At 44.4% G+C, this 72,089-nt stretch overlaps 3 protein-coding genes and 1 pseudogene across 4 annotated transcripts; 2 read left to right on the forward strand and 2 right to left on the reverse strand.

Annotated features, from left to right (window-relative positions):
• Positions 1–22,734: 22,734 nt before the first annotated feature.
• LOC123112164 (STOREKEEPER protein) lies at positions 22,735–24,610 on the forward strand. Its single transcript, XM_044533095.1, has one exon. It carries the CDS (start codon positions 22,887–22,889, stop codon positions 24,354–24,356), a length of 1,470 nt encoding a protein of 489 aa, XP_044389030.1. The 5' UTR covers positions 22,735–22,886; the 3' UTR covers positions 24,357–24,610.
• A 2,802-nt stretch (positions 24,611–27,412) lies between these two features.
• Positions 27,413–28,848, reverse strand: LOC123114822 (U-box domain-containing protein 16-like; annotated as a pseudogene).
• A 6,194-nt stretch (positions 28,849–35,042) lies between these two features.
• LOC123116261 (uncharacterized) lies at positions 35,043–38,383 on the reverse strand. 2 transcript variants are annotated; one of them, XM_044537244.1, is made up of 2 exons: positions 38,197–38,368; positions 35,043–36,134 (listed from the first exon to the last, which is right to left on the reverse strand). In XM_044537244.1, the coding sequence occupies exon 2, from the start codon at positions 36,124–36,126 to the stop codon at positions 35,431–35,433; it is 696 nt and encodes a 231-aa protein (XP_044393179.1). In that variant the 5' UTR covers positions 36,127–36,134; positions 38,197–38,368; the 3' UTR covers positions 35,043–35,430. The 2 variants fall into 2 exon arrangements, with proteins under 2 accessions (XP_044393179.1, XP_044393178.1); XM_044537243.1 differs by having other exon boundaries at positions 35,047–36,134; positions 38,188–38,383.
• Positions 38,384–38,863: 480 nt separating this feature from the next.
• Positions 38,864–41,810, forward strand: LOC123116262 (uncharacterized). The gene is made up of 3 exons (XM_044537245.1): positions 38,864–38,918; positions 39,663–41,212; positions 41,299–41,810. The coding sequence occupies exons 2-3, from the start codon at positions 39,720–39,722 to the stop codon at positions 41,564–41,566; spliced, it is 1,761 nt and encodes a 586-aa protein (XP_044393180.1). The 5' UTR covers positions 38,864–38,918; positions 39,663–39,719; the 3' UTR covers positions 41,567–41,810.
• Positions 41,811–72,089: the final 30,279 nt, after the last annotated feature.

Here is a 72,089-nt window from a genome sequence, read left to right on the forward strand (position 1 = left end):
GGTTGCCACCATCAACTGCATACTCATCTCATCATTCAACCCTTCCATAAACTTCTCCTGCTTCGCGGCATCTGTGGCCACATCATCAGGGGCATAGCATGATAACTTGCTAAAATCATCCACGTACTGGCCTATAGTACGGTTCCCCTGGCATAAATTGTGAAACTCCCGCTTCTTCATCTGCATAGCTCCAATGGAAACATCGGCAGTATGAAAGGCCTGTTGAAACTGAGCCCATGTGACAGTGTCGATAGGATAGGTGGTTGTGAAATTCTCCCACCATGCTGCTGCAGGACCATCCAGTTGGTGTGCGGCAAAACACACCTTCTCCGCATCTGTGCACCCTACGGTGGTCAACTCCCTTCTGATACGGCGTAGCCAATCATCAGCAACTATTGGCTCGGTGCTACTGGAAAACACCGGCGGCTGTAACCTTAGGAAACGGGCTAGGTTATCCACTGGTGGCGGGTTGTTGTTGTTGTTGTTGTTGTTGTTGTTGTTGTTGTTGTTGTTGTTGTTGTTGTTGTTGTTGTTGTTGCCCTGGTTCTGAACTAACAACTGCATCAAAGCATTCTGCTGCTGGATCAACTAGGTGAGCTCCGGTGGGAAAGCAAAACTAGTGTCACATCTCGGAGGCATCTGATGGTTTTAGATGGAAGAGTTTAGAATAGAAAAAAGGTCTAGTGAGAAAGCACTACCCATATGCACATGAGACAAACACAATCATATCACTCAATCAATCAAGCAAGGGCATACAACGGTCTATAACTATCGCAAAAGTGCTCAACTACTACTAAATACATGGGGGAATACTACTAATGTATGGTGGTCATCTAGAAATTTTGATCGGTGGAAGATTCCATAATGTCCGCTCCAACTTCATCTTCATAGTCATCATCACTAGGATCAGAATCAGTGTCGTTGATGATGATGTAATTGTCCGCGCAAGTGGGGTCGTCGTCTTCGTCTCCCGGTGCTGGTCCTCCCATGAATATTCCGATCTTCTTAACCAGGTCATCGTTCTTCTCCAGTAGTGTCTTGATTTCCTCCTCATATCTGTCACGTGTGAACTTGAGTTCTTCCTCCAGCTCGATGATCCTAGTCTTTACCTTCTTCAATTCCATCATGTCTACGCACATCTGGTTCTCCTGACGTCGAATGTGCTATTTTAACTCCTGGATAAAAGCTGCAATGGATCTATCCTTCCTGGTGCTGATCATCTCCCATTGCTCATCTCGGCGCCCACATATTTGATAGGTGGTGTTCTTGAGTTCCCTGTTGTAGACTTCTCCAATGCGTCATATGGTAATGTGGGCTGCCATGCTCTTGCCTAGACTCTAAGTTGGTGCATCGAAAGAAAATTCTATGGGTTTAGAAGTTGGCGAGAACGTCCTTCCTGGAACTTGTACTTGAATCATCCAACGCTCCTCTTCTGGTAAGGTGGCGTTGTACGTCCTGGTGAAACTTGGTATTCCAATGTTCAGGTACCTAGTGACTCCCTTCAAGTGGCGTCCAAAAGGTGTATCCTCGTTCGGTTCCGCAAACTTGTTCTTCATCTCCGGCATCCTAAAGAGTGGAAAAGGAAGAGGAGTCAGAAATGAGTGGAGAAGAGTGACCTATGGTTTATCTTAGTGGCCGTGTCCTACACTTAGCGTGTGCTCTGATACCATCTTCTAGTGACCCGACCTTAAACGGTCAAGTCTCTGTGCATCAGTGTCATCCCTGGATCAGTAATGCTGACACGCACAGTACTTAAAGGATTTATAACAGAGTAGCAATCACACACTTATTACATCGAATGTCTCAAAAGAGAACTTATTACAATAATATGGCTTAAGGCCATCTAAAAGCGATAACAGCGGAAGGCTTGGAAGATAAAGTGAGTCCATCAACTCCAACGGCATAGCTGAGCTGCACGACAACGACCTCACGAACCTTACTCCTCGTCTAAAAAGTCTGCAACATAATACGTTGTAGCCCGAAAATGGGTCAGCACATGGAATATGCTGGCAATGTAACACAGTAGAGCAAGAACAGAATAATGCTATCACTACATGCATATATGGCTGGTGGAAAGCTCTATGGTTATAGTTTTGTGAAAAGCAAATTTTTCCCTACAACAAAGGAATAGATTTTAATTTAACTATCATGGTGGTTGAAACATTAAGAAGGTATAACCCCAACTCAATCCCAATTAAAATAATTATCAACCCAACAATATTAATTATGATTGATGATATACATGCGATAACCCAAGTACTAGATACTCAAGAATTGTCCATAACCGGGGACACGGCTAACCATGATTAGATTGTACACTCTGCAGAGGTTTGTGCACTTTCCCCACAAGACTCGATCGCTTCCGTTGGATTTCTCGCATTGCATGGTGTTTGAGAAACGGATGACCGAGACATAGTCTTTCAGAAACATTAACTCCCTACTCCGGTTAGACCATACCAAACCTACAAAACCCACTACCTGCTGATCTACCTCTTCGAGAGCTTCACGTAACTTAGCTATGCTAGAGCCCATAATAGCTTGTGGCTGCACACGGAAGTTTATAGCATGAATAATCTCAGTTCCCTTTGAGCCTGGGTGGCGGTCCATAGGAAGATCACACGGTTACCCCGGGATTTCCAAAAAAACAGACAACACTGGGTTCCCCAGGTGCCTCAATCCACCCAGATGTGTATTAAAGTTGCCACCTTAAGTTGAACCATTAATTAACAATCTCACATCTGTCATGGATACACTCAAACCCAATCCACGTCTACGAGCATAGCATGGCAATATAAACAACGCGTAGAAGTAACTCCCAAGGGTTTGATAATCACAGGGCGATAGGTTCTACCTCATCAACTACTTCCCAATACCCACAAGTTAAAGACTTCCTAATCATGCAATGTTTGAGGATGGAACTAATGCAATAAAACTGGGTATGAAAATAGTATGATCAATGTGTTACTTGCCTTGCTGACGATCTGTGAATCCTAGAGACTCGTAGTAACACTCTTCGCACTCCGGGAATTCTATCGCAAACAATCAATAACATACATAAGCAAATACCAACAATGTGCAAACAAAACTTCAAACAAAAGAGAATGACCAGAAAGTTCAACTTAAGAACTCCGGTTTGCAAAAAGAATCAAATCAAACAGAACAGCGAAACTCAAACGGCGAAAGAAACAAGATCCGTTTACTAATCTGAACTAAAGTCAAATTTTATGGTATAAAAGTCTTGTTTAAGTTGGTTAAACAGAAGGAGGGTCTCGAGACGAAACTCTAGGCGTTTCAATCACCTGATTCCGACTAACGAGCGCGAAGAAAAACAGAAACTAAGATCGGATTAGAAATCGCGACTGAAAAATAATCGCAGATAAATCTGATAAAAGAAAACTGACGAACAGGCTATCGAACGAGCGTTCGTTATCTGTAACTAACGGAATAAAACCGTTCATTTAAACGAACGTACGGACAAACGTCCGCTAAATAGAGGAACCACGAAAAACTGGTGAACCGATCTAAAAAACAAACTAGGGTTTCTAAAAAAACCAAATGGTTTCTAAAAAAACGGCGGCTCGGATCTGGCTCGGTACCTCCGGCGAGGCGAGGTGGGGTGGCGGGGCGGCGGCTCGTGGCGACGGGGATCTGCGGCGGCGCTCGGCCACGGCGGCGACGAGGCGCGGAGGCGGCGGCGGCGAGTGCGGGCGGCGGTGACTGCGGCTCGGGGCGGCGGGGCTGGCGGTGGTAGCGGTTTGGGGGCGGGGTGGCGGCGTATATAAAGGGAGGGCTGCTTGGAGGAGGGGCCAAGGCGGCGGCGATGGAGTCCGGCTCAGACTCCTCGTCCGAGCGGCGGCGGGGCTGGCGCGCGCGCGGGGGTGACGGCGCGGGCGGTTGGGCCGGCGGCCTGGCTGGGTTTCGGCCCAGTCGGCGGAACATTTTTTTTAATAATTTCGCCGGCAAAAATAAAATCCTAGAAAATAAAATAAAAACCTAAAAATGCCAAAACAAATTTTCATCGTCTAAATGAAATATTTAGAACGGGATGAACATTTTCTTGGCCCTAAAATACAATTTTGAAAACGTGCAATTTTTCTATTGCAAATAAAATCCGAATAAAAACAACTAAAATCAAAGAAAAATGATTTTAATATTTTTCCTCCAATATTTCAATTATTTTGGAGAAGTCATATTATCTCCTCTCATTTATTTTTGGTATGAAATTTTTTTTGGAGAGAAAAATAATTAAAATCAAAAATCCTCGTTTCATTATTTGGTAGGAAATCAAATATGAAACCGGGAAAATCCCCAACTCTCTCTGAGGGTCCTTGAGTTGCTTAGGATTTTGAGGATTGCGGAGCGGAAAAGAAATGAAATATGATATGCATGAATGACCTATGTATAACATTCCAAATTGAAAATTTGGGATGTTACAACCCCGAAGAAACCAAGGAGATCCAATAGCAAGTACAACAACTCATCGACAATGGCCATGTACGCGAGAGCTTGAGCCCATGTGTCGTTCTAGTAATCCTATTCCCTAAGAAAGATGGTAGTTCTCGCATGTGTTCAAATTGTAGACCCATCAATGCTATCACCGTTCGTTATCGATATCCTATTCTGCGCCTTGATGACATGCTAGATGAACTTAGCGGAGCCACTATTTTCTCTAAAACTGACCTTAAAAGTGGCTATTACCAAATCCGCATACAAGAAGGTGATGAATGGAAAACCGCATTTAAGACCAAATTTGGCTTGTATGAGTGGCTACTTATGCCTATGGGTCTATCCAAGGCACCCAGTACCTTTATGCGTGTTATGCATTTTGTTCTTCGCCCCTACATTGGCGTGTTTGTTGTGGTCTATTTCGATGATATCCTTGTTTTTATTAAATCTCTCATAGATCATGTCACCCATCTTAGAACCATTTCGCAAACTCTTCGCAAAGAGCGTCTTTATGCTAACATGGAGAAATGCAAATTTGGTGTGGACAAGCTCATTTTCTTGGGTTTCGTTGTGTCTTCTAAGGGTGTGCATGTAGTTGAATCTAAGATCAATGCTATTAAAACTTGGCCACAACCAACCAACTTGCAACAAGTGTGTAGTTTCCTTGGCTTAGCCGGTTTCTATCATAGATTTGTTAAGGATTTTAGCACCATTGCATCCCCTTTACATGCTTTGAGTAAGAAGAATGCACCTTTTGTTTGGGGACCATCCCTACCGCAGTCAATGATCTTAAGAATTTGCTAACACACGCTCCCGTGCTTGCTTTGCCCAATTTTGACAAAAATTTTGAAGCCCATTGCGATGCTAGCGGTAATGGCATAGGAGGTGTGTTAATGCAAGAGAAGTGCCCAATTGCTTATTTTAGTGAAAAACTTTCCTGCGCACAACCCAATTATCCCATCTATAACAAGGAATTATATGCTTTAGTGTGAGTTTTGCGTGAGTGGGAACGTTATCTTCGCCCTCACGAATTTGTCATTCATACCGACCATGAAACTCTCAAGTATCTTAAAGGTTAAACTAAGTTGAACAAGCACCATGCTAAGTGGAGTGAATTCTTTGAGCCATTTCCTTATGTCATCAAGTACATCAAGGGCAAAGAAAATGTTGTGGCGGATGCTCTTTCTCGCAAATGCATGCTTGTTACTAAACTTGAATTGAATGTCATTGGTTTTGAGCACATCAAAGACTTGTATGGGCATGATCCTACTATTGCTATTCCTTATGCCAAATGTTTGACGCATACATCTTGGGAACGCTATTACATCAAAGATGGCTATCTTATGAGAGCTAACAAACTATGTATCCCCGAGTCTTCTCTTTGTTTGTTACCTTTGCAAGAATCTCATGGAGGAGGACTTATGGGACACTTTGGACGCGACAAGACCTTCACTACGCTCTCAAAGAGCTACTTTTGGCCCAAGATGTTCCACGATGTCTCACGCTTCACCAACCGATGCTCTACATGTCACAAAGCTAAGTCTAAAGCTCAATCTCATGGTCTATATATGCCACTTCCTATTCTGTATCACCCATCGGAAGATATTAGTATGGACTTTGTGCTTGGATTGCCTAGAACTCAAAACGGCAAAGGTTCTGTGTTTGTTGTTGTGGACCGATTCTCTAAGATGGCTCATTTTGTTCCTTGCAACAAGATAGATGATGCTTCACATGTTGCAAATCTTTTTTGTAGGGAAATCTTGCATCTACATGGAGTACCCAAGACTATCGTATCTGACCACTACGTCAAGTTCCTTAGCTACTTTTGGAAGTCGCTATGCGCCAAGCTCGGAATCAAGCTTTTGTTCTCTTCTGCATAACATCCTCAAACCGACGGCCAAACGGAGGTTATGAACCAGATGTTATCTACTCTCCTTCGCGTGTTGATCAAGAAGAACATTAAGGAGTGGGAGGAATGTCTACCCATCGCAGAGTACGCCTACAATCGAGCATGACACTCTACTACCGGCAAGTCCCCCTTCGAGGCCGTCTATGGCTTCAACCCATTGTCCCCATTGGACATCTTACCGCTACCACTACAAGAGTGCATCAACATGGACGCAAGTGCATGAGTGAGAAACCTCAAGAAGATGCATGAAGATATAAGGCACACCATTGAGCGCCAAGTACAACGACTCACGAACAAGCTCAACATCAACAAGCAACCCATAATATTCAACATTGGAGATCTTGTGTGGCTACACCTTCACAAGGGCCGCTTCCCCAACAAGCGCAAGTCCAAACTTCTACCTTGAGTCGAAGGACCCTTCAAGGTGCTAGCACGCTACAACAACAATGCATACAAGATCAATCTCCAGTGCGACAAGTACTCCATGAGCGACATCTTCAATGTCAAGGATCTCTCTCCCTACCATGGTGATGAGGCTTGCGATCCGAGGTCGGATCTTTCCCAAGGGAGGGGAGATGATGCGGAGCATCCCACAGTCATCCCCATGGACCTACCTACGTCTCCCACGACACCACTTGGACCAATGACAAGAGCTCGATCAAGGGCTATTTAAACTAAGGTGAACTCATTCATCTCCAAACTACCACTTCCTACATGTGAGACATGGCTACTACCTCAAGACGAAACCCTATGTCTGATCAGGTACTTAGAGGGAAGTCATGGAGCACCTACATCCAACAGACAAGATGACGAGGACACCAAGTACAAGGACCTAGAAGAAGAGCTGCCAGAAACCTACAGCCACCGGACGACCGGCCTACACCGAACGTCCAACACCTGGAGTCTCCACCAGCCCACAGAGCCAACCAACGAATGATACAGCCACTGGACGACCAACCTTGACCAGACGTCCGACATCTTCCAGCGATCGAACGACTGAGCCCCTCCAAACGTCCGATGTCACGGCACAGAACGGATATTATCGGAAGTCTGAACATCCCGGACGACCGGCCATCGGACGACTAATGGCTTCCGGACGTCCGGTCCTTCACGAGCTTCTGGATGTCCGAGACCCACCGGACGTCCGACGCCTGTCTGCGCACAGTGACTAGGGACGAGGCCCATGTACCCCTTTGATGTCTACTACACAACCTTCTTCTTGTAGATGTTGTTGGGCCTCCAAGTGCAGAGGTTTGTAGGACAGTAGCAAATTTCCCTCAAGTGGATGACCTAAGGTTTATCAATCTGTGGGAGGCGTAGGATGAAGATGGTCTCTCTCAAAAAAAACCTACAACCAAATAACAAAGAGTCTCTTGTGTCCCCAACACACCCAATACAATAGTAAATTGTATAAGTGCACTAGTTCGGCGAAGAGATGGTGATACAAGTGCAATATGGATGGTAGATATAGGTTTTTGTAATCTGAAAATATAAAAACAGCAAGGTAACTAATGATAAAAGTGAGCACAAATAGTATTGCAATGCTAGGAAACAAGGCCTAAGGTTCATACTTTCACTAGTGCAAGTTCTCCCAACAATAATAACATAATTGGATCATATAACTATCCCTCAACATGCAACAAAGAGTCACTCCAAAGTCACTAATAGCGGAGAACAAACGAAGAGATTATTGTAGGGTACGAAACCACCTCAAAGTTATTCTTTCTGATCGATCTATTCAAGAGTCCGTAGTAAAATAACACGAAGCTATTCTTTCCGTTCAATCTATCGTAGAGTTTGTACTAGAATAACACATTAAGACAAATCAACCAAAACCCTAATGTCACCTAGATACTCCAATGTCACCTCAAGTATCCGTGGGTATGATTATATGATATGCATCACACAATCTCAGATTCATCTATTCAACCAACACAAAGAACTTGAGTGCCCCAAAGTTTCTATCGAAGAGTCAAGACAAAAACATGTGCCAACCCCTATGCATAAGTTCACAAGGTCACTGAACCCGCAAGTTGATCACCAAAACGTACATCAAGTAGATCACGTGAATATCCCATTGTCACCACAGATAAGCACATGCAAGACATACATCAAGTGTTCTCAAATCCTTAAAGACTCAATCCGATAAGATAACTTCAAAGGGAAAACTCAATCCATTACAAGAGAGTAGAGGGGGAGAAACATCATAAGATCCAACTATAATAACAAAGATCACGATACGTCAAGATCGTGCCAAATCAAGAACACGAGAGAGAGAGAGAGATCAAACACATAGCTATTGGTACATACCCTTAGCCCCTAGCGTGAACTACTCCCTCCTCGTCATAGAGAGCGCTGGGATGATGAAGATGGCCACCGGTGAGGGATCCCTCCTCTGGCAGGGTGCCGGGACAGGGTCCTGATTGGTTTTTGGTGGCTACAGAGGCTTGCGGCAGCGGAACTTCCGATCTATTGTGCTCCCCGATGTTTTTAGGGTATATGGACATATATAGGCAAAAGAAGTCGGTCAGGGGAGCCACAAGGGGCCCACGAGGGTGGGGGCGCCCAGGGGGGTAGGGCGCGCCTCCCTGCCTTGTGGCCACCTCAAAGCTTCCCTGACGTCTACTCCAAGTCTCCTAGATTGCTTCCGTTCCAAAAATAACTCTCTCGAAGGTTTCATCCCGTTTGGACTCCATTTGATATTCCTTTTTTGCGAAACACTAAAATAGGCAAAAAACAGCAATATGGGCTGGGCCTCCGGTTAATAGGTTAGTCCCAAAAATAATATAAAAGTGTATAATAAAGCCCATTAAACATCTAAAACAGATAATATAAAAGCATGAATACTTCATAAATTATAGATACGTTGGAGACGTATCACCCTTCGACCCCCTAGACTATATATACTCCTCCTCCTCCACTTTTCTAGGGTTACCAAAGAATTAGCTCATTTTAGGAGATAGAGATTTGCTCATCCACTTGATCCTTCTCCTTCGGAGACCATGGCCTCTACGGAGAAGATCCCTGTCGGTGTCAAAACCGGCGGATCTCGGGTAGGGGGTCCCGAACTGTGCATCTAGGCAGATGGTAACAGGAGACAAGGGACACTATGTTTTTACCCAGGTTCGGGCCCTCTCGATGGAGGTAAAACCCTACTCCTGCTTGATTAATATTGATGATATGGGTAGTACAAGAGTAGATCTACCACGAGATCAGAGAGGCTAAACCCTAGAAGCTAGCCTATGGTATGATTGTTGTTCCTCTCTATCGACTAGCCTGGCCCTGGTTTATATAATGCACCAGAGGCCTAGGATAACATGAGTCCTAGCCGAATACGCCGGTGGGGGAGGAGTCCTTGTCTTGATCGCCAAGTCTTGTGGAATCTTCCTTGTATGCGGCAGCTGTCCGGACTTGCCCATGAGTATACGGCCATAGGGGTCCTCGGCCCAATCTAACAAATCGGGAGATGACGTGGTGAGTACCCCCTAGTCCAGGACACCGTCAGTAGCCCCCTGAACCGGTCTTCAAGTTTAGGGACGATCCTCGATTCTTCCGAACCGTTCTTCATCTTCAGTCGTCGGTCTTGAAAACTGGTTCAACAAATCTTCTCATCTTCGATCTTGAGGATCACCGAAATGCATTCGACGAGTTTACACGTCGGGTATCCGATGAGCCCCTTTAAGTTTCCGGCCTTTATCAATGCCTTGTTATTTTTATGCCACACCTCGGGTTCGAAGTTGTTCCCGGGAGGCAGTGTCCTCTTGCGTCCGAGCTCTAACGCCGGACTGCATTCAAGGTATCTTTTGCAGCCGAGCACCAACGCCGGACCGCTTTCCAGCTCTATCACCAGAACGTATCCGAGCTCCAACGCCGGACTATGTATCCGAGCTCCAACGTCGGACTGTATCCGAGCTCCAACGCCGGACTATGTATCCGAGCTCCAACGCCGGACTGTATCCGAGGTGTCGTAAATCACCTTGGTTCAAAGAAGTTTGAAGGAGTTTAGCCGAGCTTAATGCCGGAAATGCCCTCTATGGAGCCAGCCACTAGGGCCCGAGCTTTATGTCGGACTGCTTCCGAGGTGGTGCACCACCCCGAATGTGGGCCGATTTTTGTTAATATTTTTGATTGGTGTAATTTATTCTCTGCCGAGATACATAGCCAGTAGCCCTCAAGGTGGGTATCGGTCTAAAACCCGAGATGCACATGAAGGATGACATAAGACCGCTGATCCCCGTAGCCGCTGAGACTCAGGTTGATCTGCAAAATCGGTCTGAGGATCAAGTCCTAGCTCGGCATAATACTTCGGGACACAAAAAGCGGCGTGCTCAGTCCTCAAGGCTCAGGTTGGGTGCGGCCGACCAACCTGAGGATCAAAATCTCCTCGGAGACTATATTACACTTAAAATTTTCTGCATTGGACAGGCAATGCAGTAGCCCCCGAGACACTGGTCGGGTGGCAACACCAGATCAGGGGATCGATGTGCCCCTTTAATATTTGTAAATAATAAGCCCGAAGCCCAGTAGCCCCTGAGCCTTAGTGCGGGCACGGGTGCCCAAATTAAGGATTGATATCCATAGTAAAATCACAAATTATGTGTAATGACTCTATGTATCCAAGTACTTTACAACATTAATGCTCGGATCCACATTGTACAGAACTTTGTTGACCGACCATCGGCTTCCACCTCCTCGGCCAATAGCCGAGGAGTGTTTGTCCTACTTTATAAAGCCTTTATGAGGGCAAAGATTTACGACAAACAAGGCAATCTGTCCATACAGTTTTATAAACAAAGGTACGCAGAGAGATATGTTATATTGCTGTTTAACATAGGAAATGTCTTCCAAAGAAAATAGTTCCGCTGTCGGTTCCTTTCTTTGGGTTGGCATGCTAAGCATGATCATGAAACCTCAGCTCTAATGTAAGAGCAAAATATTGAGGATTTAGTTTGGGAGGCCAGTTACTAGCCCCCGGTAGTGTTCGGCGACAGTTGGGGTCAAGCCGTAAACACTTCGGCCAATGTTATGAATGGCCCATCATTTAACACAATCATCAAATCGCTGACCAGTTTACGCTTATTGTGACAGTCAGTTTTTGGCTTTCTCCACTGAGGTGCTTAACCATGTGAGCTGGAAGCACCATCGCAGTGGTTCTCCCTTTGCACACCTAGCCGAACAAAGCAAAACGTAGGGGGCAAGCGTAGGAGCCGGGCAACCCAACTATTGATCGAAGACACAATTCAAAACCGATGCATATAGAGCAATATCCGAGAATGTTTTTGTCGAATCTCTAAAGGTGTCCGGCGTTGCACTGCGAGACTTGTGCTGAAAACACACAAATAGTTTAAAAGTGCCATGGGCTCGAAAAGCCAAAAAACTTATTCAAAAGGTTAATGTCCGAACTAGATCAAGTGTTCGGTGCCAATCCGAAAATTGGACTTTAGAAAAAAAAGGTGCTTCTGCCGTGCTTTAACATGACACAGCCTATCTCGAAACTTCAAGCGGGTCAGCCTACGGCTTCAACCTCTTATCCCGAAGGCGGAGTACTTCTTACTAGGCCAGTTTAGCAAACTAAACTCTAGCGGCTTTGAGAGAGAAATTAGGCTCCCCGGCTAGTGACCACACACTCGTGTCGAAAAAAGGAGTGATAAATAATAATAAAAACTTTGCAACGACTAAGAAGAAAAACACTTATTATAAAACGGCTCAAATAAACATAAGAGCCCCCAAGTGACTTGGGTAAAAGAATGATTTTATATACCAAAGTACTTGTATCATATCTATGTTCACCCGACCTTTATACACGTCTTAACCGACCGTCGGCTTCTCCCTCTTCGGCAAGGGTCGAAAAGTGTTATGTACTCCACCTGTCGAGAATATCGACGGTGTTTCCGATAACCAGGCAATTAGGCCATAAGGCTGTAACAGACAAAGCGCGCTCAGGGAACTTATGTTATATTACTAACGAAGTGTAAGAAGCATCTTCGAAGAAAATAGTACCCCCACCTATACCTTTCTTCGGTGCTCATTATTACTATGAGACTTTGTGCAATAGATTTTTTGTACTCATGAGTTCCGTTGTGTGCCGACCATGATTGAAAACAATAAGAGCGCTAGCTTTTGGCTTCACCCAGTCTGAGGTCCGGATCGGGTGACCCGATCGTGACAATCGCAGAGGTGCTCCCTTTACTCCCTAGCCGAACAATCGAGAACGTAGGGGTAAGCACAGGAGCCAGGCAACCTAGCTTGCAAATCGCTTAAGTCAATATGGTGCATATTGTGGCGTAATACACAAACAAGGAACGAAGCCATACAAGTATAATCATATGCAAGAGGAAAAAGCTTCATGAAGGAAGCCCCCAAGTAAATGGGGTATTTAAATTTGCGCGTCACAAACAAAGTTTGGACAAGGAAATTTTTACAAGCAACTTTTTTCCAAAAAAGTATAATGCTTGGTCGAGCCGAACGCAAGTTAAAAATTTAAAACTTTGAGCATGAAGGCAACTTAGCTGGTTAATGTGTTTGGTATTGATGACGCGGTCCGAGCTTGATGCGGGACAAGGTTCCATCCCCCAAGCCGGTCCCGAGGTGGCGGAGCAAAGAGCTCGGCACTCCGAAGTGGTGACATAGCACGGTCAATGCAGGACGGCAGGGTGATGTCGAAGTCCCCGGCATGTGGTAATGAAGTGTTGACGAAGCCCCCCGTCCAGCCGAGGTGACGCCAAAGGATATAGTCCGGCTGGATCATTTTCCTGTGCACAAAAAATAGTGCAAACCGAAGATAATAGTAATAATAATATTAAAAAATCGTTGCATAACAAATAATTTATGCAAAGTGAGTAATAAAAGAAATATAACCTGGCGCCGAAGTCAATGTCGATGCAGGGCAGCGGCGTGATGCGGTAAAGGCATGGTAAGGCCTGAATTCACAGGTCGGTTCGAGTTCCGGATGCGGCGTTCGCTGGACTATGTACGGAAACTGACCGAACCACCATGCGAACGTTGTTAATGCGGCCACCATTTGATAGACCTGTGTACATATGATGGACAAACCAGAGTAATAATTCGTTGAAAAAAATGAACCCAAACAAGCAAAAAATACTAGGATTAATAGCACCTGGCTTATTTGTTGTAGCAATCCGAAGAAAGGTGATGCCCAAAATTGGGACTCGATCCGCACACCTATCACCTGATGGGCGATAAATCAACGGCATGGTGATGCTGGCAAAGGTTGGCTCACCGAGGCAAAGCCCTCGGTCCAGCTAACGTGGCGGAGCTGGTCGGCCAGCAACGCCGAAGTCTCCGGAGTAGGTTGATGAAAAGATGATGAAGCCCCCAGTCCAGCTAACATGATGAAGCCTCGGTGTCAGCCGATGAGTCGAAGTAGGTCAGCGTGATGGACACCAGCTTGAAAAAGCAACAGTGCGGTCCTGCCGATGCAGGTCGTGACGTGGTCGATGCCGGCTTGATGAAGTGACCGTGCGGTGATGCAGGTGTGCCCGCTCCGTGTAATCCGTGGGGCGGTGATGTTGGTGATGATTTATCCTTCGCGATGCCGGACTCTTGTTCGGCTTGCTGAGATGATGATCCGAAGAAGTTGAGCGCGGCTCAACAAAGTGACGACGTGTCTAGCGCAGGTCGGCAGCCGTGGAGCAATATTGCCGGACTGGTTTGACACCAGCATGATGTTGAAGATCATGTTCAAAAGATTTTAAAGTTAGCGGGATGTGTTCGGGAACAAAACACGATGCCCCATACAAAACTTCCTTCAGAAAGGATTTCTGAATTCCCGTTCATAAAAAAGACGGACTCGGGTCGGATTCGTTTTCGCGCAGAAAACAGATCCGAAAAGTGATGCACTAATCGGAAGGTTCCTGGAGTTTGGACGGTAGGATCGAGCTGAAATTTTGGAAGGTGGTAGATATAGGAATTCCGCAGCCGATCAACGGTTGGATCTTCCAAAGGAGGTTCGAGCTAGAACCTGGACACCACGCCCTAAACTCATCCAAATTCTCGTCCAGATTTGACAAGGTTCCGGTATGTCACGGATTGCCAGAGATTCCTCCATCAGAACTCGGCAAAATTTTCCAGGGTTGTTGTAGATTCAATTCCGCACTATTCCACTGAAGCAATGGTCGAACCGACGCTCGAGGAGGCGGTGACGGCGGACACAATTTCGTTGTCCAGAAACACAGCATGGTTGCCCTAGGGCAATGTCGACGTCGAGCCCCTGGGCTCCCTGGATGATTCCTCCATGATCTTGATAGAGATCAGAGCTAATGTTGACGAAGGCCCTCATCCGAACATGACGATCGGAGGTAGGGCGCAGTCCTCGGTCGAACCAAGGTGACCAGTCGAGCTGGTGGTGAAGATGCTGAAGTCGCAGTTGATCTGCAGGCGAGCCATCGACCTTTTGCCGAACACACAGCGGAACTCTCAATGAAAGCACCAATGTCGGTGTCAAAACCGGTGGATCTCGGGTAGGGGGTCCCGAACTGTGCGTCTAGGCGGATGGTAACAGGAGACAAGGGACATGATGTTTTTACCCAGGTTCGGGCCCTCTCGATGGAGGTAAAACCCTACTCCTGCTTGATTAATATTGATGATATGGGTAGTACAAGAGTAGATCTACCACGAGATCAGAGAGGCTAAACCCTAGAAGCTAGCCTATGGTATGATTGTTGTTCCTCTCTATCGACTAGCCTGGCCCTGGTTTATATAATGCACCAGAGGCCTAGGATAACATGAGTCCTAGCCGAATACGCCGGTGGAGGAGGAGTCCTTGTCTTGATCGCCAAGTCTTGTGGAATCTTCCTTGTATGCGGCAGCTGTTCGGACTGGCCCATGAGTATACGGCCATGGGGGTCCTCGGCCCAATCTAACAGATCGGGAGATGACGTGTTGAGTACTCCCTAGTCCAGGACACCGTCAATCCCCCAAGTGGATTCAAGACCCCTCATGGGAAGACCTTCAAGACCTCCTCAAGAAGAAGGACTTGCTACTTGTATCGTCCATTGTTGATCTTGGATCGTGTACCTCTTTGTGTGTTCAGATCTAACACATGTGTAATCGAATCTTGTTGGTTTGAGTGAATCCTCTTGTGTTTCCCCTCGTGTTTTCCCCTAGTGTTCTTCGCGTTCTTCATGGGATCCGCTCCAAACGTGAAAGATTGGGCATCTAGGTTTCTACCCTACATCACTTTCTATTAGCATCTCTAGTTCTCTGGTAATGGTGCATTGATTCTCAACATCTTCTTCATCGTGTGAACTGCCATAGTTTGAGAGAATTTCTCCTTCACCTTCCAAAGAAGATTCTTGATCTGCATTTTCAAGTTCCACCTTTTCTTAAGGAATCGACAACAACGTCATGATCTCTACATAGTGAAGTTCGTCATAGTCTGGTCTTTGCTTGATTTCAGTTATGATGGAATTGAATGTTGGATCAAGTGCGCTTAGCAGCTTGCTAACCACATATTTATCGGTGATATCAGTTACTCCTCGTTGATGGAGTCTTTCGACAATGTTTGTCAATCGCCCAGTGAGTTCCATAGCACTTTCCTTACAAAGACTTCTAAAGCCAACAAACATAACACGAAGCATTTGAATGTGAGGATCTAATCTGGCAATGAATTCTTCATGAGCATTTTTTGTAGCATCCCAAAGTTGCTTTGCAGTGCTGAGCGTTTGGAACCAAAAGAAAATGTCTTTCGAGAGACTGCCACAGATGATATCTTTCGCTTGAGCATCCAACTGCAGATTTGCTTTGTCATCGGAATTTGGATCATTTGGTTTCTAAATGGCGTAGCCATTTTCCACTATCTACCACAGATCATAGTTGATAGCTTGAATTCTGATTCTCATCCTTTCCTTCCAGTAGAGATAGTCATTCCAACAAAGACAGGAAATCTTTCAGAGTGCGAGGATCTACCTGCATACGACATACTCAAAACTCCAAGGACGTTATACCTTTAATAAACAGAGACATGGAGAACATGCTCTAATACCAATTATTAGGACCCAGAGTATATTGACTAGAGGGGGGTGAACGGGAGATTCAAAAATTCTTTCAAATGTTTTGAATAGATCCCACACACATAGCAGCAGAAAAGACGTACGATAGAAAACAACTCAATTAAGCATGATGTTGGGGAGCATTCTATCGATGTATGAAGCAATTATCCCACGTGCTTGCCATAACACAAGTTTGATCACAACGATAGTAATGCTACATATTATCACGTGAAGTAACATGAGACAAAACATGATAGGAGCGGTGAAATATAACTTGGATAAATCAACACAGATGAACCGAGGGATATGACAGTGATGAATGAAAACAAGTATTGAGAATGCAGTGGGATGGACACAATGGTATCTGAAGTGAGCGACAGAGATGGATGATATGAATGAATGATACAACTGGTGATAATGATCAGATGAACTACTGACTCAGAGCACGAATGTAAACAACTGGAGGAATTGTGGTAAAGTAGAATGATCCAGTGGTGCTCGATGGTGAAAATGAGATTTGGTAGACCAGTTCACCCTTCTGCCAAAGGGCTACGTCTGGTTGGAGGGGTTGTGACTTAACACGGAAGATAAACTCTCTTCACTCAGTTCTCCTTCAACTCGAAGCTGATCAGACTTCAGTTGATTTCACTCGTGGTAGATACTTCTTAGCGATCTCCAAACCTTCGGTCAACCTTCACGAACCAAAAACACTCTTCGTTGCTGAAGATCTAGCTCGGTGAAGACAACAACTCTTCAACACAAGAGCCAAAACACATCCGTCTAGAGAGTGCGCAGCTCTCAAGAGTAATAGGTACACGAACTCTAACTCAGAACTGCTGTGGTGCTAAACCACTATTTAAGTTTGGGCTCTTGATTTTTTCTCTTGGTGGATCTTAAACTCAAATCACTCGGAGAGGGAGGGGTGCTCAAATCAATCTTCTCAGAAATCTTAAGTGGAGTAGCCACCGGACAGAGCTGGTGCGGGGTGGCTATTTATAGTCGTACCTTCCCTGATGGGAAATGACCAAATTGGACGTTGAGAGTAGCCAATGGCTGAACGACACAAGTCCAACAGTTGGATTTTGAGCACAACCGTAACATTAGTTGCGGAGCAAATAATGCTAACTCCTTGGTCTGAGACAAATCTCTCACAGCAAAGAAGATCACACTCTCTTGCTAGCAGGTATTTGCTCAGAACACAAAGAGATTTCTATTGCAACTTCCATAGGTTTAGGCTAAGCATCACAACAGATCTAAGCTTCGAGAACCTATACCCCTCTTAATAGTACGGAGGTCCTATGACTCAATTGAACACAACAAGAAAGACGAAAATAATAATACGTCTTCAATTTGTCTTCGACTTCTGCTCGCTGCAGTCAATTTCTTCAGACAACAACACCGAATCAAATGCTTTGCTTCAGCAGTAATCATTAGAGGGTATAATTCCTTCACAACAATCTTTTCGTCTACATGTATTTATCAGATGTAGCTCGTTCTTCTCTGCAACGCAGATATACTTCGGTGAAGTTCCTGGAACTTGACACCGAAGATAGCATTCTCTTTGGTTTTTGTATGGACTTTTTCTCTCGGTATGCACTAGTAAACAAATTAGTCCATACATGTTTCTGTCAACAATATCCAAAACATAGGAAGGCAGATATTGCACCAATAGTTTCTAATTATGAGGACAAGAGTATTAGCCATGCTCTAATTAGTCAACTAGGACCAACTAGAACATGAACTAGTAGAACTAGAGGAGGCTCCAAAACTTGTGTGTTCAATTGTGGCCAATACCTCAAGTATATATATATGTTACAGGAGGGAGAGAAGGGCTGCCACCAAGGAGGGAAAAACCCCTTGGGACGCCATCCAAAGGGGGGAGTAGTTGGACTCCATCCCTAGTAGGATCCCCCCCCCCGGAAAGGTGGGTGCCTCCTGCACTTGGGCCTTTGTGGCCCAAGCTGGCTTCCACCTCTTGGCCTTTTTAAGGCCCGTTGATATTTAAATTAAATATAAAATGTACTAAATACTTCTAGATCGCTATATATATTAACATCTCCGGAAACATTTTCCACCTATATATAATATATCAGTAATACCCGGTATTACTCGATATTCACCGAAACCCTTCCACTGACCCCAAAACGCTTCCGGATCCTATAGGAACAATTCCAAAAATGTATTATCATCACTTTCGTCCTACAAATCATTCAACACATGCATATGAGTTTAAATTTTTATCATTCCACACGTTCATATGAGTTTTCCACTAAATCGCATATTCATGAATCATAGCAGTTATAACATAGAATGTAAACTCTTAACTATGAATATGGAAATATAATAATACAAATGTTATTGCCTCTAGGGCATATTTCCAAGAATATGATATTAAGTGGATCCACATCGCTAAATAACACGATTTATTACTGGGGAATGCTCATATTGCTTATTTTATGGCTAAAGTCAATGGTCAAAAGAGCAACAACTTTATTGTTTCTCTCAAAGAGGGTAATAGAGCCATTGAAGGGGATGTGAATTTACTTAGATATGCCACTAAGTTTTACAAATCTCTTCTTGGTCAGGATATTTTTAGGGATATAATAGTATTTTTCTTTTTGGTCAGGATACAATAGTACTCTTATTCATTTAGATGATCTTGTACCTTGTGCGTTAGATGATTCATGATACACATATCTTGGTTTATGCTTTTACTTCAGATAAGATCAAAGTGGCTTTATTCCACATGAAGCATAATAAGTCTTCTGGTCTCGATGGACTTCCAACAAATTTTTATCAATATCTTTGGCAACTTTTAGGAGGAGGTTTGTTACATTTGTTTGATGGTTTTTATAGAAGAATTAACTTAGCTAGATTGAATTATGGAGTAATAGCTTTAGTTCCTAAATGCCCTGGCTGGTATGCTTACAATGTTCAAGCCTATTTGTACGACTAATGTGAGTGTGAAATTAATTACTAATGTGGTTAATAATAGAAATGCTATATTAGCTGCTAAAATAGTTGTCCCTATTCAGACAACCGTTATAAAGATAGGTTTATCTTAGAAGGAGTAGTGGTGTTGCATGAGATTCACAAGAAAAAACACAATGTTGTTCTATTTAACTTTTTTTGAGAAAGCTTATGATAAAAGTAATTGGGAGTTTTATGTTTGATGTTCTGGACATGAAAGGTTTCTCGTTGGAATATATAGATTGGATTAAATAAATAATGCTAAGTGGTAGTGTAGTTGTAATGGTTAATGGTCAGACTGATAGTTACTTCAAAATTGGTAGATGTTTAAGACAACGAGATCCTTTGTCTCTCATATTGTTTAATACTGTGATTGATGTTCTACAAGAGCTAGTGAGTAGAGCTAAATTTCAATAGCTTATTAGAGGTGTATTTACTAATCTAATTGATGGGGGGGTTTAATATGTTATAATATCTTGATGATAATATCTCTTATGTTTGATGCTGATTTTGATAGTGCAAAATATAAAAAAGTATTCTTTGCATGCCTGTACTTATTTATGGTCTTAAGATTAATTATGATAAAAGTGAAATTTGTTGTTTTGGTGAAGTTAAGGATAATGAACTAATTTACATGGATATTTTTACTTATGTTTGTAGGGATTTATCTACTAAGTATTTAGGAATTCCATTGCATAATGTAAAGTTGAGGAATAGTGAATGTAATCCTGGTGAGGGGAAGGTAGAGAAGAGATTAGGTACTCGACAAGGAAGATTTATGGATTATGGGGGAAAGCTAAATTTATCTATTTTAACTAACATTCCTTAGTTTATGATGTCCATGTTCATTATGCTGAAGGCTCATTTGCACACGTTAGAGTTTTATATGAGGTGATTATTTTGGTAGGAAGATGATAATACTGATAAGTATAATCTAGTTAAGAAGTCTGATGTTTGTAAGCCAGTGGATTAGGGAGGTCCAGGCATAGTTGACCTAAAAGTAATGAACATTTCCATTTAAGTAAATGGCTATGGAAACTTGGAAAAGTGAGGGGATGTGGCAGGAGGTTATTAAAAAGAAGTATTGCAGTAAAGAGTTTCTAAGCCATGTACCCGGACAATCTCAATTTATGCATAGTATTTTAAACCGGAGAGATATTTTCTACAAGTTCTGTAGCAAAAGTGTAGGAAATGGTATAAATAGTAGGTTTTGAGAAGATTATTGGGTAGTACATAAACCTCTTTATGACAGATTTCCTAGATTATAGTGTAACGACTAGTTGTAATATTTTAGTGGCTACATTTTCAATCCTGGTTGGGAAAGTATTAAATTTAGGAGAAATTTGAGAGGTGCTTTGCTGAATAGTTGGATTAGATTACAAGCTATTTGTAAAGATGTTCGACTTAATGATGATAGTGATAGAGTTAAATGGAAGCTTACCGGATCAGAAGAAAATACTGTTAAATCTATGTATAATATGCTAAAGCACTTCAAGAGGATTGCCCTTTTAAGAAATTATGGTTTATCAAAATTCCTCTGAACAAATTAATGTTTTTCTCATGGTTGATGTTCAAAGATAGCATACTCACTAAGAACAACTTGTTAAAAAGGGGGTGGACTGGTAGTGAGAAGTGTAGATTTTGCAGTGCAAATGAAATAGTCAATCAGCTATGTTTGCATTGCTCTTTGGCTAGGTATGCTTGGAGTGTCATAAAATTTGCTTTTGGTATAGATATGAATGTTGATTCCGTACAAGATTTACATGGCTAGATTGTTGAATTCCCTAGGAAAGTTAGGGGCTTGGTAGCAGTAGGGGTGGTTGTTGTTATTGGGCTTTGTGGAAATCCAAAAATAGAGCTTGCTTTGACAACATATATATCCTTATAATCCGTCGAGTATTATTACACAATCTACACATTGGCTAGAGTTTTGGAAACTATTACAAAGACGAGAACTACTAGAGGCACAAGACAAAGGGGCAAGACTAATGTTTCGGGTGGCTGCTGATATCTTTAGCAAAAGGAGAGGTTGGGCGCGTGTGGTGCTCATGATTGCTGGGTAATGACCCCTCGAGATGTGTTGTTGTTTCAGACAATATTTGTAGTTTGTAGTCTGCTTTACTTTAATAACTTCTATTCTTTGATCATGTGGTCCTATAATAAGGTTTAGTTTCTGATGGGTAGATGTCTCATGTTCTTAGAAGGGTGTTTGTAAACATGTTATATGATGTTGGGGTTGATGCCTCAACTGACACTTGGTAGATGATTCTGTTATCAATTTTTAGAAATGAAAATGGGAGGGGGTACCCCCTTTTTTAAAAAAATATCATACATCCGTACGATTTTAACCCCACCTCACATCTTTTCTTTGGGACAAAATGTAGTAACTTATCATGGAGGAGAACCAGTAGAAAATTATAGGGAATACAAGATGTAATGATTACAAACCACGCCAAAAAAGAAAGAAACAACAAGAGAGTTACAAGGATGGAAAGAGTCGTCGCTTGCAATCACGGATCTCATTGACACAACCACCACGGAGGGCTTCAACTTTCATCTTCATCTCACCAAGCAAGGCAAAGGCTTGAGATTGGTCATCTGGTGCCACCTGACAATATCCTCAAGGAGGAGGAGTGTTCATATGGACGAGGGGATCCAACGTGGAACACAATCTCGCTAACCCGACTTCATATGAGAGCACCAAGATCTTTCGCAAACTCGATCGAATGGCAATACCAATGCGCACATCTCAACGGAGGAACACCCGATGATAAAAAAGAAAACTAGAAGCAAACACCATCACCCCCGCACAGTCAAATGCAACCATGGACCTTAAACCGGCCACCACACTCCAATCGAAACGTCAAACAAGCAAGACATGATCAGAGGCTTCAAGACGATGGACCAAGGAGGTTACGACGCCGAGGACGTCGTCTCGTCCAGTCCAGAAGCTGGATATGAGGCTTTCACCTCGAGAGCACATATGGTCAATGTGTGAAAGATCCGCGACAATGCCTTCGAGAAGGAAAGTGACGCCCTAAACTGAACTCACATCATGCTGTTGCATAACCTAGCCAAACTTGAACCAGTCTGACCCGAGTCAAAAGAGAACGGGCCTGGTAGACACCCCGCCGGAGCGAGCACCGCCCGGTCGCGCCGACTGTTTCGCCACGAGACGGCGAATCCTTCTGGGTCAGTAATTGGTGTGCTGGCCGCCGCATGCCGCGGACAGGCATTGGCATTGGCATTGCGCACCGCACGGAACGCCGGCACGGCACCCACCCACCCACCCACCGTGGGCGTGGCGCATGCCAATCAAGCACGCCCACCCGCACCCAACGACTCGATCGCACGCACCGCGCCGCGCCGCGCCGCGCCCTGCCTCTTAAAATATCGGCACCGATGCGGATACAGGTTACCCAAGGGCCGCCGGGTGGGTTAGCAGCAGAGCACAGCACACCACACCACAGCGCAGCGCAGACCCCCAGCGCGACGCGAGGGACACGAGGCGAGAGCGCCCCAGGCCAGACCTCGCCGCCCCGCCCCGCCGCATGGCACCCAAGCGCTCCGCCGCCACGGCGTGGGGGTCCCCGTCCGACGCCTCCGACGCGGAGGGCGACGCGGGCCACCGCCACCGCGACCGCGACGACCCCCCCTCCGACACCGACCCCTCCAAGACCCCGCCGCCCAACCCTAACCCTAAGTCGTCCGCCGCCGCGCCCTCCTCCACCCCCTCCGTGGCGGCCGACTCCGCCGCCGCCGGATCCGACTCCGGGGGCACCTACGACTCCGACGCCGAGGCGCACCGCCGCCCCGCCCCCAAGCCCGCCGCCTCGTCGCCCAAGCCCGGCGGCAAGCCCAGGGCGCGCTCCCCCGGCATCAACTCCGACTCCTACAACTCCGAGGACTCTGACGCCGAGGCCGACCGCCGCCTCGCCCCCAAGGCCGCCGCCTCGTCGCCCAAGCCCGGCGGCAAGCCCAGGGCGCGCTCCCCCGGCATCAACTCCGACTCCGAGGACTCCGCCGCGCCCGCGGCCTCCGACGCCGACCTCGACCCGGCCGCCGGCGCCGACTCTGAAGACGACAACGTCTCGCCGCTCCGCTCCGCGCGCCGCCCCCGCGCCGAGGCCTCCATCATCAAGCCCATCAGCTCCCGCCCCATGGACTCGCCGCCCCGCGGCAGCGCCTCTGCCTCCGAGCCGCGCGTCAAGCGCCCCCGCAGCGCCGCCATATCAGCTCCCTCTCCGGACCCGCTGAAGCGCCCGTCGCGGCTCTGGAGCCATGGCGACGAGCTTCTCATCCTGCGCGGCCTCGCCACATACCGCGCCAAGAGCGGCGTGCTCCCTGGTTCCACCAATGACATCGGTAAGCTCCACAGCCACATCCGTGCCCAGCTCAGTGTTAGGGTATCCACCACGCAGCTCAGTGATAAGGTCCGGCGCCTCAAGCAGAAGTACCAGTTGCTTGCCACCCGTGCCAAGAATGGACGGGAGCAGGAATTGCACACTCCGCATGACCGCAGCATCTATGAGCATGCCAAGAAGGTTTGGGGGTTGGTTGGTAGTGGTGGTGGTGATGGAGGAGGCAGTGGGTATGAGAATTATGGTGGTGGTGATAGTGATGAATTGCAATACAGTGGAGATAGTGATGATGATATGGAGAGTCAGAGGGATGACCGTTACCACATCAAGAACCGGAAGGTGAGGCCGATTACAGCGGCAAATGGCAATGGAATTGGACTTGGGGCTGTCAATGCCAATGGCAGAGGGAAAAGCGGGCTTGAGAAGGGAAAGGATGCATATCCCTACCTGTGGGAGACTGTCGAGGAGCTGTCCAAGGAGCATCCGAGTGGTGCGGCATTCAAGAAGGCATTTGAGGTGCTCGAAGGATCAAAAGTGCGAGCCATTGAGGAAAAGCTGAGGAGGTTTAGGTTGATGGAGATCAGACAGCAGCTGCGTAGGATGGACCTGATGAAGGAGACGGTGAGGATGGTGCTCGATGCCCTTGAGAGTGCTGACTGAATAATGGCTGATCGATAGTGATTGGTAAACTGTTGGAAGGGGGAAATCACTCTTTTTGTTTCTAGATAGACTATATGTGGTTAATTACTTACTTCCCTGGACAAGGTTGCAGTTGCCTCCATCAAAATTAGGCATAGAACATGGAGTGATGGTCTTCTCCTTGTTATTGTTCATGGATCATTGTATTTTGGGATTCTTAGGTGCTAACTTGTGGTTTATATGCTATTTGGTTGTGTCAAATCAGGGTTCTTGCATCCTCGTTTTGAATGCTGTGTTCACATATCCCTCCTTTGTGCTGGGCCTTTTAAATCACATCATCTGCAGGCTCGTCAAAATTGGGTGCTAGCGTCTTACGCATTGTTTGCAGCATAGAGTTGCATAATTTTGTGACCATGCTAGGTCAAGTCATTGTGCTTAATTAATTAGAGTTGCAGTGTCTTCTTTTTGGTTTCTTGATTGATTGGCATTTCCAGTTGTGTACTCACCTTAATAATCTTGTAATTGTAGTTGAGGAACAATCTGTTACTGTGCATGCTTCAGGGCCTGTTAGATTTAAGCGGCGTGTTATATTTAAGCAAGCTCTTATAGTGAGAATGTTGTTTATATATGCTGTAAAGTTTGCCAGATGTTGCTCCTACCATCCATTATGTAAGGCATGCCAATTTGGCTTGAATTGAATAGGAATGATGTTGTCCTGTGGTTGTTATAGTTGTGGGTCAAAAGTAGGGGTTTAGCTTTAACATGATTCGCTAGTGCTTTCATCACAGAACACATTCTTTGAAAAGGGGATATTCTGAAGTCGATGCTTTCTCGTTCTCGGGATGGGAATAGTCTGAAATACACCTGATGGAAACCTTTGTTGATTGTGATCTCTACACATGTTCAATGTCTATATATGCTGTTGTGCGGATGTTATGCGTTTCTATGTTGGTGAGCTTGTGTTCTGCACTTCTGCGTTTTGGTGTCCCCCCTTGCCTTAGTTTTTTCTTCTCACTGGTGTTTGATACCGGTGATTATCTTAGTCATTGCTGGTGTTTTCCCCATTCCTGTTTTTTTTAGAATCCTGCGAGTTAAAGAGGCCCCGAGTTCTCTCTTCACTGGTGTGGTGATTGTCTTGGTCCTTTTCATTTTTGTCATGGCATTCTTGAGGTACTCGTGTGTCTGAGGGCATGAACCACGATCAGGTTGAGTTCAGATTTCATTAGATGAGATGGATTATCATGCCTTATGTCCTGATAGTGTAACAGTAAACTGCTTTACTCTTTGAACCATTGCTCGCTGCTCACTCGTCCTTTGTTCATCTTTTGATGGACGGCAAAGCTGAGCCGACACTTCAGTTAGAGCAGAGCTGGAGAATCTCCGAGCAAACTGGTAGCACATCTGGCCGAAGTTTTTGGCGACACCATGCACCAGTAGCTTTCGTTGTGCGCTGTACGATTCTCCAGTGGGCGCAGCGCGCGGCGCAGGCCGTTCAGGGTTTAGGAGGACCGTCGTTAATCAGGGTGTGGGTGTAGCCTGGCATCATCCAGGGGAACTCGCTGGTTTTTCTCCGAAGCTCGCGTGCGTGAGAACTTTGACGAGGTAATAGCAGCCCAGGTACCCTAACTTGCACAGAATGTGATGATTCAGTTTTAAACTTGTAAAACTTGACTCCATCATACCCCAACTTGCACCTCATGTGATGATTTAGTCCCAAGCCAATCAGAGAACGACAATTGGCAGCCAGGTGGCTGGCCCGGTCAATGCACGCACTTTTGATAAAACCCCCCGCCTTTTTCCCTAATTAACCCACACTCACTCCACCTGAATTAAATCAGCACACTCCTTTTTTATGGTAAAATGTAGCATACATTGCGGACGCAGATTTTTGACTCCGAGGTGCTCCATCCACTGAAATCCTCACGTGTCGTTACTTTGGCCTGATTAGAGGCAATACATACTCACGGAGTATTCAATACACTAGCGTAATACGAGCTGCGGTACAAGTTGGCCCAAGAATTAATTACGTGTGTGGTGCAGTCTGTTGTGACCGAATTAATTCAAATTCAGCGCCAGGTGTTGCAAGCCATAATGAATGGCAATGACTAAAGAGGAAGCCTCACGTTAATTTTGATTTCAGTTTAGGACTTCAATCAAATCCGCTGAACAATGCATCTCGTTTATGATGGATGAGAGTCAATTCATTTGAGCACCTAATTATGTGAGACTCAGATAGTTGCAAAGACAAATGTTTCATAACATTTGGGTATATAATAAGAAACCTAAAAACATGAAACGTGATTTTTCCTTAAGCAAACGGTACAAAAATGATTTGGGTAGCACAGTACATAAAAATCTGCCTACCACGGCAGCTTCTTGGTTTACTTAGTATCCTGGTTACATAAATTACACCATTAACATCCTGGTTTACTTAATACTATCTTGGAAGAGAAAGATCTTGGTTTAAGTAAACTATCTGAATATGACCAGCTTCTTGGTTAACTTAATATTGAGTATATTGCTGGTGCCTTCCACGAAAGTTTACTTATTAATATCCTATTTATATGTCAAAAAAAAATACTACATCTTAGAAGACAGAAATACATCCTGGTTTACTTAATATCCAGCTTCTTGGTTATAAGTTAGAAAAAGACATCTTACTCACAATTAAATTCAGTTTAGTCAAAAATTCACATCCTGGAACCGAACTTAAACCATGATCTCTGTCTTCCAGGATATTAAGTAAACTTCTTGGAACTTAATATCCTGGTTTACTAAATTTCCTGGTTACATCTTGGAAGACAGAAAAGCTACATATAAACCTGAGTTTCCTGGAACTTTTTTATTTTCCCATGAACATCCTGTATCGATGGGCATGTAACAATTAACCAGGTGATTTTCCGCAAAAAAAGCAGATTAGCTACAGAGATCTATACTTACAGGTTCAGTTGAGCTTCAGGCAGAGGTACAGAACGGCGTTAGATTGAGGATCCCCACGACGAGGAGGACCTTGAGAGTTGGCTGCATGGATTTGCTGCTCCCGATCTCGTTTGCGCCACCTATTTCCTGCTGCTCCCTTACGCCGCAGGCTGCCGTTGCTCGCTTCTCGCACGAGCTTCCACCAGCTTCCCGACGTTCTCCCTCTCGCCTGCCAGCGACAGCAGCGCGGCCAGCGCGTCCTTCTTTGTGCTCGTCGGGCCCGTGCGCACGAGGTGGACTAACTTTTCCACGACGGAAGGCTCGGCGGCACGTATGGACGGACGCCAGGCTGAGCAAGGCCGTCGCGGCGTTCTCCTTGGCGCGCCACGTCGTGCCGGAGCTCATGATGTGGGTCACTGCCTCGATGGCGCCATCGGCGTGCATGATGCGCTTCTTGTTGGCCTCGAGGATCGAAAGGTTGAGCAGCGCGGTCACGGCGTTGAGCTGGAGCCCGGCGTCCTCGGACTAGAGCAAGGGCACCAGCATCGGCGCGGCTCCGGCCTCTCCGACGAACGCGCGGTTGTCCGAGCCGGACTTGGAGAGCAGCCGGATCTCGTGCACCACGCGGTTGGCCGCGTCAGGGGAGAATGAGACGGAGAGCTTCTTCACCAGAAACGACGCCGTCATGCGCGCCACCTCGAGCGCCGCCTTGTTGGCGGCCACCGCCTGGGCCTGCTCGCTCTTGCTGGCCTCGCAGACTTCCATGGCTACGCCGTTCTCCCGGCACCACTTGGAGATGAGGTTCTTGAGAGACTTGTTGGGCACCAGCTCCAGATTGGCCAAGACTTGCCCCGTCTTGGGGCACGACGGCACGTTGACTTGCCGGAGCCGAACCACCGGTCGATCGACTCGCTGGTCTGACCGCTAGCGGCGACGACTGGGTCGCGCATTAGATCGAGGGAGATGGGGCACCGGAGGTCCGGTGGGGGCGCCGGTGACTCCCCGTCATCTTCGACATCGATGTCCGCCTTGGAATCCGAAAAGGCCGGGGCGTGGCACTGAACATGACACACTTGGCGTACCGGAGCAGGCCGACGAGGGCGATCATGGCGGCAGTCCATCTCTCCGATGCTCGGTCGCCGATGTCCCGCTCGAGGCTCTCGATCTCGTCGCTGCAGCTGGCCGGGTCGTTGATGCCAACCTCCTCCAGGATCTCCTCCAGCCTCTCCCGCTCGGGCACGATCTCCCGCTCGATTTCCTCGATCAGCGACAGCACGGTGGTCTTGAGCGCCGGCTCCGGCTCGGCGGCCGACGCGCAACGGCGGCACTGGCGCGAGGCGAGGGCGAGGAGGTCCATGACGTCGTCGGCGAGGCCGAGCTCGACGACGGGCAGGAGGTCGAGCAGCGTGGCGAGGTCGTGGTGCAGGTCCCGCAGCTCGGCGTCCATCTCGTCCGACTGCAGCAGCAGCAGCGTGCGGCTCCGCGCGGCGCAGTCGGCCACCATGGCCTTGAAGCGCTGCAGCACGAGGAGCACCTCCCGCAGGCACAGCGAGGCCGACCGCGGCAGGTCGCCTTCGCCCGCCGGGTTGATTAGGGGAAAAGGCAGGGGGGTTTATCAAAAGTGCGTGCATTGACCGGGCCAGCCACCTGGCTGCCAATTGTCGTTCTCTGATTGGCCTGGGACTAAATCATCACATGAAGTGCAAGTTGGGGTATGATGGAGTCAAGTTTTGCAAATTTGGGACTGAATCATCACATTCTGTGCAAGTTAGGGTACCTAGGGTGCTATTACCTCAACTTTGACCATCAGCTGCCAGTGAATTTGCAAGCGACCGTGGCTTTTCTCTCAACGAGCAGCGTTCATCTGGTGGAACCAATCCAACTCCGACCGTCCAATTTTGTTTCATTTTGAACCAAAGGGGTTTCCCCCTGCCCTCCACTTTCTATTGAAAAGCAGAGGCAAATAGAAGTCAGCACGTCCTGCACACAGGTACATACGAACCCGCTTTTCAAAAATGTACTTTTAACACGTTTTGTAATGTCCAAACATTCTAAACAAAATTTTGTGCATACATGTTCGCAAAAGTATGTCCGCGGCACAAAGTTATGTGGAACAAAAGTATTTTATTTTGTCTCCGTAAAAAAAACAAATTTTACTGCTTCTAAATAGCGTTTCGCGGCACAATATTTTGTCTTTTTTGCACGGGCTAAAAAAAGATGTTTTCCGTGAAACTTTCTGCACACACACAGAATATGAAGATGTCTTCGCGCATTTTTTTCCAGATTTTTTTGGTATTTTAAAATGTGTTTTCCAAAGTGGGTTCATATATACCCGGATTCATCCATGCACTTCCCAGGCAAATAGCCACCACCACCAACGTTCAAACATCAATTCAAAAGGGTGCATAACAGGACAGGGTAGGCAGCTACTACAATAGATCGGAACCAGAGGGAACCTACCATCACCCCACTAAACAACCCAGACATTGATCATCTCCAAGCAATCCCAAGCAGCTCCCTCCGATGATGATCGAGTAGGCGCAAGCATCTGAGGAGCAGGCAGCTTGAGCATCTGCACAGAGCACCTTCCACGGATGAACCATAACTCTCGCCAAGTTCGACGTTGAAAAAAAAAATCGTTGCGTAGCAACCAGAAGGTAGCAGATGTGATCATGTTAACAACTATAGCATGTTTCACCCGCAAAAAAAATTACTATAGCATGTTTCTTTTTATCCAGTAGACAGCCAAGTCATAAAAAGAGCAAGGGCTTGGGATGCCAAGTATATCAGCCACCATTCCAGTTTTTTTTTTTTTTTGCAACAACGCAATCAAAGAACAGATGTTGAATACTTTCCGTTTCATTACAAAATACACAAGTAGGATCAACCACATTGCCGCCGTTAGCCAAATTATCTCTAGTAAGACTCTTATTATGTAAAACGAGCCACAGAAAAACATGAATATTTGGAGGGGTTTTAATTTTCCAAATGCAATATTTAAGATAAAACAAGGACGCCGCTAAGTGCCACACGTGTGGGCGTTAGGAAGACTGCCCACACATTTTGTATGGAGTATAAGAAAAACAGCCCACACACCTACGTGTGGGCGAAACAAGTAATGCCCACACATCTTTTTTTTCCCTCCCGGTCCCTCTCACATGCGTGTGTGTGGGCGAAGTAGATAACGCCCACACGACCCGTATGTCAGGCCTCGTACCTCCTGGTCCCGCACGCCACGCGTGACAATCACCGCGCGCCCGCAGTTGTCATGGTCCAGACCCTCGTCCATGTTCGTTTAACTGCAGTTGCCATGTCGCTAAACTACGGTTGCCATGTCGGACAACTGCAGTTGCCATGGTTGCTCAACTGCAGTTGCCATGTATGGTTTGGCCTACTGTAGTTGCCATGATTTCAAAATTTTAGGAGTTGCCACATACTACCACTAGGCAGTTGAGAGGGTTGCCATGTGCTCACAAGCATGCTAGGGCAGTTGCCATGTAAAAAGGAAGAGTTACCATCTGCTTACGTGCACGTTAGGGCAGTTGCCATGTACCATGCAAAAACACATGGCAACTCGATAAAGAGAGAGTTGCCATCTGCTTACGTGCACACTAGGCAGTTGCTGTGTACCGTGCAAAACACATGGCAACTCGGGTAAAAAGAGAGTTGTCACCTGCTTATAAAACACACTAGGGCAGTTGCCATGTGCGCTGCAAAACATGTGGCAACTAGCAGCTTGGGTGTGGGAAAGGGACGGGCGTGTGGGCGAGATGGCAAACGCCCACACACTAGCCCTTGTGCGTGCGTGGAAAGTGGCGTGTGGGCGAACTGCTGAACGCCCACACACCAGACCAGTCCTACGTGGCACTAAAAATATGCCAAGATCCGTGCGCTCACGAACGAACGCGGATTCACACGTGTGGGCGAGATGCAAACACCCACACGTGTGGGCGTTAACATTTCCGTAGAACAATTGGTTTCATGAGAGAAAGCAACTCAAACAAGCTACTGAGAATTTGCTCACTAACACATCTTCTAAAAGTCAATTTTAGATCTGAACCATCCTAAACATGTGCGACTGTTGTATCTTGTTGTTGGCAAGTCACATACGAGTCCTAAGATTTGGTCTTGAGTGAACACACCCATCCAAACATCATGCCAGAAGGCAACATTTTGCCCATTGCCAAATTTCCATCTATAGAAAATTTTAACAATAGAAAAAGCCCAGGAAACACCTTTCCGAAAAGGAGAGTCCATACGAGGCCTAGTCCAAAGAATATTAGGTTTATCAGTATTATACTTAAAATTCAATAGCCTCCTCCAATCACTGGCATGACTATAGAAAAACTTTACTCCAAGAGGCCAGCAAAGCCATGTCAAAATCCTTAAGATTAGGGACCCCCAAATCTTTCTTTCTAGAAACAAGCCCCCAGTTTGCAAGATGGTATTTGTGATCCTCTCCAATGTCCCCCAAAAACAAATGAACCATTTGAGAAGTAATGGCTTCAACCACCCACTTAGGAAAGTTAATCATGGACATGAGATAGGTAGGAATACTAGCAATGCAAGTACTCCCTCCGTCTGAAAAAGCTTGTCTCTCAAGTCTCAAATGAATGTATCTAGCACCAAGTTAGTGCTAGATACATCCATTTGAGGGACAAGTTCGGGACAAGTTTTTTCAGAGGAGGGAGTAGTGAGTAGGATCAACTTTCCCCTGATAGGACAAGTTCTTACCAAGTCAACCATAAATATTCTTAATAATCCTATTAACATTTGGTTGACAATCCTCCTTTCTCAACTTTTGAAATGCAAAGGAACACCCAAGCACTTAAAAGGAAATGATCCAATCCGGTGGCAAAAGATTTGAGCAAAGAATTAGTCATGTCATCCTCCACGGGGATAGTATGCATGTCATTTTTATGGAGACTAATTTCATCCCAGACAACTTCTCAAAACAAAAAAGGATCCATTTCAAATTCCTAATATGATCCAAAGAAGCATTTAAAAGAGAATGGTGTCATCTACATATTGCTGACTAACACCACCACCAGGATAACATGAGGAAGTAAGCCATCAATTAAATTGTGCTGAAAAGCTTTAGCAAGCATCTTAGAAAAGACATCAAAAACCAAGTTAAAAAGCAATGGGGACAAAGGGTCTCCTTGTTTTAAACCTTTACCACCAACAAAATAAGGACCATTTGTATCATTGATCCTAACCCGAAATTTGCAATAAACTACAAATCCAACCAATTCATTTACTATCACCTCTAGATGTGAGCATTTCCCCAAGTAAATCCCAACTCACTCTATTATAGGCTTTCTCATAGTCTAGTTTCAACACCAGACCACTGGCACCAATTTTATGAATCTCACCGGCTTCCAGTAGAATGGTGAATTGGCCATTGGGAGGGGTCAATGTCCACAAGCCCCAACCGCTCTTTGATCATCCTCCAAAACCTCAACGTAAACCAACACTTGAAGAAAAGGTGGGCGACAGATTCGTACTCATGCTTGCATAATGGGAAAAGCCCACAATCCCGCCAAACTTGTCGCTCCAGACGATTACCCACCCACACCCTATTTTGGATAGTAAGCCAAGCAAAAAAATGATCATTGAAGGAGCCCACACTTTCCAAACGACCTTGTTCATGGGGGTGAGGATAGCTCCCAAGAATTGAGGCATGTATGCCGCCATCGCCGAGTCTTCACCGTTAGAAGAGAACTTCCAATTAACAGAGTCATAAACATCCTCCTTCAATGGAACATGATAAGTTGAGACCAAAGCTCAACAAATTCGGCGACATGGTTCCAAGAGAGACTGTTTCTCATGTCAATCACTTTGATCCACTCATTGCCTTCTATGGTGTCGCCGACTTTCCAATTCTAGCGCTCGGAGGCTTTAAAAATGAGTGGGGTGATGCCTTTTGGCTTGTGCCCATGCAGCCATGGGCCGTCTCAAAACGGTGTCCTCTTCTCATTGCCAATGGTGATGGTGGTGAGATAATAGGAAAAGGTATGTATCCTTCTTGTCGCACTGCTAGCCCATCCCGACCCGAATCTTTGTGTGATCCTTTCATTCAAGCCAGAGCCACCACATATGAAGCGCCCTTGCAAATTTCTTGAGACTAAGAAAACCAAGGCCCCTAAGATGGTTAAGCCTACAAACAGTCTCCCAGTTAACCTTGTACTTCCTGCCGTCACCTTATTGGCCCCTGCCCCAAAGAAACAATCTTTCAATCTTGTTGATACTTTTGAGGGCTGGCGAGGGGACGACAAGAAACATGATGTGATGGATCGTCCGCGAGGTGAGGACCGATTTGACGATCGCCCTGTGACCCACCGAAGTGATGTCCAATCCCTCCCAAGGAACAAGCTTCAAAACCACTTTGTCCCTAAGGTACTCATAGTTGATCCGCTTGAGTTGCCAAACTGAGAGTGTCAGGCCAAGGTACCGCATGGGAAAAGTAGCACGCATGGCAGGTAGCCCCTCAACGATACTATCCAAGTCCAATGCCCACACCATATAGGCACAAACGAGCTCTTGTAAAGTTTGTTTGCAGCCCCGTCACATCACCGAACTCCCAAAGGATATGAGCAAGGTTCTGGATTTCTTCTTTGATTGGCGCAATGAAAATAGTTGTGTTGTCGGCATATAGAGATGTCCTGATGATAGCTCGACGTCCTCAGATTTTATGGATGAGACGAACTTGTCGAGGATTTGTTGCAGCGGGTTGATGGCTATGACAAACAACAACAATGAAAGTGTATCTCCTTGCCTAAGACCGCGACCATGTGCAATGGGATAGGTTGGCACACCATTGAGAAGAACCCTCGATGAAGCTAAGTAGGGCCGCAATCCAATCACTAAATCTACTAAGGAAGCCTCTTCTTTGAAGAATGTCAAATATGTACTCCCAACGCACCGAGTCAAAAGCTTTCTGATTGTGAAGCTTGAAGAGAAGGGAGAGGGTTTTGTTTCTGTGGAGCCGACGGGCAAGGTTCCTCATGTTCATAAAGTTGTCGTGGATACTTCTCTTCTTGATGAAAGCACTAAGAGAGTTGGAGACAATTGCATTCATGTGTGGTGAAAGTCTAACGGCAAGCATCTTGCAATGGCATGAATAAGACTAATAGGCCTAAAATCGATGAAAATAAGCATGGAGCAAATTCGAAAAGCTAATAGAAAATCCACCGCAAGGCGGATAAGAGGAGAAGATTACTCAAACCCATTGCACCCGCGATCGTCCAAAGCCAAGTTTTATCTTTTATTTCATCCCTGGGGCAACAAGAGTATAGAGAACCCGTTATGCTCTTTTCAAATCTTCCAAGCAATAAGCATCATATACGCTGCAAAGTGCTTAGAGAGGTGATTATAAAATAAATTGGTTTTTCCTTGAAAACCGGTGCCTAAGTGTCTACTATACAAATAAGCACCTGTGCTTAGGAAAGAAACTATTCACTTTCACAGTTGTGGAACCCAAGCCAAATGAAAACCTCCGTCCAAGTTGTACCCGTGAATTGTCATTGGCATATGATATATGAGACGCACCGCGAACTCTTGGAATTGCTTACAAAGAGGACAAATGTCACATAATGGAAAAGTGGCTAGTCTGGTTCGGGAATAAAGCAAGGACCAGCGTTCAGTTTTTCACGGATCATATCCATCTTCAAAATAGTGGATGTCATGTTCATATCGGGTTTTTGTAACTTTCATACCCGTTCAAGATATTGGATACCTGCTAATTTCATTTTTAAGAAAAAGAATCTCCGACATCCACATATTGGCCCAAGTGACCTTATCAACCTGCCCATAGGAGATCAATAGCAAGTTGAATTGCATATTTCAGAAGAAAATGTTATGTTCATACAATGCAACAGTCAACAGGGATGCACAAGAGCAGTGCATCACACACCAGATAAAATGGACAGACATGAACTTCCAAAATAACTATTCAAACCATTCCACCACTTTGCTAGCACCTTTAAATCCATGAAAGCCTTATGTTTCTTCTGAATATAGGCCAATCATACTCCCTGAGAACAGATCCAGGCAACCACTACTCTGTCAGGTCTCAAATTCTGTAGGAGGTTATGCTAGCGGTAATAGCACGTCATTTTCTCATGTTTCTGCGAGCAATCACATATCACAGAGCAACAAAGTCCGTATTGGCCATTTACACTGCAGTATCATTAGCAGCACCAAGGTGATCATCACCTCCACGCCAACCAGATGACAGAAGCTCCTCCCACTGCAACATGGCAGACAATAGCTCTTGGAGCATTGACGAGCTCGTTGCGCAGATCATGTCTTGCAACGTGGTTCTGAACATGAGTCGCCTCCATCTGTAAGTCTGTAGAGGGTCCGCAGCACGAGGCTTTGCCGAAGGATGCTTCTTTCGTGCATGCCTGCAGAGTTCTCTGTATGTACCACTGTATGAGCAGCCATCTTGCATGCAGCTCCTCCTGTTTCTGTTTAGCTGCTCCCGAGCAGGCTCAACCAGTGTATATCCCTTAACCTCACCACGGCAAAGAGGGCATGTGAGCACTATCGAGCCTGGATCATCGCCGCTTCCTGGGCTTCTGCATGACTCTATAAGTTGGTCGAGACAATTTGAGTGGAGGAAGCTGGTTCCACATACATATGGACGGCAGCCTTTGTCATGAGATGAACAGAGTAGAAGGACAGCATCATGCGGGCATTCGATGCAGACTGGACAGATCGCGTCTTTCCATGCACATTTCTCCGTTGCTGCTAATGTTGGCTCCTGGGTAGCAACTCTCTTGAAACTACAATGGCTGAAGGGCCTTAAATAACGCGTTGATCTGAGCTCAGCAGACGAATATTTCATGCTCCTTGAATTTTTCGTCATCTTGAGGACTGCAAGTACAAGATAAGCATGCTTAGCGTATCAAGTCTTACAAAGTCTAACACAAGAAAATTCACATTGTCCATTGAATAAATAAAAATTAAAAAGAACCGGCTGACTGTAGGGTGAAAAGGGTGTTGTTAAAGGTTCTTTTTTGCATTTCCTAGACTCTCCAAAAGTATCCAGAAGGATATTTTTAGAGGGATCTTTTTTGCTCCACTCTTGAGATCTGATTGATGGTTGATATATGAAAGGGCAACACATGATGCTATGAAGAAATTAAATGGTTGATGTCACCCCATTTTACTGTTTTACACTGATAATTTTTCCTACAGGTGTATAAGGAACTATACAGTCTGATTCTAGCTATATGAAAGGGCAACACAAGATGCTGCGAAGAGATTAAAGGGTGGATGTCACCCATTTTTGCTTTTTTGCCCTGATATTTTCCCTACACGTGTACAAGTAAATGTATAGTCTGATTCTAGCTATATGAAAAGGCAACACAAGATGCTGTGGAGAAATTAAATGGTTAATGTCACAAACTTTTGCTGTTTTACTCTGATATTTTTCCTACAGGTGTATAAGGTACTATACAATCTGTTTCAAGAATCTCAAAGTCTTATAAGAAGTGGAGAAATTAAATGGTTGTCACCAACTTTTGCTGTTTTAATACCCTAATATTTTTCCTACGAGTGTATAAGGTACTCCCTCTGTAAAGAAATATAAGAGCGTTTAGATCACTAGAGTAGTGATCTAAACGCTCTTATATTTCTTTACAGAGGGAGTACTATACAGTTTGATTCAACCATCTCAAACTCTTATAAGAAGTGGAGAAATTATGTTCTAGCAGTCCCTCTGAAAGAAATATAAGAGTGTTTAGGTCACTAAAGTAGTGATCTAAACGCTCTTATATTTCTTTACGGAGGGAGTACTATACAGTTTGATTCAACAATCCCAAACTCTTATAAGAAGTGGAGAAATTAAAATGGTTAATGTCACCAGCTTTTGCTGTTTGATAGTTTTCCTATGGGTGTTTAAGGTACTTTAACAGTTGATTCAAGAATCTCGAACTCTTATAAGAAGTCCAACATCATATGCTGACCACAAATTCAAGGGAACATGTTAGTGCTAAAATTTGAATCATTTGCTTTAGTCAGCACAAGTTCCACTGCACATTGTATGCCCACTATAAGATCGACCAGAAGAACAGAGTACCAGATATGCTTTGTTCTCCTTACAATAGAGATCCATGATTGTTTTCATCACATAAAGATAGTAAAAGGCAACTGTGATGTTCTAGCAGTCCAAGAAAAAGATAACTATGACACATGTGATTGCTACTATAAGTGTGGCATTTCAACCAGACAAAATATAAGATAAAGATCAGTTCCCTTAAACCTTCACTAGCATATGTGTCGAATGTTAGATATCTTCACAGGCCATGTAACTTGCAGGAATGGAAACTGTAAAGATTAAGCTCAAAATCATATAGCACAGAAAGGGATTCTACTTAAAGTTAAAGATGGATTGTACTACGAAATCTACATTGCTAACAATATCGCAGTCCAGGTTCCTAAAACAGTCTTATTTGCAATAACCGAACACGATCCATACACTTTGCAGTCCAGGGGAAACTTACAATGTCAAATCTTAACGCTATTGGATGTATTGGGGGTAAAACAGCACCCAAAAATCGCAACTTGAGGACACCTGATACGCATCTAAGAAGCACAAAACACTTGTTTTCAAAAAAAAAAAAACACCTAACACTTGTTTTCATCAGAGAAACACCAAACACTTGTTTTCAACAGCAAAACACCAAACACTTGTTTTGAGCAAAAGAAACACCAAACACTTGTTTTGAACCAAAGAGACACCCAACGCCAGTTCCCTTGCCCAACCCAGGCAAACAACAGAGCAGCGTGACCAGATCAAGGGGTTTCTCAACAGTCGGAAACAAGATAAACAAGACAAAAGCGACTTCCCTCAAGCAAAGCTGAAGGCAGTAGGCAGTAAGGAGGCGAAAGGGCCGATTTGAGGCGGGGAGATTCAAAAACTTACCACCCGTACCTCGATTCTCCGAGGGAGGAAGCAAAGGCCGCGCCGCGGGCACGGAGGCGGAGGCGGAGGCGGCGACGGCGGGGAGGGAAGTCGCGGTGGCGTCGCCTCCCTGGGCGAGAGGCCGAGAATTCGGTCGGGTTTGCGGAGCGCGGCGGTGGAGCTTTTGAGCCGGGGTGCGGGGTGCGGGAGAATTGATTTTAACCCCCCCGCGCGCTCCACTTTGATCTTGTACCCTCATGTTCGTGCGACTCGCTTTGAGCCCCCTGTTCCGACTCGTTCTTTGCTGATTGCCCCCTTCTTGTTGTTATGCGTTCAGTTTGCTACTAATGAAAGAAAAACTGGTCTGGTAATATTTCTATTTGATGAAACTGCCCTCAATACCCCCAACACGCTAGATAAAAAAACCCTCACGCGAGACAGGGCCTCACGCGAGACAGGGCCACCAGTTCGCTCGCTCGTTCCAGCTCTCCACCCAGCCGCCTATTCGCTCTCGCCCCGCCGCCGCCCCTGCTGCTCCGCCGTCGCCCTGCTGCTCCGCCGTCACCCTTGCTGCTCCGCCGCCCTCCATTGCTGCCCCAAGGTAAGGCAAGCTTCCCCCTTCCCTTTTCCATGGAGTTGGTGTAGTTCCCCTTGTACGGACGTCTAAATCTTAGAAACCCTAGGTACTGAGGGAGATGGGGATTTGAGTGAGAGTGGTTGGATCGGCAAAGGGGTGTGATGGATCTGAAAAGGTAACATCATATTCCCTTGTTTTGGTTTGATGTATGCATGACTTTTTGTGTGAAATTTCCGATTTTTTTGTCTATATTGAATAGGATCGATGCAATGTCTGTGCATGATTCTAATCAATCCAGTGTGACAAACCTAACCACGGGGATGGTCTCGTGCAATGAAGTAGAAACCGTTGGTACCATTGTCGATTGGTCAAGTCTTGTGATCGAACCTGAAAATGATGGGGATGAAAAGGGGATTCCGGATGAAAAGCCGGCGGACGAGAAAGCCATGTTTGCTCTGTTGGGTTTGAAAACAGAGGAGGGTGAGGGAAAAACTAACCTTGGTCCTGTTGTCACTCCTACTCCTGATTATGACTTGGATGATGTCAAAGGGGCAGCTATTGCTGTTGATGATAATGCTCCAGAGGAGCCACTTATTGCGTGGGATGAACGAAAACCAAAGATGGATATAGGGACCCCTTATCCTGATATGGCTGCGTTTAGAAAGGCTATAAAACAGTTCGCTATCAATGGAGAGTTCGAATATGGCACTAAAAAAATGAGCCGGCAAGGTTTCGGGCTTTTTGTAAAGGTCAATCCATGATAGGCCAACCTTGCAAATGGTCCTTAACTGCTAGTTGGCAGAGAGACGAAAATTGTGTGATGGTAATAATTTTTGTTTCTTTGGAGAGTTCGAATATTACTTTGTTTCTTTGCTTGTCATTGTAATGATCTTTCGATTTGAATCATTCTTTGTTGTAGGTTGTGAAGCATCAAACAGAACATATTTGTAGTTCAACGAGTGGAAAAGTGACTAGAATGACAAGTCAATCTTGGGTGGCTGACAAGGCAGCAACTATGCTTAAGAAAGATCCAACCATTGGTGCTGTGAAGATACTTAAAGAGTTACAGGAAGAGCATCATGTCACACTTGACTATAACACAGTGTGGAAAGGCAAACAAAAGGCAGCAACCAGCTTGTATGGGAGTTGGGAAGAAAGTTTCAGGATGTTGTACAACTACAAGGCCGAGATAGAATTGAGGTCTCCAGGGAGTATTGTAGAGATTGATACAACCACAAGTGAAGGTGAAGTACATTTCAGCAAGCTATTTATTGCTTTCAAGCCATGCATAGATGGGTTTCTGAATGGATGTAGGCCATATATCAGCATAGACTCAACTCACTTAAATGGCAAGTGGAAAGGTCAGCTAGCTGTAGTCACTGCTTTGGACGGTCACAATTGGATGTTCCCGGTGGCGTATGGCTTTATTGAGTCTGAAAATGGAGAAAATTGGGCTTGGTTCATGAATCAAGTGAAGAAGGCAATAGGGGACCCTCCAGTACTGGCTGTTTGTACGGATGCTTGCAAGGGTCTTGAAAATGCTGTTAAAAAGGTTTTCCCTCAAGCTGAGCAGCGTGAGTGCTTTAGGCATATGTGGCATAATTTTCAGAAATATTTTCATGGTGATGTGTTTGGACAGTTGTGGCCTGCTGCTAGGGCATATAGGGCGGAAGAATATCAACATCACATGACAAAGGTGTTTGAGGCATCTGAGAAAGCGTATCCTTACCTTAGGGATTACCATAATCTGTTATGGATGAGGTGCATGTTCAATCCTGACATCAAGTGTGACTACATAAATAACAATCTTGCTGAGTGCTTTAATTCTTGGGTGCGAGAAATCAAGGACTTGCCGATTGTTCAGCTAGCTGATAAGATTAGAGAGATGATTATGGACCTATTTAGAAAGAGGAGAATGATTGGAGAGAAATTGGTAGGGAAAATACTGCCATTTGTCATACACCAATTAAATGCAAAGACTCGAGGACTAGGACATCTCAAGGCTAAAGCATCAGCTGATTGGAGTGGAGAAGTGAAAAATGATAACAAAGGGGATGAAAGACATGTCGTCAAAACACTCACACATGAGTGTACATGTCTGCAATGGCAGCACACAGGCAAGCCTTGTGACCATGCACTAGCCTTCATAAATGTTTTGCAAGCTCGCAACTTTGTGAACATGGAGGATTATGTGCACGAGTACTACTCAGTTAGCAGATTCAGGGCAGCATATGAAGGTGTAATTGAGCCCCTTACGGACAAGAATCAGTGGCCACATGTTGATACAGGCTTTGTGTTGCGTCCACCAATTCCAAAAGGCAAGAAAAAAGGTGCTGGAAGAACAAGAAAACAGAGGATGAAGAGTTGGTGGGAAGGTGGATCAAGGAAGGGATCATTGAACAAATGCAACAAATGCGGGGACGTAGGACATAGAGAAGCCGGCTGTCCTCAAAATGGAACAAAGAAACGGTACAAACTAATACTTGTTGCTGTTTTCTACCTATAACACCATGATTCTTTAACATGAAAATATCTCTAATTGCTTCTTTTTGTAGGAAAAGTATGGGGAAAAAGAATCCATCTCCATGGTTTGATGTCTCAGTTAGCAATGTGATTCCATCTACACCAACCAAGAGCAAGAATGTCGCCACTTGTAGCAGTCCTGGAGCTGTGACAAGAAGCCAAGCGGCATCTCAAGCTAGTCCTGGAGCTGTCACAAGGAGCCAAGCAACATCTGAAGCTGCTACTCCACCACCAAAGTCTCCAGCAAAAGGAAAGAAGAAGAAAATGACTCCAAAGAGGAAGAAATTAAGCGATCTGTGATGAACTTGTGTTATTGCTATGTGTGAGGTGCAGACTCACTTTATTGTTCTGTATGTGAGGTGCAAACTCTCCTTTTGGTCCTGTGTAAGTGAGGCAGAGACTCACTATTATTCTGCTATGTGTGTGAGGTAGAGACTCACTTTAATTCTGCTGTGTAAGTGAGGTGGAGACTCACCTTTATTTGTTGTCATGCAGTTCTGTAGAACCTTGCTGAACTTATTATATATGCTATCATGGAATCATTGTGAGACTATATTATTTGTATTCTGTTCGTTTGAAAGGCTACATATACAGCAAAATTGAACTTTTTTTTTCTGTGAGAAACATAGCACAGTTGAAGCAAATCCTGTCATTTGAGAAAAAAATTGTGACTGGGACGTTCAGACTAGGTAAAGAGATCTTTTTAAACTGAAGGGTACTTCTGTCCATTCTTATTTCTATTTGATGATTAGATACTAACAAATGTGTTAAACAGGCAAAAGGGGGTTATTAGCAACCACTGGACGGCCCAGGGGGGGCTCAGAGCGAGTCGCACGAACATGGGGGTACAAGATCAAAGTGGAGCGCGCAGGGGGGGTTAAAATCAATTCTCCCGCGGGGTGCCCCTGTCTGTTAGGAGGAAGGGAGTCGTCTGCGATGTGGTGGCTAGCGCCCTAGTTTTTTTTTGAGAATCTCACAAAGCTTTATTACTGAATCATAATGTTCATAGGTACAAAAAGAAGATCGCCGGGTTGTCCTAGCCAAGTGTGTCGGCCAAACCCTAAAGATAACGCATGCTTTGCGAGATTATGGGCCTCCGTATTGGAGGTCCTATACTCATGAGTAAACGAACATGAAATAAAGGTAGTTGCTCTAGTCTTGATTTCCTCGACAATGGCTCCAAATTCTGCTGAGCTTCCCTGTCTGATTGCATCTACCACCACCTTGCAATCAGAGGCAACAAGTAAATGGTTGATATAGAGATCTTCTGAAAGTGCTAATGCCTCCCGAACAGCTAGTGCTTCTAGCACTTGGGGGTTGTGCAGTCCTCTGAAAACGAGAGCTGACGCTCCCATGAACAAACCTCTCTCATCCCTGCAAACCACACCAACTGCGCCAAACGTACCTGGGCGTGACACGGCCGCGTCCACATTGAGTTTGTAGTAATCTATTGGTGGTGGAATCCACGTACGGGGTCGTGGTATTGCTATCCCATGTGCTTCCTCCTTCTTCTTCTTCAAAAACTCTATGTCTGATAAGTAAGCTTTGATGAAGTTGTCAGTGGCAAACGGAGTCTGGTATATATCCTCATGTATAGCTTTCCGTCTTGCACTCCAAATCGCCCATAAAGTAACAATCATCAACTGAAATTGCTCCGGTGGAAGAGAGTCATTCATGGCAAAGAGCCACAGCCGTGCGTCAGGTTCTGAGGTTGCCCAAATGTGCTCGACCATCTCGGCTTCTGAAAGTGCCCACACACACCTAGACACATTACACTCCAGCAAAGAATGCCGCCAGCTATCCTGCCCTCCGCATAGGGAGCAAGCACTCGTAGTGGCCATATGACGATGGTTTAGGACATCTCCCGTAGGGAGTGAGTGTTGCGCCAAACGCCAAGTGAAAAAGCGCAGTTTCGGTGGCACTGACATGTTCCATAGCGAGTTCCACCCCCTCATCTCATGTTCAGAGTTGGAAGGATCCCCCCTTTCCTCCAGCCATGCCTCGCGCCCAATCTTGATCTTGACAATCATCTTATAAGCTGACCGTACAGAAAAACGCCCCCTCGGATCATCATTCCATGCCCAGAAATCGTCCACACGCCGTGTACAGAGCGGTATTTGCAAGATCGCCTCCACATCAATGGGTATGAACACCTGTCTAAGCAAGTCCTCTCGCCACGCAGCTCTAGTGTGGTCGATCAGATCAGAAACCAGTTGCAGTGGGTCAGCAACTAAGGAGGCCACCGGCTTCATCCTTCCGTCCCTTGGGATCCAACTATGTTGCCATATGTTCGTGGTAGTTCCATCACCAATACGCCGGATAGCTCCTTGGGTGATAATATCTCTCCCATCAAGTATAGATCGCCACACCTGAGAAGGATGTGGACCTAGTTGAGCTTCAAGGACTGTACATTGTGGAAAATATGATGCTTTAAGGATTTGTGCACTAAGAGAGGAGGGATCATTCAATAATCTCCAAATTTGCCGAGACAAAAGTGCCAAGTTGAAGATTTCTATATCCCGAAAGCCAAGTCCTCCCAAACTTTTCGGTCGGGTCATCAAATCCCAAGCTACCCAACATGGTTTCCTCTTGCCTCTCTTGCTCCCCCACCAAAATTGACGAATGAGTGACGTAATGCTTCCACAAAGGCCTCGAGGTAATCTGAAGCAAGACATCGAAAAAACTGGTAAAGCTTGAGCCACAGATTTTATGAGAACCTCCTTTCCTGCCACTGATAAAAGTTTCTCCATCCATCCCTTTATCCTTTCCCAAACTCTGTCTCGTAAATATTTGAAGGTGCCATTTTTGGACTGTCCAACATCGGTCGGCAGACCCAAATACTTTTCACTCAAAGACTCATTCTGCACATTAAGTATATTCTTTATCTCCACCCTAAGGGTCTCCGGGCATCCCTTACTGAAAAATATGGACGATTTATCATAGTTTACCCTTTGGCCCGAAGCCAAGCAATATGCATCAAGTAGGTTTGAAACCTCATTTGCCCCCTGGACACTAGACTTGAAAAGCAGCAGGCTGTCATCTGCAAACAAAAGGTGGTTCACTACCGGAGCCGTGGGCGCCACCTTTATGCCACCAAGCACTAATGACTGAGAACTGTGTTTTAAAAGGCACGAAAGGCCCTCCGCTGCAATCAAGAATAAGTAAGGGGAAATAGGATCTCCCTGCCTGATACCCCTGGAAGGTGAGAAGCTCTCTAATCTTTCTCCATTAAACAAGACCGAGAATGAAACAGAAGTGATCATGCTCATAACTGTATGGATCCAATCTGGTGCAAAGCCAAGCTTAACCATAATTGCCTTTAGATAAGGCCACTCTAGTCTGTCATATGCCTTCATCATATCAAGCTTAAGTGCACAAAAGCTGTTTGTCTTGGATCTGTTTCTCTTCATGAAGTGCAAACATTCATACGCACAAATAATATTATCCGTGATCAACCTCCCGGGAACAAAGGTTGATTGCTCCTTTGAGATAATATCTGGCAATATCAACTTCAATCTATTCGACACCACTTTAGAAGCTATTTTATAAATCACATTGCAAAGGCTGATAGGCCTAAACTGGGTAAGTAGAGTGGGATTTTGTACCTTGGGTATCAACACGAGTACCGTATCATTAATGCTTGCAGCAGTCTCCTCTCCACGGACGATCCGAAGCACCACTTTAGTTACTTCATCCCCACAAATGTCCCAGTGGCGCTGATAGAAGTGTGCAGGAAAACCATCTGGCCCCGGTGCCTTCGTAGGAAACATCTGAAACAGGGCCTGCTTTACTTCCTCATTTGTGTAAGGAGCGCAAAGCGAAGCATTCATCTCTGGTGTCACTTTCCGAGGCACATGTTGTAATACATCATCTACCCCCTGTACACCTTCCGTCGTGTACAAGGTTTTATAGAAATATGTCACAAGTTGTTTCATCTCAGCCTTGTCCTCTACTCTTATACCCAGCGCATTGTGTAGAGCTCGAATCATATTCTTCCTACGCCGCATATTTGCTCTCATGTGAAATTTTTTTGTGTTGCGATCACCCGCAGTCAGCCACTGTATGCGCGATCTTTGTCTCCACATTAACTCCTCCCTATGATAGAGCTCAACCAGTCGTTCATTCAACTTTTGCTCAAGGTGATTTGGAGCAGTCCTAGACGGAACACTCCGAAGCCTCTCTAGCTCCGCTTTTGCCTTCTTGATCTCCTTCCTAACACTTCCAAAAGTTGCATCCTCCCATGCCGAGAGGTTCTTTGACAGAAGCTCCAATTTTCTGCGAATCCCCTCAACTCCTTGATCCGCTTGCAGTTCGCTCCATCCTGAGCTGATAGTGTCACGCCATGATTCATGTGACTCCCACATCACTTCGTACCGGAAGCTCGGTTTAGGGCGTGGTAAAACCTCTTCAAACTGTACGAGTATTGGTCCATGATCCGAGGACGCCGAAGTTAAGTTTGTAACCTTGGCCATAGGGAAAAGCGCCGCCCAATCAGCTGTGGCCATCGCTCTATCAAGCCTCACGCGGGTGTAGGATCCCCCGGTCACTTTTTTCTCAAAGGTCCAAAATCTGCCATGATAGCCCAAGTCCATCAACATGCAAACGTCAACCACATCCCGGAAACCTTGTATTTGTGCATTACTCCGATTAGCAGCTCCCTCATGTTCATCCGAACGTAAAACTTCGTTAAAATCGCCCAAACACAGCCAAGGGAGGTTGCTAAAAGACGCCAACCCCTTTAGGAGATCCCATGTTTGGTGTCTCAGTTGTGTCTGGGCCTCGCCATACACGCATGTCAACCTCCATGGGTCTTTCCCTTCCTCTACCACCTTTGCATCAATATGATAAACAGAATCACCCAAGATCTCAACATTTATTGTATTATTCCAAAAATCCCTATTCCTCCACTTCTTCCTTGACTATCTATCGCATAGGCATTATCATAGCCCAAAGTGTTAGCTAAAGCTTCTACACGTGCACCCTTTACTTGAGTTTCAACAATACACAACACGGTAGGGGTAAATTTCTTCGCAAAGTCGCGAAGCTCACGAACTGTCGCGGCTTTACCCGCGCCATGACAGTTCCAACAAAATGAACTCATTGCGTCCGGCGGCACTCCTCGGAGGAGCCCGCCGATCCATCATACTGGTCCTTGCCACGTTCCACTCCATCTGTCACCATACTCAGTGTCCCTGCATCAGACAGCTCCTTAAACAGGGCTCCTTTATTGCCAACATCTTTCTTCCGTCGCTTCACCTCTTTCCTTGGAGACACATATACAGGCGGCATCGGTGGAACCCCGTCCAGCTTTCCAGAGATTACAAGAGCCGTAGAGCTCACTGGGACCACGTCCCCTTCTCCATCATCGCTCGACTGAACTGTCTCTGGATGGTTCTTGTCCGAAGATTGCCTCTTGTTACTTGCCACCACTACCCCCAGCGTTGCAGCAGTCAGTTCCTCGATCATACCCTTGGGCTCGCTTGGCCCCGATACTTCTGTGGTCATTGCATTGTCCTCTCCTTCATCCTGCCTCCCCGCCTCCCTACGAGGTTCATTCTGATATGCATTGAAGCGCCAACTTTGATTGGGGTTATACTGCTCTCGCCCCCTACCTCTTCCTCCTGCATTCCTTGGGCCGCCTCGTCCCCTCTGGTTACCAAAACCACCTCTGCCAGGTTGCCTGAAGCGAATATTGTCAGCCAGAACAAAGTCACCCCACTCAAACTTTGTCTCATCATGAACACCATCACCACACTCCTCGTGCCAATGCCCGCATTCACCACAGTTAAAGCAAAAGACAGGTAATTTCTCGTATTTTACTTGATATCTAACTCGTTCATCCCCCTTCTTTCCAGTGACAAACCTCTTAATTTTTGCGTTGATATCGATTTTCACCCTCACCCGGACAAATTCACCAAAGAAACCTGCCGGTAGCTTGAGCTGCACTTCTTCCACCTCGCCGATTCACGATGCCATCCCCCTGACTGCAGGCTCGATCAAAAAGTTGTCAGGTAAACGATGGATTTGCGCCCAAACTGCCAACTTATCCAACTTGATGCTATCAGGGTTTTTGAACCCATCATACTCCACCAAAATCACTGCTTGGTCTCTGAAAAGCCATGGCCCCTCTAGCATGGCCTTATTCCAATCCCCTAGACAACCAAACTGCGCTGTGAACAAGTTGTCCTTCCCCTTCCTTCAGACCACCGTTTTCGCTGGATTCCAGGCTGCACGCATGTCCCCATAAAGAGCATTAGGGCTGAAAGTCCTTGTAGTGTGTACCCTGGCTATGGCTAGCCACTTCGCCGGCGCCCCCAGATCTGGCAACTCCTCCTCCCACACGAAATCATCATCTTCCTCCTCCTGCAAATTCAACCTGGCTAGCAGCTCCTCCGTCGTCTCCTTGCCATGCCGCCCCTGCGAGCTTGATCCCGACGCCATGAACCAAGCAGTCTAGCCGCCGCCAACGAAAACCCTAGATCGATCTGCCGGAGAAACCACTATAACCAAGGCCGGGTAAGGTCACGAGGGGCCTCCCTTGATCAGCCCGAGTCCAGGGGATCACCAGCAGGTTCGATCGGGGAAAAGAAGGTAAGATCCGGCCGCGGCGCCGGAGTATGTCGAAACCCTAGGCTATCGCCGTCGGGGAGAGAAAACTCGCCGAGAGAAAAACGTAGTTCTCAGCAAACCTAACTCAACTACGCGCTAGGCACAGCTTAGCTGGGCGGAAGACGATCGAGGTGGCTCGCTGGGCCGTGAACGAGTACACCGCTCGGTTGGGCGTGTACCACACCGTGCGGAAAGAAACATTAGTACCACACCGGCTAGCGCCCTAGTGGTGCTAGTGGCTTTGACCCTGCAGCGAGAGAGAGGGAGACGAGGTGGGCTTGTCGAAACCTAGCACGGCCCAAGGCTCAAGAACACGCTGTCAGACGGGCTGGCCCATTTAGGCGGCTTACCATTTCACCCGTTTTAGGAAGCTTCCAGAACTTGTCTAAAAAAAAGAAAGCTTCCAGAATTATATCGCAAGGTAGAAGTTGGAGATTCTACTCGCTCCAAAGCTATACTACGACACTTTGTGCATTTTAAAACCAAACCGAAAAACCATAGCGAAAATAAACCGAATCGAACCGAATTCACGGTTTTTATGGTTTCTGGTTTCGATATGGTATGAACTTTTCATACCGTTTTGAATTTCGGTTTTTATGATATATATCGAAAACCCGAATGGTTAACCGAATAAACCGAAATTATATATATATATATATATATATATATATATTTCTTGAGACAAACAACGATACAAGTAGTCATTTTTCTTGTATAAGAGTAAAATTTCCTGCAAAGAACATCCATTTTTTCTTGTAACGTAGTAATTTTTCTCTTGCAAAAATGCTAACCACGTCGTCCATAACCTTTCAAGGCATGAATTGAGGCATGCATATATGCTTATATAAAGTTATATACCATTTGTATTTAAAAAGTATGTGTTTGAATTTATAAGTTTGTAAAATATAGTATGTCATTTTCAAATTCGCGTCAACTTTGGTTATTATGGTATATACCGAAACCATACCGAAATAATTTGGTATATACCGAAACCGAACCGTATTTTAATATCATACCATATAAACCGAAGTATTAATACCGTACAAAGCGGAAAACCATATAAACCGGACCATGCAAACTGAATGAATCGAACGCACAGAGTGAGTATGTCAGAGTTCGTGTTCAAGTTCTGGTGCACAAGCCCCTTACTAGAGTCACACCACTGAATGTCACGGGCGAGGGGCGCCGGTTACTACCAGTCAAATATGAGAAGATGCCCTACTTTTGCCAGGTATGCGGACACATGGGGCACAACCATGAAGAATGCGGTGATGGTGTTTGGGAACAACAACAAATGCAGTTTGGAAGCTGGATGTTGGTCCAGCGCGAAGAATTGGCTCCAACGCAGCAGCAATATGGAGGGCTCTCTGCCCGAGGGGGATTTAGGGGTCAAGGCAGAGCTGAGGTTGGCCAGGGTGGTATTCCACCACGCCATGGAGATCCACCTCAGCGTCAGCATTCATCACCACGCAAGAGAACATCTCAGGATGCTGGCTTTGACGAGGGACAAGAGAAAGAAGAAGAAGTGACCAGTCCAATAAAACCTAAGGAACCAGTTACCAGTGAGAGTTTGGAGAAGCCAGCGGCATGCCGTAACCTGAATGGTGATCTCTCTGTGAGCAACAACATCCCGACCAAAACGGGGATGGAGCTAGCGATCCTTGACCAAAACCCAGGGAAAAGGACGATGGAGAAAGGAGCAACAGGTGCGTCCATTTGTGGGTGCTTACTCGTTGGTACGCCACCGCCTCCGCCAGTGTACATGTCTCCAGGGGAGGTGAAGAAAGCAAAGAAAGGGGCTTCCCTGATGAAGGACAAGAAGATGGCATCATTGGCGACCTCCGAGGTGGAGGATCGCCATGCTGGAACTGTCGTGGGATTGGCGACCCCGTGATGGTCCGAGAACCCCATGACGCATAAGAAAGCAAATATGGAAGGTCTTTGTTTAACAAGTTTTTACAAGAATCTGTGTGCGTCAGAAAACACCATTGGGATGGAAGAGGTGCTCTCCCACATCCTGGTTAAAGTTGATCATCAAATGAACAACATGTTGAATTCACCATATAAAAATGAAGAGGTAAAGTTTGCACTCTTTCAAATGTTTCCCACAAAGGCCCCCGTGTCGGATGGCTTCCCCACTCACTTTTTTCAGAGACACTGGGATTTGTGTGGTGATGAGGTAACGGAGATGGTGCTGCGTGTTCTGAGTGGTGATGATTCACCGGAGGAGATAAACAAAACTTTCATCGTTCTTATTTCCAAGATTGCTAGTCCAAAAATTTAGCACAGTTTAGACTGATCAGTCTCTGCAATGTGATCTTCAAGATCGCATCAAAGGTATTGGCTAACCGGCTCAAACTTATTCTCCCCGAGATCATTTCTGAGGAACAATCTGCATTCGTACCTGGCCGCTTGATCACCGACAAGTTCATCTCTGCTTATGAGTGTTTACATGATATGAAAACCAAGAAGCTGAAGGGTAACCGGTTTTGTGCACTAAATCTAGATAAGATGAAGGCCTACGACAGGCTTGATTGGCCATGTTTGAAGCCGGTGATGTTGAAGCTTGGCATTAGCCCTCGGTTTACAGAAACTATCATGCGGTGTGTAACCTCAGTGTCTTTTTCAGTCATGTTTAATGGAGGCAAGCTAGAGGAGTTTGAACCAACCTGGGGCTTATGGCAGGGAGATCTAATATCACCCTATCTATTCCTGTTGGCGGCGGAAGGACTCTCTTCTTTGCTCAGAGCTACGGCCTCAGGAGAGATCATTCATGGGGTTCAAGTTGCACCAGGAGCACCATGTGTTAATCACCTTCTTTTTGCAGATGATAGCTTGCTCTTTTTCGATGCTACTCCTGAGATGGTGGCGCGAGTCAATGTTTTGCTCCAGAAATATTGTGAAGCATCTGGACAACGAATTAACAGGGAGAAGTCCTCTATTTTCTTTAGCAAGGGATGTTCAGAGGATTTCATAAAGGGCGTCATGCAAGTCCTAGATGTTCAAAATGAAAATTTGTCAGAAAAATATTTGGGACTCCCCTCAGACATGGGAAGAGCTAAGGAGGGTTCTTTCCAATACATTAAGGACAGGATTTGGAAGCAGGTCCAAGGGTGGATGGAGAAGGCCCTTTCAGTCTGAGGCAAGGAGGTTCTTATTAAGTCAGTTGCACAAGCAATACCCACACACTCAATGGCGTGCTTCAAGCTTCCACGGGGTTTGTGCCAACACATAAATGCCCCACTCCGGAAGTTTTGGTGGGGCTCCAAGAAGGGTGAGAGGAAGACAACATGGGTCTCATGGGAGGTGATGACGCAACCTAAGTATATGGGAGGCATGGTGATACGTCTCCAACGTGTCTACTTTTCCAAACCCTTTTGCCCTTGTTTTGGACTCTAATTTGAATGATTTGAATGGAACTAACCCGGACTGACGATGTTTTCAGCAGAATTGCCATGGTGTTATTTTTGTGCAGAAATGAAAGTTCTCGGAATGACCTGAAACTTCACGGAGTCACGTTTTGGAGTTAATAAAAAATATCGGTGAAAGAATTAGTAGAAGGGGCCCACGCCCTATCCACGAGGGTGGGGGCGCGCCCCCTGCCTCGTGGGCCCCCTGGAGCTCCACCGACCTCAACTCCAACTCCATATATTCATGTTCGGGGAGAAAAAAATCAGAGAGAAGGATTCGTCGCGTTTTACGATACTGAGCCACCGCCAAGCCATGTTCTTTCTCAGGAGGGCTGATCTGGAGTCTGTTTGGGGCTCCGGAGAGGGGAATCCGTCGTCATCATCATCATCAGCCATCCTCCATCACCAATTTCATGATGCTCACCGCCGTGCGTGAGTAATCCCACCGTAGGCTTGCTAGACGGTGATGGGTTGGATGAGATTTACCATGTAATCGAGTTAGTTTTGTTAGGGTTTGATCCCTAGTATCCATTATGTTCTAAGATTGATGTTGCTATGACTTTGCCATGCTTAATACTTGTCATTAGGGCCCGAGTGCCATGATTTCAGATCTGAACCTATTATGTTTTCATGAATATATGAGTGTTCTTGATCCTATCTTGCAAGTTATAATCACCTGCTATGTGTTATGATCCGGCAACCCCGAAGTGACAATAATCGGGACCACTCCCGGTGATGACCGTAGTTTGAGGAGTTCATGTATTCACTAAGTGCTAATGCTTTGGTATGGTACTCTGTTAAAAGGAGGCCTTAATATCCCTTAGTTTCCAATAGGACCCCGCTGCCACGGGAGGGTAGGACAAAATATGTCATGCAAGTTCTTTTCCATAAGCACGTATGACTATATTCGGAATACATGCCTACATTATATTGATGAACTGGAGCTAGTTCTGTGTCACCGTATGTTATAATTGTCGCATGATGAATTCCATCCAACATAACTATCCATCCCCTACGAGCCCGTTTCATATTGATCTTTGCTGAGTTACTTTTCCGTTGCCACTGTTACAATTGCTACAAAGCTGCTACTGTTACTTTTGCCACCGTTACCGTTACTTCCATACTACTTTGCTACTAAATACTTTGTTGCAGATATTAAGTCTTTCAGGTGTGGTTGAATTGACAACTCAACTGCTAATACTTGAGAATATTCTTTGGATCCCCTTGTGTCGAATCAATAAATTTGGGTTGAATACTCTATCCTCGGAAACTATTGCGATCCCCTATACTTGTGGGTTATCACATGGGCTTTCACGACATCGAGCTCTTCAATTTAGCTTTGTTGGCCCGCTGTAGGATCGATAGTATGTCTAGAGGTGGGGTGATTAGACTACTTGACCAAATAAAAATGTAGCCTTTTCCCAGTTTTAAGTCTTGGCAGATTTTAGCAACTTAACACAAGTCAAGCAATGAACCTACACATGCAATTCTAAGAGTATAGCAGCAGAATGTAAATCATTGCATATGAAGGTAAAAGGGAGGAGTTTGGAGGGAGCAAACGCAATGTAGACACGAAGATTTTTGACGTGGTTCCGATAGGTGGTGCTATCGTACATCCACGTTGATGGAGACTTCAACCCATGAAGGGTAACGGTTGCACAAGTCCACGGAGGGCTCCACCCACGAAGGTTCCATGAAGAAGCAACCTTTTCTATCCCACCATGGCCATCGCCCATGAAGGACTTGCCTCACTTGGGTAGATCTTCACGAAGTAGGCAATCTCCTTGCCCTTACAAACTCCTTGGTTCAACTCCACAATCTTGACGGAGGCTACCAAGTGACACCTAACCAATCTAGGAGACACCACTCTCCAAAAGGTAATAGATGGTGTGTTGATGATGAACTCCTTGCTCTTGTGCTTCAAATGATAGTCTCTCCAACACTCAACTCTCTCTCACATATTTGGATATGGTGGAAAGATGATTTGAGTGGAAAGCAACTTGGGGAAGTCTAGAGATCAAGATTCTTGTGGTAGGATTGGAATGTCTTGGTCTCAACACATGAGTAGGTGTTTCTTTCTCAGAAAATGAGTAGTGGAAGTGTAGGCAGGTTCTGATGGCTCTCTCTCTCTCTATCAAATGGAGAAGGGGTGGAGGGGTATATATAGCCTCCACACAAAATCTATCCATTACACACAATTTACCAAACTCGGTGGGACCGAATAGTGAAACTCGGTCAGACCGTTCTGGTTCAAAATGTGAACGTTAGGGTTTTCAGTGGGACCAACAAGATCAACTCGGTGGGACCGATGCGCTAGGGTTAGGGCAAAACCTCATCTCGGTGAGTCCGATCACATGAACTCGGTGAGACCAATTTAAGCAATAAGCAAATAGATACTTGGTCAAGCAAACTTGGTGGGACCGATCACTTATTTCGGTAAGGCCGAAACGTTACGAAAAGGAAACAGAGAGTTTGCATTGCAAACTCGGTGGGACCGATCGCTCATCTGGGTGAGACCGAAACATTATGAAGGGAAACAGAGAGTTTGCAATCCCATCTCGGTGAGACCGAGATCCCTATCGGTGAGATCGAACTGATTAGGGTTTCTGGGTATGGCTATCTCAAGTGAACTCGATGGCGCCAGATAGATCAAATTGGTGGGGCTGAGTTTTACTTTAGGTTTAGGACATATGTGGAAATGAGAAAGTGGTTGGGGGCTTTTGGAGCATACCACTAAGCATTTTGAGCAAGCAAGCAATTAAGCAACACCTCATCCCCTTTTAATAGTATTGGCTTTTCCTATGGACTCAATGGGATCTTGGATCACTAAAATGGAAATAAAGAGTCTTGAGCTTTTGCCAATATGTGTCCTTAGCATTTTGAGGGATCCACATCTCTAGTCCATGCCATACCAATCATTGAACTTTCTAAAACATTAACCTTGAATGGATATTAGTTCAATGAGCTAGATGTTGTTATGAATTACCAAAACCACCCGGGGATTATTTGCACTTTCAATCTCCCCTTTTTTGGTAATTGATGACAACATATAGATCAAAGCTTCGACAAATGATAATATAAATGAAGTACATTGTCGCTTTGAGAAGTATGTGATAAGCAGGAGCTCCTCCTAAATTGGTGCATTATTTAAAATTTGCTTTTGAATGCAAATGCACAATCGATTAGGATCATGGGTTACTCTTCCATGTCACATACATCTTGGTGGAGCGCTCAAAATGATAGAATATAAAATATGCACTCATCACCAAGGCAAGATATGAATGATCATACATAAGAGATAGAATATCATCATTCAAGCACACATTAAAGCATAATATGATCATACACATGATCATAGGAGTATCTCACACACAAGCACAAATAGTGTATCAACCAAACAAGCAAGCAAAAAGGTAGCAAGAGAGGCAAATGAAGCAAAACACTCTCTCTCTCTCTCAGCCTATAATCTATACACTTTCTCCCCCTTTCGCAACAAGTTACCAAAAAGCTTGAAAATACATAGTGCTATGTGGCTCTCTAAGCATGATCTCCGGGAGCTCCGGTGTGCGAAGGTGGCGTGGAGAGGAGTCCTACAACAAAAGCATCTGAAGAGGTTGATAACCCACAAGTATAGGGGATCGCAACAGTTTTCGAGCGTAGAGTATTCAACCCAAATTTATTGATTCGACACAAGGGGAGCCAAAGAATATTCTCAAGTATTAGCAGTTGAGTTGTCAATTCAACCACACCTGAAAGACTTAATATCTGCAGCAAAGTATTTAGTAGCAAAGTAGTATGGAAGTAATGGTAACGGTGGCAAAAGTAATAGTAGCAGTTTTGTAGTAATCATAACAGTGGCAACGGAGAAGTAACATAACAAAGATCAATATGAAACGAGCTCGTAGGCAATGTATCAATGATGGATAATTATGTCAGATGCAATTCATCATGCAACAGTTATAACATAGGGTGACACAGAACTAGCTCCAGTTCATCAATGTAATGTAGGCATGTATTCCAAATATAGCCATACGTGCTTATGGAAAAGAACTTGCATGACATCTTTTGTCCTACCCTCCCGTGGCAGCGGGGTCCTATTGGAAACTAGGGGATATTAAGGCCTCCTTTTAGTAGAGTACTGCTACCTCTTGAGCATGCATTGGTTTTTCCCTTGAAGAGGAAAGGGTGATGCAGCAAAGTAGCGTAAGTATTTCCCTCAGTTTTGAGAACCAAGGTATCAATCCAGTAGGAGGCTACACTCCAAGTCCCTCGTCCCTACACAAACAACCAAAGAACCTCACAACCGATGCGATAAAGGGGTTGTCAATCCCTTCACTGCCACTTGCAAAAGTGAGATCTGATAGAGATAATAAGATAAGATAAATATTTTTGGTATTTTTATGATGTAGATTGGAAAGTAAAGATTGCAAAATAAAGTAGATCGAAAACTTATATGATGGAAAATAGATAGAAAAGTGCATAGTTATGAGAATATCTATGCATGATCATGTATATAGGCATCACGTCCGCGACAAGTAGATCGAAACGATTCTGCATCTACTACTATTACTCCACACATCGACCGCTATCCAGCATGCATCTAAAGTATTAAGTTCATAAGAACATAGTAACGCATTAGGCAAGATGACCTGATGTAGAGGGATAAACTCAAGCAATATGATATAAACCCCATCTTTTTATCTTCGATGGCAACAATACAATACGTGCCTTGCTGCCCCTGCTGTCACTAGGAAAGGACACTACAAGATTGAACCCAAAGCTAAGCACTTCTCTCATTGCAAGAAAGATCAATCTAGTAGGCCAAACCAAACTGATAATTCGAAGAGACTTGCAAAGATAACCAATCATACATAAAAGAATTCAGAGGAGATTCAAATATTTCTCACAAGATAAACTTGATCATAAACCCACAATTCATCGGATCTCGACAAACACACCACAAAAAGAGTTGCATCGAATAGATCTCCAAGAAGATCGAGGAGAACATTGTATTGAGATTCAAAGAGAGAGAAGAAGCCATCTAGCTAATAACTATGGACCGAAGGTCTGTGGTAAACTACTCACACTTCATCGGAGAGGCTATGGCGTTGATGTAGAAGCCCTCCGTGATTGATTCCCCCTCCGGCGGAGCACCGAAAAAGACTCCAAGATGGGATCTCACGGGTACAGAAGGTTGCGGCGGTGGAAATAGGGTTTCGTGGTGCTCCTGGATGTTTTCGGGGTACATAGATATATATAGGCGAAGGAAGTCGGTCAAGGGAGCCACGAGGGGCCCACGAGGGTGGAGGGCGCGCCCACCCCCTAGGGTGCGCCCTGGACCCTTGTGGCCGCCTCGTTTGCTTCTTGACGTCCACTCCAAGTCTTCTGGATTGCGTTTGTTCCAAAAATAACTCTCCTGAAGGTTTCATTCCGTTTGGACTCTGTTTGACATTCCTTTTCCGCGAAACACTGAAACAGGCAAAAAAAATAGCAATTTGGGCTGGGCCTCCGGTTAATAGGTTAGTCCCAAAAATGATATAAAAGTGTTTAGTAAATCCCATAAACATCCAAAACAGGTAATATAATAGCATGGAACAATCAAAAATTATAGATATGTTGGAGACGTATCAAGTATCGGACCAAAGCATTAGCACTTAGTGAATACATGAACTCCTCAAACTATGGTCATCACCGAGAAGTGTCCCGTCTATTATCACTTCGGGGTTTGTCGGATCATAATACGTAGTAGGTGAATATAACTTGCAAGATAGGATCAAGAACTCACATATATTCATGAAAACATAATAGGTTCAGATCTTAAATCATGGCACTCAGGCCCTAGTGACAAGCATTAAGCTTGGCAAAGTCATAGCAACATCAATCTTAGAACATAATCGATACTAGGGATCAAACCCTGACAAAACTAACTCGATTACATGGTAAATCTCATCCAACCCATCACCGTCCAGCAAGCCTATGATGGGACTACTCACGCACGACGGTGAGCATCATGAAATTGGTGATGGAGGATGGTTGATGATGAATGATGGCGATGGATTCCCCTCTCCGGAGCCCCTAACGGACTCCAGGTCAGCCCTCCCGAGGAAGATTAGGGCTTGGCGGCGGCTCCGTATCGTAAAACACGATGAATCCTTCTCTTTGATTTTTTTTCTCCCAAATGTGAATATATAGAGTTGGAGTTGAGGTCGGTGGAGGTCCAGGGGACCCACGAGGTAGGTGGGCGCGCCCTGCACCCTCGTGGACAGGGTGTGGGTCCCCCTCCGTTGATTCTTTTGCCAATATTTTTATTAATTCCAAAGCGTGACTCTGTGGAGTTTCAGGTCATTCCGAGAACTTTTATTTCTTCACAAAAATAACACCATGGCAATTCTGCTGAAAACAACGCCAGTCCGGGTTAGTTCCATTCAAATTATGCAAGTTAGAGTCCAAAACAAGGGCAAAAGTGTTTGGAAAAGTAGATACGTTGGAGACGTGCAACTCCACCAAGCATAAACCGTTGCTTGTCCTCAAGCAATTCAGTTGACAAACTGAAAGTGATAAAGAAAAACTTTTACAAACTATGTTTGATCTTGTTGTTGCAAATATGTAAAGCCAACATTCAAGTTTTCAGCAAAGATTATGAACTAACCACATTCACAATAACACTTAGGTCTCACATTTGCTCATATCAATGGCATAATCAACTAGCGAGCAATAATAATAAATCTCGGATGACAACACTTTCTCAAAACAATCATAATATGATATAACAAGATGTATCTCGCTAGCCCTTTCTGAGACCGCAAAACATAAATGCAGAGCACCCCTGAAGATCAAGGACCGATTAGACATTGTAATTCATGGCAAAAGAGGTCTAGTCACAGTCATACTCAATGTAAGTTAATAATAATGCATGCAAATTACAACGGTGCTCTCCAACTGGTGCTTTTTAATAAGAGGATGATGACTCAACATAAAAGTAAATAGATAGGCCCTTCGCAGAGGGAAGCAGGGATTTGCAGAGGTGCGAGAGCTCGAGTTTTGAAATAGAGATAAATAATATTTTGAGCGGCATACTTTCATTGTCAACATAACAACCAAGAGATCTCGATATCTTCCATGCGACATAAATTATAGGCGGTTCCCAAACACAATGGTAAAGTTTATACTCCCCCACCACCAACGAGCACATTCCATGGGTGGTCCGAAACAATGGGTATCGTCCAACTAACAACAATCCTGGGGGAGTTTTGCTCGCAATTATTTTGATTTGATTTGAGCATGGGACTGGGCATCCCGGTTACCGACCACTTTCTCGTGAATGATGAGCGGAGTCCACTCATCATGAGAATAACCCACCTAGCATGGAAGATATAAACAGCCCTAGTTGATACATGACCTATTCGAGCATACAAAAAAGAATTTCATTTGAAGGTTTAGAGTTTGGCACATACAAATTTTCTTGGAACGGCAAGTAAATACCGCATATAGGAAGGTATGATGGACTCATATGGAATAACTTTGGGGTTTATGGAAGTGGATGCACAAGCAGTATTCCCGCTTAGTACAAGTGAAGGCTAGAAAGAGACTGGGAAGCGACCAACTAGAGAGCGACAATAGTCATGAACATGCATTAAAATTAACCAACAATAAGTGCAAGCATGAGTAGGATATAAATCACCATGAACATAAATATCGTAGAGGCTATGTTGATTTTATTTACACTACATGCGTGAACATGTGTCAAGTCAAGCCACTCGAATCATTCAAAGGAGGATACCACCCTATCATACCACATCACAACCATTTTAACAGCATGTGGGCATGCAAGGTAAACCATTATAAACTCCTAGATGATTAAGCATGGCATGAGCAACTATAATCTCTAATTGTCATTGCAAACATGTTTCATTCATAATGGGCTGAATCAGGAACGATGAACTAATCATATTTACAAAAACAAGATAGGTCGAGTTCATACCAGCTTCTCTCATCTCAATCATTTCATCATATGTCGTTATTATTGCCTTTCACTTGCACGACCGAACGGTGTGGATAATAATAATAGTGCATCTGCATTGGACTAAGCTGGAATCAGCAAGCATTTAATAGAAAGGAGAAGACAAGGTAATATGGGCTCTTGGTTAGATTAACAATAATGCATATGAGAGCCACTCAACATTTTCATAGTGGTCTTCTCCTCTTGACCCCCAAAGTAAAGAAAAGAAATTCAAAGAAAGCTTAAAGCTATTTACACGGGAAAGCTCCCAACAAGCAAAAGAAGAACAAGAAATCTTTTTGGGTTTTCTTTTAATATTACTACTGCAAGCATGGAAAGTAAACTAGCTAAAAGCTACAACTAATTTTTTTGCTTTTTTTATCAAAGTTTTTCAAACACACAAGAAGAAAGCAAGAAAAGAAAATAAACTAGCATGGATAGTACAATGAAAAAGTATGAACACCGACAACTAGAATGAGTGTGTGAACATGAATGTAATGTTGGTGAGAAATACGTACTCCCCCAAGCTTAGGCTTTTGTCCTAAGTTAGTCTATGCCCATGGATCAAAGCGACCCTCTCCGGTGTACTGAGGAGGGTCCTCGGGGTGCCATTGGTTAACAAGCTCCTCCAGATCCCACTGATAAACAAACTCTCGATATGGATCAAGTGGTGGCTCAGGCTCAGGCTCTGGGACTCGTGTCAGCTCCCAGTATGCATAAATGTCCTCAGGCAGGATGAGGTACATGCCTGAATGTATATTAAACAAAGAGGGTGTAGGCAACATAATAGTCTCACACTTGGTTTTAGCAAATATCAAGTTATACTTAAGTATCTTCTTCTTACTTTTAACAATAAAGTCATGTGTAACCATACTCTTATAGTCTAGCAAAATAGTGGGCAGCAACTTTTCCTCTTTCGCATAATGCCTAATAGGTATCTCAAAGTGTTTAGCAAGGCATGAAGCAAAGATACATCCGAAGATGGGGCCCTTTGTACAGTTCAGACTTAACCGTTTGGCAACAATAGCGCCTAAACTGAAAGTTGTATCACAAAATAAAGCATGGCGTAAAATAGCAAGGTCAGGAGCACTAAGGTTCCCACTGTTCCTGCGATCAATTAAGCATCTACTAGCAAATATTGCAAATTAACGTGGAACGGGAAAATATATACTGGTAGTCCTTGCATCTGAAACTTTTCTCGTTTCCCCTACAACAATTTGATCAATAAATCCATCCACATCACTAGGATGTGGTTCCTCAACACTGCCCTCAAAGGGAAACTTGCAAGCTACGCAAAAATCATATAGTGACATCTCCTTAAACTCATCATATAAATAAAACTCCACTGAAGGGGGTGATATTCTAGCATGGAAATAAAAGTTTTGCATGAAAATATTAGTGAGTAGGAGATACTGTTCACACTGGTCGTGGAGGAAGTTGGTGAGGCCTACATTCTCAGCCAAATAACAAAAGTCGTCGTGAATTCCGGCGGCTCTCAAGAATGCATCACAAGGCCATTCACACGGCTGAACCTCCGCAGTGCGAGGGATATTGTACTTGGGCTTTTTATTCTCTTCATTCTGCTTATCCTTCGAGCTTCGGCTCGAGAAGCCTCTCAACAATCTGTTCATCATTTTCTTTCTCTAAAAAATTTCTGAAATTTTTAGTGACTCAAAATAAAAGTGAACCAAACTAAACAAGATTGATAACAACTACTCCCACAAGTGCCTAGAGGCTATATCATGCATTGAAACTACTTTAGACCATATAAATTTGACATGCAAGCTCAAGAACAGGGTCATCTTAGCAGAAAAAATCTACAATAAATAAAGCACTAGAACAAAAACTAATTGGACCATTGGAGGAGTCACATACCGAAGAACAATCCGCCAAAGCAGTTTTGTGAATGGAGCTTTGAGCAAGGAGATCGAAAATGGCAGCAAAACAAGCTAGAACATGGGTTTGAGCTATGGGATGATTTTTTCTAGAGGAAGATAAAGTGTGTGGGTGCTGGAATAAGTGGAGGGGGTTCACGTGGGGCCAACGAGGCAGGGGGCGCGCCCTGCACCCTCGTGACCAACTGGTGGGTCCCCCTGGTGTATTCTAAGTGTCAGAAATTCTCAAATATTCTACAAAAAATCATACTCAATTTTCAGGGCATTTGGAGAACTTTTATTTTTGGGGTATTTTTATTGCACGGATAATTCAGAAAATAGACAGAAAATACTTTTTTTTTGCTTTATTTATCTAAATGATAGAAAGTAAAAGGTTGGTACAGAGAGTTGTGCTTTCTAACTTCATCCATCTCATGCTCATCAAAAGGAATCCACTAACAAGGTCGATCAAGTCTTGTTAACAAACTTCTTCCGATTAACATGAACCGGAGAATTTTTGAATAACACTAGGTTAACTCAACGGGGATATACATGTCCCCAACAATAATAATATCATATTTCTTTTTGACAGTAGGAAGAGGGAATTCAAAACCTCCAATAGTAATCGTTGAAAATTTTCCAATAGAATTGATACTATGAACTTGAGGTTGTTTCTTCGAAAAGTGTACCGTATGCTCATTACCATTAACATGAAAAGTGACATTGCCTTTGTTGCAATCAATAACAGCCCCTACAGTATTCAAAAAGGGTCTACCAAGGATGATCGACATACTGTCGTCCTCGGGAATATCAACAATAACAAAGTCCGTTAAAATAGTAACGTTCGCAACCACAACATGCACATCCTCACAAATACCAACGGGTATGCAAAGAGATTTCAGTAGGTGTCAACTTATTCAAATCAAGTCTACGATATAGAGAGAGAGGCATAACACTAACACCAGCTCCAAGATCACATAAAGCAATTCTAACATAGTTTCTTTTAATGGAGCATGGTATAGTTGGTACTCCTGAATCTCCTAGTTTCTTTGGTATTCCACCCTTAAAGGTATAATTAGCAAGCATGGTGGAAATTTCAGATTCCGGTATCTTTCTTTTATTTGTGAAAATATTTTTCATATACTTATCGTAAGGATTCATTTTAAGCATATTAGTCAAACGCATACGCAAAAAGATAGGTCTAATCATTTTAGCAAAGCGCTCAAAATCCTCATCATCCTTTTTCTTGGATGTCTTAGGAGGAAAAGGCATGGTTTTCTAAACCCATGGTTCTCTTTCTTTACCGTGCTTCCTAGCAGCGAAGTATTTCTTATCATAACATTGATTCTTTGATTGTGGATTATCAAGATCAACAGTAGTCTCAATCTCTACATCATTGTTATTACTAGGTTGAGCATCAACGTGAATGTCATCATTAACATTATCACTAGGTTCGTGTTCATTACCAGATTGTGTTTCAGCATCTGAAATAGAAATATCATTGGGATTCTCAAGTGTGTCTATAACAGGTTCACTCGAAGCATGCAAAGTCCTATTGTTTTTCTTTTTCTTTTTCTTAGAAGGACCAGATACATCAACATTAGTTCTCTGAGAATCTTGCTCAACTTTCTTAGGATGGCCCTCAGGATACAAAGGTTCCTGGGTCATTCTACCACCTCTAGTCATAACTCTAACAGTGTTATCATGGTTCTTTTTATTTAACTCATTGAGCGGATCATCTTGTGCTTTAAGTACTTGTTCTACTTGAGTGGTAACCATGGATGCATGTTTACTAATAAGCTTAGGGTCACCTTTAACTCTAGACATATAATCACTCAAGTGTTCAACCATATAAGCATTATGTTTCAATTTTCTACCAACATAAGCATTGAAGTTTTCTTGTTTAACAATAAAATCATCAAACTCATCCAAGCATTGGCTAGCAAACTTAGTAGATGTGATTTCACACTTATCAAATCTATAGAGAGAATTTACCTTTACTACCTGTGTCGGGTTATCAAGACCATGTATTTCTTCAATAGGTGGTAAATTCTTAACATCTTCAGCTTTAATACCTTTTTCTTTCATAGAATTCTTTGCCTCTTGCATATCTTCAGGACTGAGAAATAGAATACCCCTTTTCTTCGGAGTTGGCTTAGGAGTTGGTTTAGGAAGTGTCCAATCATTATCATTACTCAATATATTATTCAGTAGCAATTCAGCTTGTTCAATAGTTCTTTCCCTGAAAAAACAACCAACACAACTATCCAGGTGGTCTCTGGAAGCATCAGTTAGTCCATTATAAAAGATATCAAGTATTTCATTTTTCTTGAGAGGATGATCAGGCAAAGCATTAAGTAATCGGACAAGCCCCCCAAGCTTGTGGGAGACTCTCTTCTTCAATTTGCACAAAATTAAATATTTCCCTTAAGGTAGCTTATTTCTTATGAGCGGGGAAATATTTTGTAGAGAAGTAATAAATCATATCCTGGGGACTACGCACACAACCACGAGAGAGAGAATTAAACCATATCTTAGAATCACCCTTTAATGAGAAAGGAAACAATTTAAGGATATAATAATAGCAAAATTTTTCCTCGTGAGTGAATAGGGTGTCTATATCATTCAATTTAGTAAGATGTGCCACAACAGTTTCAGATTCATAGCCATAAAAAGGATCAGATTCAACCAACGTAATTAACTCAGGACCAACAGAGAAATCATAATCCTTATCAGTAACACAGATAGGTGAAGTAGCAAAAGCAGGGTCATATTTCATTCTAGCATTCAGAGGCTTTTCTTTCAGCTTAGCTAACAGTTTCTTAAGATCATATCTATCATTGCAAGCAAAAAGGTCTCTAGCAGTTTCTTCATCCATAACATAACCCTCATCCACAATAGGCAATTCATATCTAGGGGAAGAATCTTCATCATCACTTTCATCAATATCATTAGTTTCAATAATTTCATTCTCTCTAACCCTAGCAAGTTGTTCATCAAGGAATTCACCTAATGACACATTATTATCAAGCAGAGAAGTAGTTTCATTATAAGCATCATGCATAGCAGAAGTAGCACCATCAATAACATGCGACATATCAGAATCAATAGCAGGTGTAGGTGTTGCAAGTTTACTCAAAACAGAAGGTGAATCAAGTGCATAGTTAGATGGCAGTTCCTTACCTCCCCTCGTAGTTGAGGGAAAATCTTGGTTCTTTCATCTTTCAAGTTCCTCATAGTGATCAACAGATATAAATCCCAAGTGAATCAAATAATAGAGCTATGCTCCACGGCAACGGTGCCAGAAAAAGGTCTTGATAACCCACAAGTATAGGGGATCGCAATAGTTTTCGAGGGTAGAGTATTCAACCCAAATTTATTGATTCGACACAAGGGGAGCCAAAGAATATTCTCAAGTATTAGCAGTTGAGTTGTCAATTCAACCACACCTGAAAGACTTAATATTTGCAGCAAAATATTTAGTAGCAAAGTAGTATGGAAGTAACGGTAATGGTGGCAAAAGTAACAGTAGCAGTTTTGTAGTAATCCTAATAGTGGCAACGGAGAAGTAACGTAACAAAGATCAATATGAAACTAGCTCGTAGGCAATGGATCAATGATGGATAATTATGTCGGATGCAAGTCATCATGCAACAATTATAACATAGGGTGACACAGAACTAGCTCTAGTTCATCAATGTAATGTAGGCATGTATTCCGAATATAGTCATACATGCTTATGGAAAAGAACTTGCATGACATATTTTGTCATATCGTCCCATGGCAGCGGGGTCCTATTGGAAACTAAGGGATATTAAGGCCTCCTTTTAATAGAGTACTGGACCAAAGCATTAGCACTTAGTGAATACATGAACTCCTCAAACTACGGTCGTCACCGGGAAATGTCCTGACTATTGTCACCTCGTGGTTTGCCGGATCATAACACGTAATAGGCGACTATAACTTGCAAGATAGGATCAAGAACTCACATATATTCATGAAAACATAATAGGTTCAGATCTTAAATCATGGCACTCGGTCCCTAATGGCAAGCATTAAGCATGGCAAAGTCATAGCAACATCAATCTTAGAACATAATGGATACTAGGGATCAAACCCTGACAAAACTAACTCGATTACATGGTAAATCTCATCCAACCCATCACCGTCCAGCAAGCTTATGATGGGATTACTCACACACGGCAGTGAGCATCATGAAATTGATGATGGAGGATGGTTGATGATGACGATGGCGACGGATTCCCCTCTCCGGAGGCCCGAACAGACTCTAGATTAGCCCTCCCGAGGAAGATTAGGGCTTGGCGGCGGCTCCGTATCTAAAACGCGATGAGTCCTTCTCTCTGATTTTTTTCTCCCCGAATGTGAATATATATATTTGGAGTTGAGTCGGTGGAGGTCCAGGGGACCCCCGAGGTAGGGGGCGCGCCCTAGGGGGGTGGGCGCGCCCTGCACCATCTTGGACAAGGTGTGGGTCCCCCTATGTTGATTCTTTCGCCAATATTTTTTATTAATTCCAAAATGTGACTCCGTGGAGTTTTAGGTCATTCCGAGAACTTTTATTTCTGCACAAAAATAACACCATGGCAATTCTACTGAAAACAATGCCAGTCGGGTTAGTTTCATTCAAATCATGCAAGTTAGAGTCCAAAACAAGGGCAAAAGTATTTGGAAAAGTAGATACGTTGGAGACGTATCAGAGGTGTGTGGAGTTGGTGGAGTTGCAACTGGAGGAGCAACTGAGGCTGTAGCTCCTGGTGCTGAAGTAGTAGCCCTAGTGTCACTGGCTGGCACAACTGCATACCTTTGTGCTCTTGGCACTCTCTGAAAAACTTAAGTGGTATCTCTCCCTCTTCTCTCTTCAGCTTCTTCCTGGGGTTGCTAAACTGTAGTCTGGATCTCTGTGACCTTCAAGTCTAGATCATAAAACTTTGTCTCGATGATCCTCTCAAGACTCTCTTGATTTTGAGTCAGGGTTGCCAATCCTTTCTCAATTCTCACAGTGGCCTCAAGCAAATAGCTAAGCTAATCCTGCTTGGTCTTGAGGTGTATAGCTGAAGCATCTAGAACATGTGGAGTTTGTGCTGCCTTCTCCGCCTTTGCTTTTTCCCTCTTCTCTTGAGCCTCTACTGATGTAGGATGTGATGCATCCATGACAACCTCATTGTCCTCAAACTCAGGCAACAGGGGAAGGTGCTCCTTGTCCAAAAGATGTATGCCTCTGCCCATCTTAGAGTTAATGAGCATCTGAATGTGTGGAGCATAGCCACATGGTCCCTTCTGGTCAGCAACAATCCTCTTTATTGTCTCAACAATCAAGGTCATTACCTTGAACTTCTCTGGCACATCAAACATATGCAGCAAGTTAATTCAATGCCCTCTGATCATCCTGTCATGTCCAAACTTGGGCAACAATGTGTGCCTCAGAATGGTGTTGATGGTGGGCAGCCCAGACAACAGATAATATACTGAGCCATATTTGTGAATCTCCAAGGCAGCATCAGGAATCTCCTTGTACATGTGTGTCATGGAATTGTGTCCTTTCCTGGGCTTGGCATATACATTTGTGTCATCTTCTTATTCTTTAGGGGCATTGATTAGCTTGGCCCACTCAGCAACAAAAGATTGGTACCTTGTACCCTCAGTCATCCAGACAATTTTTCCATCTGGGTAGAAATGTGCAGTGGAGTAGAACCGCATCACCATCTCATCATTCCATTTAGTGAGCTTCTGACCAATAAACTTATCAACTCCAGTCAGTCTGAGGCTGTCATGAAATCCTGGGAAATAATCTGCATTGTTGTCAATGTACTCTCAATCAACCCATGTCATGTCATTGATAATGGGCTTCTTGTCCAAGAGTACTTTCTCATAGAAGTCCTGCTGCTCCTTGTTGTGGAACCTGTAATCCACAGCAGTCCTTCTCCTGGTGGCATATGGGTCTGCCTGTCTCCATAGCCTGAGACCTGCATCTTTCCTCAGCTTCATATTCTCCGCAACTAGATGTGTATCATCATGATCTGGTATCTTGGGTTTTAACTTTCCGACCACTTGGGCATCTTCTTCTTCTTCAACTTCAGGCACTAGGGCCTTGTTCTTCTCAGCGGCTGGGATATTCCTTGTAGATCTTTTGGGTGCTGCTGGCTTAGAAGCTTGTGCAGCAGCAACAACCTTGGGGGTAGTCTTGGGCTTGGATGGAGTAGCCCCTAACTTGATGGCATCCCCCATCAACTTTTGGGTCTTGGCAGGAGGTGCAGCTGGCTCTTCCTCCTCCTCTTCGTCTGATGATCTGATCATAGATGGCTTTCCAATCACTCTGTCCATGGTCTTCTTGACGCTTTCCTTTCCCTTCTTGCCCTCAGCAGCCTCCTTTTCTTTTGGCTCAAGGATGAGCTCAATTGCTTCATGTGTTGAGGCTCTGGCTTTGGACATTGGAATCCTTCTAGCAGGTGCCTTCTTCTTCAGACCTGGCTTGGTTGAAGCTGCAGTGCCAAATTCATTCTTGACAACCTTCTTCTTTGAGGTGACCTCCTCATCAGCCACAAAGTCTTCATCTTCTGAGTCAGAGGTTTTCTTCTTCCTCTGCCTGGTTGCAGCCTTACGCAGGTTGCTAGGAATGCTTCTGCTCCCATCATCATTACTGCTGTTAAAGGGACTAGTGCCCTCACTCAGGTGTACCTGCTCCTCATATCTGTTCTGACTGTCACTCTTATCTGACATGGCTGACACTGAAAGCTGACCCTGTGAACAGATAGTGTTGAGATAGAGTGGATGAGCATCACAAAGTGCACATATTTTGCAAAACAAATGAGTCAAAAACTTACTTTCAGTTTTCTACACAAATCATTTTGATATGTCCAACTCGGTGACACTGAAGCAACTTTTAGAGTCTAAACTTGTGGTCAGACCGAGGCACAGTTCGATGACTCCGAGATTGCTAGGGTTTCATAGAGAAATGAACTCGGTCACACCAATTTGTATGTTTTGGTCAGACCGAAAAATATATGTGCAATGGCTTGGGCCAAATCGGTGAGACTAAATTCTCCAAATCGGTCGGTCCGAGATGAGTTCGGCGGAAATCTAACCCTAAGTTTTTGGATCAAAACTAATCTAGAGGAAGTTTTGGTTGTATAGAAGTATCTCAAACATGGCAAGAATCATGGCATTAACCTTAGTGCAAGAATCAGAGGTAAAGATTGCACAAGGGGTCGAGTTCATACCCTAACTTGGCGGTGAACTCGCTATGGCGACAACGGCGTCGAAGATTCCCGTTGACGGCGGCGGAGACCAGCGGCAGGAGGTTGGTGGCGACAGTGGAGATGATCCGGAGACCTCGAGTCGGCAGAGCTAGACATGCGCGGACGATGAGTTTGGAGAAATTTCCAAAATTTAGCCCATGGGTATATATATCCAGACCCTGTCGGTGTGACCGAGTGGAACAACTCGGTGGCACCGAGATGCATAATCGCAAGCGGTTACTGCAACTCGGTGAGACCAAAAAGTTCAAATCGGTTGCACCAAGATTGAAACCTAGATCAACTCAATGAACTCAGTATGACCGAATGGGATGAATCGGTCAGACCGAAATGCATTAAGAGGTTTTGGAAGTTTAAGTCTATTATGAACCGGTGGCTCCAAGTGCTCCTCACCCAGAGGGATCGAATATGACTTGATCAAACTTTGTGATGTAGCATGAATAGAGTTTGAGGCGAGAAAAGCATAGATAGCTAGAGAGAGTACTTAGGCATTCTTGTCCATCCATTTGGCAAAAAAAAGAGCCAATCAATCATAGCAACAAATGGATGTCCTCGAATGGAGAAAACTATGCAACCAACATGCTCACATAATAAGATAGCAAATAAAATATGTGGCAAAGCATGCACAAACACTCTAGCATCTATCAAGCAATTGGCGATGACTAGGTCATCTTTATATGAGTATATTGACTTAGGAGTCCAATGAGAACATCTGATCATAGGTCATACTCATCGGTTAAGCACAAGCGGGGTTACCATTTTTACATAAAGCATTGTTGTGTTCATGCCATTAGAGTTGCTTTAGCTCAGTTCTTAGAGTAAAGCTCCCCCTAGATGTGATATCCACTTTTAGAGGGATGAACTAACCTTGGGTTTTGTCGATGATGACTTCATGTAGATGTTGAAGATGTGGATGCTCAATGTTGATGTATATAATTTGGAGCAATCAATTGGAGTGAGTTGCACTTTCAATACCTATACGGGTTAGTCCCACAAGGAACAAACAAGGATATCCATAGACATAGAGTGAAGTACACATGTGATGTTGTCCATGAAAGCATTGGGTTACCTTGTCCCTTGACTTACTAACAAGAGGGTTTGTGACTCCTTGAACTAGTGCAAGATGTGGAAGTTGATTGCACATGTCCTTGCCAATATGAATATGAGTGAAGTATGTTGGAGGAGTGATGTCTACTACACAACATTTCTTCTTGTAGACATTGTTGGGCCTGCAAGTGCACATGTTTGTAGGACAATAGCAAATTTCCCTCAAGTGGATGACCTAAGGTTTATCAATCCGTAGGAGGCATAGGATGAAGATGGTCTCTCTCAAACAACCCTGCAACCAAATAACAAAGAGTCTCTTGTGTCCCCAACACACCCAATACAATGGTAAATTGTATAGGTGCACTAGTTCGGCTAAGAGATGGTGATACAAGTGCAATATGGATAGTAGATAAAGGTAATTGTAATCTGAAATTATAAAAACAGCAAGGTAACAAGTGGTAAAAGTGAGTGTAAATGGTATTGCAATGGTAGGAAACAAGGCATAGGGTTCATACTTTCACTAGTGCAAGTTCTCTCAACAATAATAACATAGATAGATCATATAACAATCCCTCAACATGCAACAAAGAGTCACTCCAAAGCCACTAATAGCGGAGAACAAACAAAGAGATTATGGTAGGGTACGAAACCACCTCAAAGTTATCCTTTCTGTTCTATCTATTCAAGAGTTCGTAGTAAAATAACATGAAGCTATTCTTTCCGCCCAATCTATCATAGAGTTCATACTAGAATAACACCTTAAGACACAAATCAACCAAAACCCTAATGTCACCTACATACTTCATTGTGACCTCAAGTATCCGTGGGCATGATTATACGATATGCATCACACAATCTCAGATTCATCTATTCAACCAACACAAAGTACTTCAAAGAGTGCCCCAAAGTTCCTACCGGAAAGTCAAGATGAAAACGTGTGCCAAGCCCTATGCATAGGTTCATGGGCGGAACCCGCAAGTTGGTCACCAAAACATACATCAAGTGGCACATGATATCCCATTGTCACCACAGATAATCACAACAAGACATACATCAAGTGTTCTCAAATCATAAAAGACTCAATCCGATAAGATAACTTCAAAGGGGAAAACTCAATCCATTACAAAAGAGTAGAGGGGGAGAAACATCATAAGATCGAACTACAATAGCAAAGCTCGGGATACATCAAGATCGTGCCATAGAAGGAACACGAGAGAGAACACGAGAGAGAGAGAGATCAAAACACATAGCTACTAGTACATACCCTCAGCCCCGAGGGTGAAATACTCCCTCCTCGTCATGGATATTGCCGGGATGATGAAGATGGCCACCGGTGAGGGATCCCCCTCCGGCAGGGTGCCGGGAAGGTCTCCCGAGAGGTTTCTGGTGGCTATAGAGGCTTGCGGCGGCGGAACTCCCGATCTATCTTGATATTCGATGTTTTTAGGGTACGTAGGCTTATATAGGCGAAAGAAGTCAGTCGGGGGAGCCTCGAGGGGCCCACGAGAGGGTAGGGCGCACCCAGGGGGGTGGGCGCGCCCCCTTGTCTTGTGGCTTCCTCGATGACCCCCGGCTTGCACTCCAAGTCTCCTAGATCATAATCTTCCCAAAAATCACGCTGTCGAAGGTTTCATTCCATTTGGACTCCGTTTGATATTCCTTTTCTTCGAAATACTGAAACAGGCAATAAAACAGCAATATGGGCTGGGCCTCCGGTTAATAGGTTAGTCCCAAAAGTAATATAAAAGTGTATAATAAAGCCCGTAATCATTCAAAACAGATAATAAAATAGCATGAATGCTTCATAAATTATAGATATGTTGGAGACGTATCAGTATCCCCAAGCTTAATTCCTGCTCGTCCCCGAGTAGGTAAATGATAAAAAAAAGAATTTATGAAGTGTGAATGCTAGAGGTGCACAAGTTTTATCAATGATAATTTCAATCACCTTTACTAGCATCATTATATGTCATAACAGTAGTTCATCTCATAAAACTTTTCATAATCAAGTAACAAGCAATTCACATGTTAAAGCATAGACCATAAACTTTCTTGAAAACTAGCAAACTTCATTCTTAGTCATCAAACATTTGCAATTCATCTTATTTTCAGGAAGGGTCTATGTCAGAGCTTTGATTTAGCAAACTTCACATACTCAACTATCATATAGTCTTCTACAATTGCTAACACTCACGCAATACTAATGGGTCCAAAGTTTTAATTGAACATAGAGAAATATAGGGGCTTATAGTGTTGCCTCCAAACGTATTCACCTTTGGGTGATGTCAACAATAATAGTTCATGCTAACTTACATCCAATTGGATATATATATCAGGATCACCCCAACACAAAGTGCTTGCCAAAGGATAAAATGAAAAGGGGAAAGGTGAAGATCACCTTGACTCTTGCATAAAGTAAATGACATAAAGTAAAAGGTAGGCCCTTCGCAGAGGGAAGCAGGGATTTGCAGAGGTGCTAGAGCTCGATTTTGAAATAGAGATAAATAATTTTGAGAGGTATGATCTCATTGTCAACATAACAACCAAGAGTTCCCAATATCTTCCATACTACATACATTATAGGCGGTTCCCAAACAGAATGGCAAAAGT

Source organism: Triticum aestivum, chromosome 5B, assembly GCF_018294505.1.
Source record: "Triticum aestivum cultivar Chinese Spring chromosome 5B, IWGSC CS RefSeq v2.1, whole genome shotgun sequence".
Taxonomy (NCBI): domain Eukaryota; kingdom Viridiplantae; phylum Streptophyta; class Magnoliopsida; order Poales; family Poaceae; genus Triticum; species Triticum aestivum.

Coding starts and splice junctions, on each gene's coding strand:
- LOC123116261 (XM_044537244.1), bottom strand. CDS start 36,126: ATGACGAAAAATTCAAGGAGCATGAAATATTCGTCTGCTGAGCTCAGA.
- LOC123116262 (XM_044537245.1), top strand. CDS start 39,720: ATGACAAGTCAATCTTGGGTGGCTGACAAGGCAGCAACTATGCTTAAG. Junction 41,213..41,298: donor CAAAATGGAACAAAGAAACG/GTACAAACTAAT, acceptor TTCTTTTTGTAG/GAAAAGTATGGGGAAAAAGA.
- LOC123112164 (XM_044533095.1), top strand. CDS start 22,887: ATGGCACCCAAGCGCTCCGCCGCCACGGCGTGGGGGTCCCCGTCCGAC.